Source organism: Balaenoptera ricei, chromosome 3, assembly GCF_028023285.1.
Source record: "Balaenoptera ricei isolate mBalRic1 chromosome 3, mBalRic1.hap2, whole genome shotgun sequence".
Lineage (NCBI taxonomy): Eukaryota > Metazoa > Chordata > Mammalia > Artiodactyla > Balaenopteridae > Balaenoptera > Balaenoptera ricei.
Genome location: NC_082641.1, coordinates 168,419,818 through 168,491,703, shown reverse-complemented (window position 1 = coordinate 168,491,703; position 71,886 = coordinate 168,419,818). Strand labels below are relative to the sequence as shown.

Genomic DNA, 71,886 nt, shown 5'->3' with positions numbered 1-71,886 from the left:
TAAGCCCTTCCTGTATGCTGGGCAGTGTGCCAGGTGGCAGGGATGCAGTAGGGAAAAATGATCCAGTTCCTGACCAAAGGAAGTGAGAGGGTCAGCATGTGCAGATACGATTGGATAGTGAGTGAATCAGAGAAATGGGGATTATCGGAAAGGGTGCATGGGATCAAAAGAAGTTTTTTTTTTTATTGTGGTAAAACAGACATAGAAATTGGCCAAGTAAACCATTTTAAGTGTACAGTTCAGTGGCATTAAGTATATTCACAATGTGCAACCATCACCACTGTCCATTTTTAGAACTTTTCACCATCCCAAATAGATCTGTATCCATTAAAGGATAACCCCCCATTTGTTCACTGGTGAGAATGATCCAATAAAGAAAGAAATATTGATGATGCAGGAGAAGGGGAGAAGGTAGGTTTGGCAGGTAGACAGAATTATAGGACTGGCACAGGAAAAATGAGACAAGTTTTCTTCAGTGGTTTCCATGCCTTGGGGTCATTCACTGAGAATGAAGAAAGAGCAGGGGGTTGGAGAGATCTGAAGGAAGAGAAGGTACGAAATAACTTGCACAGTGGGACAGCAAGCCTTCTAGAGACACATGGTGAGATCTCTGGGAAAGCTCTGAGTGTCAATTTGAGATCTGAGTTCATGATTTTAAGTTGAAACATGTCTATTTGGTGTGAACATTTTTCTCCTGGGTTTATATCTGTCTGTCTTTTCCCACCTCCCAATTTCCCTTTCTCTCTTGCAAGCCCTTCCCTAAGGGGGCCACAGGGTCTTCTCCCTTGTCTGTTTCAGACTTCCTTGAAGGATTTTTCAGGATCACCAGATTTAAAGGAATATGACAGCGGCCTGGGGGTGCCGTAGGTTGAGTGCAATTAAGGTTCAGCACCACGGACAGTAGGTGCACCAGCTCCTAAATTCTTTCCCCCAACTCCACTCTCCCAACCCTGGCTGGTCCGTTCTTTGAATGCCCCTATAATATGAACTCCTTGAGGGCAAGGCCAGTTCTGTACTGTTCACAACTTTGTCCCCAATGCCAAGCACGGTGGTTGGGACAACAGGGTACTGGATTAATATTTGTCAAATGGAAGAGTCAAAAGTACACATAGGCTCTGTGAAACATAACTACTCTCCCATCTCCATTAGTGATCTCATAAGGAAATCCTTGTTGCAAGAGTGAAGGATTCAGTGAGAGACCATCTCTGGCTGGAGCTGACAGAGACGAGCACATAGTACAGTGTAAAGAGCTCAAGACGTCTGAGTTGAATCATGAGGAAGTTCTCCCACTTCTGGGTACATATCCAAAGGAAATCAGGACCTCGAAGAGAAATAGCTCCCATGTACATTTCAGCATTATTCACAACAGCCAAGACATAGAAACAATCTAAATGTCTGTTGACAGATGAATGAATAAAGAAAATGTGATATAATATATAATACAGTAATATAATAATAGTAGTAATAACCAGTAATAACAATATTACTATATTAATACTATTACTATACTAATAATATATAGCAATAATATTAATATATTAATAATATATTATGTAGATATCAATATATTATAGTATATAATAATATATAATATATAATGAAATATTATTCAGTCTTAAAAAAGAAGGAAATCTTGCCATTTGTGACATCATGGATGAACCTGGAGGATATTATGCTACGTGAAATAAGCCAGATGCAGAAAGGTCTCGCTTATATGTGGAATCTAAAATAGTCACATTCAGAGCGGGAGAAAGTAGAATGGTGGTTGTCAGGGGCTGAGGGGAGAGAGAAATGCGGAGATGTTGGTCCAGTTGTACAAAGTTTCAGTTATGCAAGATGATTAAGTTCTGGGGATCGAATGTCACTATAGTTAACAATACTGTCTTTTATAATTGAAATTTGCTAAGTGTTCTCACCACACACACGAGTTGATTATGGTGGTTATTTCACAGTGTACACATATATCAAACCCTCAATTTGTACATTTAAATATATACACAATTTAAATTTGTTAACTGTATCTTGCTAAAGCTGGAAAAAAAAGACACCTGAGCTGAAACCACAGCCCTACCACTGGCTAGCTCCATGCCTTGGCTGAGGCCACGTCTTTCTGAGCCTCAATTTCCCCATCTCTAATGAGGGGAGCATAGTTCTATTTCACAGGAGGATTTTAAAGACCTAATGACTGCACAGGGCTTGGCACAGAGGGGGATGTTCATTGCTGTTTTGAGGCCCAACTCCAGCTCTCAGAGCTCCAGTCCTTCCATTCCATAAAGTGGAAATACAGTGAATGTCAGGTCAGGGTGGGGCGGCTGTGTGGGTTGAGGGATTTGCTGTTGCTACAGTCCCCAAGGTTAGAGCTGTTTGCCCATTAGGTGGCCAAGGGTCCCCCTGCAGCTCCCTTAAAGTGGCCCCAGGTATTCCCAACCTTGAGCAGGGCCTCTGATTTTTCCATATCTTTCTCCATCTTCCTCTTCATTCTCTTTAGTTCCTCTTTCTCCCAGGTAAGCATCCTGTCAGCTTTGTCAGGGATCTGGAAAACAAGGAGAGAATCTTTTTTTAAAAAAATTAATTAATTAATTAATTAATTAATTTATGGCTGTGTTGGGTCTTCGTTTCTGTGCGAGGGCTTTCTCTAGTTGCGGCAAGCGGGGGCTACTCTTCATCGCGGTGCGCGGGCCTCTCACTATCGCGGCCTCTCTTGTTGCGGAGCACAGGCTCCAGACGCGCAGGCTCAGTAGTTGTAGCTCACGGGCCCAGTTGCTCCGTGGCATGTGGGATCCTCCCAGACCAGGGCTCGAACCCGTGTCCCCTGCATTGGCAGGCAGATTCTCAACCACTGCGCCACCAGGGAAGCCCAAGAGACTCTTTCACACCTTTGGGAGAGGGCTGGAGGGAGAGTTCTCCTTCCAGGGTAGTAGAGGGTTTGCCAACCTCATAAACTCTGGCTTTGGGGAATGGAGTTGGGGGCACTCTCGCCTTTTGGGGATCTCACTCTCTGAGAAGGCTTTACCTTTTAGGGGGCTCTCACTTGGGGTAGGTCTTACCCTCTAGAGAGCGGGGCTGGGGGCTTCTCCCTTTTACAGGTAGGAGCCCAGTGAGCTGGGATGGAAGTGACTTAACCTGGGGAAAGGTCATCATCACTTTCTGGGGCTGAGGGTCCCCCTTCCTTGGTGATGGTTTTATCTTCTCTCCCTGGCTAGAAGTGGAGGAGTCTCATCATAGGGATGATGAGGGTTTGCCTTCTTGAGGTCTTACTATCTGGATCTGGGGGCTGGGACTAGGAATCCCCCTCTGTGGGTGGGGTCTCATCTCTCCCCAGGGAGGCTGGAATAGTCTCCCCTTTTGGAGTGGGGGTCTGGGGTTTCACTTTAGGGGGAGGATTTCACCAGGGCCGGGACTAGGGGTCTCACCCTTTCCCCCTGGCTAGGGGCTTAACTCTCAGGTGCAGGGGCTGGGAGTCCAAGGGTCTCAATCTTTAGGCAAAATCTGCTCCTTTCCCCCTGGGTGAGGCCCCGGGAGGGGTTCTCACTCGCTGAGGCTGGTGGGGGACTTTGGTTAGGGTTTTAAAAATAAGCATTTTGAGGAGAGTTTCATCTGGGTTGGGACCAGGACATCACCCACGCTGCTCAGCTGGGGGCTTCGTGTGTCTTTTCAGTGGGACTGGGGCACTGAGGGTCTCATGCCTGTGGGAGGGTCTCACCCTCTGCGCCGACGGACTGGGTGAGTGATTTCATGTCTGGGCTGGGGGTTGTAGATTTTACTCTTTGGGAAGGATTTCATCTAGTCTGACTCAAGGGTCCCACCTTCTCTCCCTGGCTGGGAGACTGGGATAGATTCCCCCTCTGGGGCAAGGGGCCTGAGAATCTCATCTCTTTGGGAGGATCTCCGCCTCTGGCGCTGGGAACAAAGGCATCTCATCTTGGGGGTATTTTCTTGTGCTCTCACTCAATGGAGCTGGGACGGGTTGGAGAGTTCTCTCTATAGGGTGGGTTTTGCCCAGGCTGAGCATCTGGGTGCGGAGGCCTCAGTCTTTGCGACTGGGCTGGGGGGAATGGTGGTCCCACCTTCTCAGACTTGGGCCGGTAGCCCCGCAGCTTGACGCTCTGCTGGTTAATAAGCAGTGCCTTGCGCACTTCGCTGAGCCTGTGGTCGGTAGCCTCCCGCTGGCGCTGCAGCAACCGCAGCTGCCCATTGATCTGGTGCTGGGCGCGGCTGAGGCGGGCGGCAGTGAGGCGCGCCCCACGAGCGTGCGCGTGCACCACCTCGGCCGTCTGCAGGGCCCGCGCGTCGCGGTGTATGGGCAGCGGCAGGCGCGCGTGCCAGGCAGGCGGCTTCATCTTGCCCTTCCACAACGTAACGCCCTCACCCGGCGGTGGCTTCTCCATGGTGCTGCCACCTTTGAGCATCTCCACGCGGAAGCGCCAGGGCAGGATGTAGGCGGCCCGGCAGAGGTGGCGCGCCACGTGTGGGTCCCGCACGCTGTCCTTGGGTTGCCACATGGTCACCGCCTCTTGCCCACAGCGGTCGGTCAGCTGGTGCGCCTTCTGTGTCAAGGCCTTGGTCGCCTCGCGCCATGCTGGAGGCCCAACACGCGTGTCCTGGCTGTGCTCAACCGGGGGTATCAACACGGGCATGGTCCCTGCTTGGTGTCCTCGCCTGGCCCGAGGTCCTCTCCAGGAGGGGCAGGGACCCCCCAACGACACGCAACTCCTTCCTGGCCTGAAGAGTGAGTGAAGCAGAGCACCCATCACCATGACGACCGTGGCAACAGCGCAGGCAGAGTTCCAAAAGTGGGGGAGGGGAAAGGCTACAGGGAAGGGTTGGATGGAGTCTTTGCTTTCAGGCAGAGGTGGCTTGGAATCCTGGCTCTTTGAGAAAACCGACCTCATCTAGCCCACCTCTCACTGTTGCTTCTTACCCTCCAGGAACACGGGCCTTCTTCCAGCTCTGAGGACATGCTAAGGTCTTTCCCACTTCAAAGCTTTAGATTTGCTGTTCCTTCTGTGTAGTATACTCCTTTCCACCTCCTTCCCATGGCTGGCTCCTTTTCAGTCTTCAGAACCCAGCTTAAATATTACCATCTTAAAGGAGTCTTTCCTTAGTGCAATATCTAAGCCCTACTCTCTCCCATCACTCAGGATTTTTAGTGCAAACCACAGCAAAGGAAAAGATGGTTTCCCGGTCAGAATCACAGCCAAAAAATACAAAGACACGTGGTGGCTCTTGTGGACACCATGGCTACCACTGCAGAAGTCTCAGCTGCTGGTTGGCTGTCCCTGGGAATGGCACTGTTGCTGCGGCCAGCAACTGAGTCAGTTCTCTATAGTACCTGCTTTGTTGCCTCCTTAGTTCCCAGGGTCCAAGGTGGCTGCATCTAATTGCCTGAGCCTGGGTCACATGATCATGCCTGAGCTACAAGGGAAGCTAGGAAAGTGACTCATGTCTGAACTTCCTGTTTCTATGGCGGAAGGAGGACTTTGTTTCCCACCCACCAAGACTTACATGATGTATAATTCCTCCAACATAGGAAGCCTCTCAGAGTCTGGGGAAGAAAAAAAGACAATTGCCCTCAATCTCGCCCCCATAATTCTCCATCACATCACCTTGTTTGTTTCCTTCTAGCAGTAGCATCTTTACCTGGGCCATTGATAGGCATCTCAAACTCTACAGGTCCAAAACCACACTTTTGATTAATCTCCCTGATCTTTTTCCCCTGCTAGTGTTCTCTGACTTGATAGTTAGCCCACCATCCACCCCAGTTGCTCATGTTAAAAACTTAGGAAGCTTCCTTAATTTTTTTGTGTCCACATCTAATCCATCAGCAAGTTTTGCCTGTCCTACCTTCAAAACTTATCTCCAATATGATCTTCTTTTTCTCTCCATTGCTACCAGCGGCATTATTATTCTCATTCACACCATCATTTCTCACTCACCTGGTCTCCCTGTCTACCCCCTCCTCCCTTGCCTCCCCAAATTCATTCTCCACACTACAGTCAGCACTGTGTTTTAAACTAGAGCACATTACTTTCTCGCTTAAAAACCCTTCAGTGAATCTCATTATACTTAGAATAAAATCTGAGATCTCTACTCAAAAGTGTCACTTCCCCGAACTAACTCATCTTCTATCTTCCACCCCCAGGTCCACTCCGCACTGTGCTCCAGTCTCTCTGGCCGTCTTTGTGTTCCTCTAACATGTCATGCTAGTTCCTACCTCAGGGCCTTTGTACTTGCAGTTACCCTTTTGGCTGAATCTCTTTCTCTCAAGATTTTTGCCTGGCTGGGTTCTTGGTGTCCTTCAGGAAGGTCTCACTTCTTAGACAGGTCTTCCTTGACAACTCAAAAGCAGCTCCCTTAGTCTTACAGTCTCTTTACATAGTGTCTTCATAACACTCACTACTATCTGAAAATGTCTTATCCATTTATTTGCTTACTGAAAAATTTTTTTGTCTCCCTCACCTACCCTGGTAGAATCCAAGAGTCCTGAGAGCAGGAAACTTGCTCTCAAGTGCCCAGCACAGCTCAGGGCACGTAACAGGTCCTCAGTACACATGGGATGAAGGAATGGATGGCCTCAATCACATACTGTGATAATTTTACTTGCTTCTTTTTTTTGAGATGAAAGTTTCATAAATTAACCATTTAAAAGTGCACAATTCAGAGGCATTTAGTACATTCACGATGTTGTGCGACCAACACTTCTACCAGGTTCTAAAACATTTTTATCATCCCCAAATAAAATCTTGTTCCCATTCCCCTCTCCCCTCAGCCCCTGGCAACCACTATCTACTTTCTATCTCTATGGATTTGCCAGTTTTGTATATTTCATTTAAACTAATCATACACTGTGTGACATTTTGTGTCTGGGGCCTCTTTCACTTATTGTGATGTTTTTGAGGTTTGTCCAAGCTGTAGCATGTATCAGTACTTCATTCTTTTTTATGGCTGTATTCCATTATACTTATATACTGCAACTTTGTTTAGTCATTGATTCATTGATGGACATTTTATGTATTTTTTACTCGTCTCCTTTGTCTACCTTCCCCATCAGACTGTGAGATTCATGAAGGCAGTGATCTTGCTTATTTTATATATCACTGCATCCCAGCACCCAGCACAGATGGTGGCTCATAGTAAGTACTCAATAAACATTTATTTAATGAATACATGAGTGAAGGAATGAATAAGTGTTTTCTTATTGAGTGACTGAGAAACGCAAGGAAGAGAAAGGAATGAATGACCCTGGCTTTGCAAAATCAAAGGATCATTTAGTAATGGGGAGGAATAAGATGGAAAACTGAAGGCTCCCAGGTCAGCCATGCTGGAGACCCACCAGGAAGAAATGGGGGTAGGTAACCTTTGGTGATGGAGGCTTGTTTCAAGGATTCTCAGGAATGCGGGTTTAGTACAGACATTAGCCCCTGGGCCCAATGGTATCTGACTCAACAGATCTTCACTAGAGTCAGGATAGTACCATGGTCAAGATTCTGGAGTCAGATGACTTGGGTTCAAATTATGATTCTGACACTTGCCATCTGTGTGATCTTGGGCAAGCCACTTGACTTCTCTGTGCTTCCGTTTCCTCATCTGTCAACTAGGATAATAGGATTGTGGCATGGATTAAATGAGTTAATATGAATGACGTGCTTAGCATGGTAAATCACACAGAGTAATCATTATGAAAGTGCTTACATTTCATTTTTACTAATTGAATAAATAGACGAATGAGTTATTTTAATACCAGGCCATGCAGAAAGGGTTTCACAAAGAACCAGGGAGATAGCTCACTTGGGACAACATTCTGGACTCAACCATCCACCTTTGCTCTGTTCATTTAATGCTTCCATTTTCCTAACTGGAGGATTTCACTGGATTGGGTTGCTGCCTGGTGTATGGAGCACATCTATTGGGCAGTGTTTGTGCTAAGCTACCCGAGGGACGCCAGTGTCAGACCTACATATGGAGGATTTTGGCTCCAACTTGGGTCTTTGGTGAAATTCATTAGGGCGACGGGTGAGGGTGTGGTCTGTCCCATTCTGGCTTTTAATTTGTTCTCCTCTTTCTTGCCAATATACTCCTAGTGTGTATTACATCGTCTGAGCATTGAAATTGGTGCATACTACTGCCCATTGCTCAGTCTGCCAACTTCTCCTCATTTTCATCTTCCAACACAAGTTTGACTATATCAACTTCTAAAACTCACCTCCAGTTCCTGACTTTGGTGGCCCGTTTTGGACACTTTTTTCCCCTATCCTGACACACATGCCCACTTTTAGGAATAGGTGAACCATCTTCTGCACTGCTTTCAAAGTCTGCTGGTCAGAGCCTGGGTTGGCAGGTGCTAGAGACTGAAAGTTTGTGTCCTTCCAAAACTCATATGTTAAATCCTAATGCCCAATGTGATGGTATTTGGATGTGGGGCTTTGGGGAGAGGATTAGATCATGAAGGTGGTGCCCTCGTGAATGGGATTAGTGCCCTTTTAAAAGAGACCCCAGAGAGCTTCCTCACCCCTTCCACCATGTGAGGACATAGCGAGAAGAAGCTGTCTATGAGCCAGGAAGCTCTCACCAGACACATAATCTGCCACTACCTTGACCTTGAACTTCCCATCTTCCATAACTGTGAGAAATAAATGTCTGTTGTTTATAAGCCACCAGTCTGTTATTCTGTTATAGCAACATGAACACAGTAAGACAGCAGGTGCCTGGAAGGAACCAGAGCAGGGATGGGGTTGGCTCTCAGTCTCCAAGAGATTGAACTACGTGTGGCTGAACAGAAATAATGAAGTTTAAAAAATGCTACAGAAACACTTACATACATGAGTTGAGGGCTGGGAAAATGTTTCACTACTCTCCAACCCCAAATACCTTCTCAAGCTAACAGATAAATCTATTTTCATGATACGAAAATAATGTATGCACATTGTGTAAAACACAGAAAATATGATAAGGAGAATAAGAATCATCTGTAATTTTACCATCCAGAGATAACTATTCTGAACATGTTTTGATTTCACTCTAGCCATTTCCCTATCTCCCCCCGTCCATATATATAGTTACAGGTATACACATCTCCCTCCTCCCAACATACTAAAGCTCAAATATTTCTAACTCAGGCCAGTGGGGAATAATACTTGTAAAATTAGCTCTCTGATTTTTATAACGAAGAACACTTTAAAGAAATTCCTTTTTGTAGCCATCTTTGGTGGGACCACCTGTTCTATATAATGAGTCCTACAAAGTGGGGAGCAGAAGTCTGCCCTTGCATTGAATAGAGTGAAAATGCAGAATGTATGAAGGAGGACCTTCTAAAACTTCTGGCTTTTCTTTCCTTTTTCTTTTGATGTTACATGGAGATGCCCTTCACTCTGAAATCTTGGCAGGTAATTATCAGAAACCCTTTTTTACGTTCCCCGATGTCTTCCCTTCTGGGGCACCAGGTTCTACTTTTAGTAGGTGCCCCCTTTCTCTTGGAGATAATCACATCAATTGGTCTCTTGTTCCAGGGGGATATGGCCTAGAATCAGTTTTGTCTTTCAGAAATGAGGTCGCTTTCCTGCGGGAGGTGTCAGGAGACTGTGGGAAGTCCCAGGCTGGGAGAGGAGGTTCTTCCTGGTTTTTCCTGGTCACCTCCTGCAGAGGTGGTGACCGTGCTGGTCAGTGAGGGATAAAGACTAGTCCGTATGTCTCTAGCCCCCATCAGTCCTCTGAAATGGTTTAGGCAAAGGTTATCAGTGTCCTCCTGCAACTGACCAATTCCTAGTTTCTTTTCCATCCCATTCAACTTGACCTCTAGGCAGTATTTGAAATTATCAACCACCTGAAACTTGAATATCCTCCCCTATACTCTTTCACACTCTTCCCTTTTGCCTTTAGTCTTGGTCTTTCACTGGCTGGTTGTCTGCCATCCACCCTCAAATATTGAGTGTTCTTTAGGTGAGTTAGGCAGTCTTGAAGATGGCTCCTAGTGGTCCCCACCACTGATCTTCATGCCCTGTGTAATTCCCTCTTTTTGAGTGTGGGCTGAACCTAGTGACTCACTTCTAACCAATAGAATATAGTGAAAGTGATAGGATGCCCTTTCTGAGATTAGGTTATAAAGAGATCATGGCTTCTGTCTTGCTCACTCTTTCAGAAAAGGAGAGGCCACATGGCAAGGAACTGAGGGAACTTCTGGTTATTAGCCACTGAGGACCTAAGACTCTCAGTCCAATATTTGTGAAGAACTGAATCTTGCCAACGACCCCATTAGTAAACTTGGAAGCATATCCTACCCCAGTGTAGCCTTGAGACTAGATAGATGACCTGGCTGACATCTTGTCTGCAGCCTGGTGAGAGACCCTGAGCCAGAAGACCCAGCTAAGCTCTGCCCAGATTCCTGACCCACAGAGACCCATGTAATAAATGTGTTGTTTTAAGTTTTATGCTGCTAAGTTTTGGGATAATTTGTTATGCAGCAATAGCTAGCTAATACATTAGATTTCCATTCTCCATTCACTTCTCATCCATCGCCTTCTCCCTGGAAAATCTCATCTACATTAGTGGATTTGGGTATCACTTATTTGGTTAGGATGACTGTGGCTTTAAGACCAATGGGTAGGTTTAGTGAGATGAGCCTCAAGTTTAGAATAGCATCCAAATTCCTTACCATGATCTACAGAATTCCAGTTCTTTACCATCTGGTCTACCTTTTCTTCCCCCTATCCCATCACTTTGTCCTTGGATCATGAAGCCATGCTGGTGCTCAGACTCCTCAAATTTATTTAATCTCATGGTCTTTGTACTTGCTTTCCCCCTCTCTGGAATATTCTTCCCTCTCTGGAATGTTTTTCACCTGTATTTTTATATGGTTTACTCCCTCTCATCTTTTAGGTCTCTGCCCAGGTATTATCTCCTAAAGGGCCTTTCCTTGACCATCTGAAGTATCACACTGCCATGGTGTACTGCATCTCTCCTACATCAGTTTGTGATTCTCTCAATTCCCTCTCTAAATATCAGCTCCTTGACAGGGACCTCACCTGTCCTAGTCATCACTGAATCCCTGGTGCCTAGCCCAGGTTTCTGGCACAAAGCAGGTTCTTAATACTTATTTGTTGAGTGACGGAATGATGGTGGCCCTACCATGCTTGGACTGAATTCATGTGTGGACCAACCAAAGAGTTTCTGCTGCTTCTGCCATGGGCATTCCTGTTCTGGTTGCTCAACCTCCAAGCGTCCTTCTTATGAGGGAACGCAAATCAGGTGGGAGGCAGGACAGATGAAGGGTCTTGCCCACTTTCGTGGGTTGAAGTGTGTCTTCCCCAAAAGATATGTTGAAGTTCAGACTCCTTGTACCTATGAACATGACCTTATTTGGAAATAGGGTCTTTGAAGATGTAATTAGTTAACATGAGTTTATACTGGAGTAGGGTGAGCTTTTAATCTAATGACTAGTGTCCTTGTAAGAAGACTGTGTGAAGAGACAGAAACACAGACAAGGAAGATGGCCATGTGAGCAAAGAGGCATGGACTGGAGTGATGCCTACAAGTCGAGGAATGCCAAGGATTGCTGGCAACCACTAGAAGCTGGAAGAGGCAAAGAAGGATCTTCCCCTAGAGCCTTTGGAGGGAGCATGACCCTGCCAACACAGGGTCAAACCAGTTTGGTTTCAGAATTCTGGGCTCCAGGACTGTGAGAGAATAAATTCCTATTCTTTTAAGCCACCCAGTTTGTGGTAATTTGTTAAGGTAGCCCTAGGAAACTAATATAATGGTGTCTGTCCCTTTAAGTCTGGGGTCCCCTGACTACTTCTGGCCTGTCTCTACGTAACACTTCCTATCACCTGTGCACACTGGAAGCACCTCTTCAATGCTCAAAATGCAGAACCAGAGAGAATCAGCCATTTCTTCTCCTGGCTGGCTGAGCTCATCTTCTAATTTCTAGGTTTCCCACCTTCATCTTAACCTTCCTCTCATTTCCTGCTGGGGCCTCCTTTAAACCAAACTCACCAGATCCCCTGAGGCATGGAGCTCACTGATATGGTCCACAAAGATCTGCCTCCTTGGGTTCAGAGCAGGTTTGAGGTAGATGGAGAGAGGATGTGAAGGTCCACCAGAAAAATCTGTCTTTCCTAATGGATTGATTGATTGATTATTTGACAAATATTTACTGAGCACCTGCTCTGTGTCAGGCACTGGGCTAAGAACCAGGAGAAGAGAGTGACAAGACAAAGCCCCTTCTCTCATGGACCTTCCCATCCAGTGGGGGAGACAGAAAATGAAAAGCTAAAATGAACCACCCAGGTCATGTCAGATCGAGGTAATTGCTTAAGTTGCAATGACAAATCATAATAATGACAGGCAGAACAACAAACTGCCAAAATGACATGATTCTTATTTTTTTTTATTGTGGTAAAACATACACAGCATAACATTTACCGTCTTCACCATTTTTAGTGAGGCATAAGTACATTCACATTGTCATGCAACTATCATAACCATCCATCTGCAGAACTTGTTCATCTTCCCAAACTGGAACTCTGTCCCCATTAAGCACTAACTCCCTATTCCCCCTCCCCGGAGCCCCTGGCACCCACCATGCTACTCTCTGTCTTTATGAATCTGACTGCTCTAGGGACTTCATATAAGTGGAATCATAAAGTATTTGTCCTTTTGTCTCTGGCTTATTTCACCTAGCATAATGTCCTCAAGGCTCATCCACATTGTAACATATAGACATGATTCTAATTTTGAACTGGGAAAAATATCCCCAGTTGGAAAGTAACCCACCAACATTTTTTTTTTCTGTTTCTTTTTTCTCCCATCAACATTTTAATGATGATTATGAATAGGATTTCGGTGACTTTTTTGTCTCCTTCTACACTTTCTGCATTTCCCAAATTTTCTACAATGAATATGCATTACCTCGATCATAAAACAAGTCTTTAAAAAATTTGCCCTCTGTTCATCTCTCTCTCTTCCCTGTCAGCAATGCTGCTGGGGGTCCCCAGCTCCTGGATGTGCCACCGAAGACACTTCTACTACTACAGTCTACTCATTGCCTGTTTATTTTTTTATTGCCTCTTCTAAATACCTCTCTAGAGAGGAAGTCTCAGCAGGAAGCAGATATACCCTCAAGCTGGATAAGCTGAGGAGAGTTTGGTGAAGGTGTGGTCGGAGGGCGAGGAAGCCACATGGGATGGCACAGTAACAGAGCTAGCAGCACCTGGTAACAGTTGTCCATCCCTGGAAGAACATTCTGGAGAGGTGGGAAGCAAAAGCAGAGAGAGAGGAGGGAGCAGTTACTTCTAGAATTTGGAGAGAGCCACCTGCCAGGACCTGTGGTCTACAGCAGTGGTTCCCAGCCTTTTTGGTGCCAGGGACCGGTTTTGTGGAAGACAAATTTTCCACGGACGGCGCGGTGGGGGCCGGTGGTGGTTCAGGCGATAATGTGAGTGGTGGGGAGCTGCAGATGAAGCTTTGCTCCCTAGCCCGCCTCTCACCTCCTGCTGGGCGGCCCGGTTGCTAACAGCCCGCGGACCCAGTACGTGGCCCGGGGGTTGGGGACCCCGGTCTACTGTCTAAGGGCACAGACATCTGCAGTGAGTGTGTAGGGAGGAACCTGAGGGAAAAAATACCCTGGCCTCACTCTCCTCCATCCCTCTGCCCTCCTGAAAGGGTCTCCCTTGCCAGAATCCAACCAGAAGTCAGAGAGCAAAGGGAGCCTGTTGGTATGATCCATGAGGGTCAGCGTCCTAGGACACAGAACGAAGGGAGGATGGAGAGTGTCTTAGGCGGCATTATGGAAGTTCTCAAGGGCCATTTCTCCTTGAGATAGAGCTCTGAGCGCAGTTCTGGGCTTCCCCACCCAGTACAATGCTGGGCACAAAACAGGTGTTCATTAATGTTGAATAAATAATCATGAGCTAGAAGGAGACAGATTTTTAAATTGTAAAACACACTTAAGGTTTACCACTGTAGCCATTTTTTCCAGCTTTATTGAGATATAATTGACACATAAGATTGTGTAAGTTTGAGGTCTACAATGTGTTGATTTGATATATTTATATGTTGCAAAATGATTACCACCATAGCCATTGTAACTATTTTAAAGTCATAAGTTAGTTTTATTCTTTTTTTAAAATTTTTTTAAAATTTTTTGGCTGTGCCACGCAGGATGCAGGATCGTAGTTCCCCAACCAGGGATTGAACCCGCACCCGCTGCCTTGGAAGTATGGAGTCTTAACCACTGGACTGCCAGGGAAGTCCCTAAAGTCGTAAGTTAGTGATGTTAAGTATATTCATAATGTTGTGCAGGTATCACCACTACCTAGTTCCAGAAATTTTTAATCACCCCAAAAGGAAACCCTGTACCAATAAAGCAGTCACTCCCCATACCCTCCTCCCTCTAGCTCCTGGTAATAACTAATCTGGTTTTTTCTCTATAGATTTACCTATTCTGAATATCTCATATAAACATAAATGCAGGCTGAATTTTGGAGGTAGGTAACTTACACCTTCATCTCTGACTTTCTTCTCCCCTCCCCCCTGAAATTCTGCTTGTAGTTTCAGACACTTTGCTTATCAGGCCACTCTGGTAAAGAGGGTGGGGTCGGAGTATGGGGGCCTAGCCTTCCTCTTCCCCCTCCCTTGCTCCCTCTGGAGCCCAGGGGATGAGGGGGAAGCTGCCAGCGGATAATGAGACCCCTTTCTCCCTTAATGACTCTGGGGGCTGCGGGGATGCCGCAGGCTAGCTCTGCCCTAATTAATTAATAGGGAGTGCTTCCCACAGAGGAATTAGCCTCGATTCCTCCATCTCAGGCTCCTCTTGGCTCAGCCCTGGCTCAGGCCCCACCCCACAGCTGGAGCAATCATCTGGGACAATCTGGGGATGCTCTATCAGGGTTGGCCTGCCCTCCTAATGCTAGGGCCAGAGCTGGAGCCTGTGGTCAGAGTGGACCTGGGGTGGGCTCACACTCTGGCCACACCATTTATTAACAATGTGGGCTGTAACTTAAATTTCTTTGAGCCCCCTTTACACCTATAAAAGGGAGCCAGTAGCCTTTCCCTTATTGAAGGAATGAGAGAGAGACACAGGGCCGGGCTGAGGGTGAGGAGAATGAGGCACTCACCTGGGCTGTAAAATGTTTAGGAGAGCCAAAAAAACCTCTGTAATTGAGATAAATAATATTAGAATATTATTATTGGAATATTAACTTTGAGAAGTGATAGATATGTTTATGGCCTTGTTGGTGGTGATGGTTTCATGGGTGTATACTTGCTCCCAAACTCATCAGGTTGTATACATTAAATACGTTCAGATTTTTACATGTCATTTTACCTCAGTAAAATGGTTAAAAAAAAGAAAAGAATAGGGCAATGAGATACACAGTGAGTCTGTGTGTAACTGTAATTTTGAAATAATGAAATAAGTCAGATTTTTTTCTTTATAAATTATTTGGGGATACAGTTATGTTATCTTTTCCCCATTCAGAGATAATAAAGATATTCTCCGAGAAAAAAGATAAATAATATTCCAATGTGAATAATTAAAAAGTCACACAAAATTAATGCAAAAATCCATGGTAAGCAAATATCAAATTGTTAAAGATAGAAATCAGTAAGAGTGTTGAGCTGAGCCATATGGAAGTCTGAAGCACAAGGAAAAACTGGGAATTCTGATCCTGTCTTTATTTGAAATGTTGATATTTTGTTCATTGTGGATTTTTTGCGTTAATTTGGATTTTTAAAAATGTTGCATTGAAATATTATTTATATTAAATATCGAGTTTTTTGGGCACGCCTTTACTTTTCCTTAAATTGAGGTGAAATTCAAACAACATGAAATTAACCATTTCAAAGAGTACAATTCAACTACTCAGCCATAAAAAAGAATGAAATAATGCCATTTGTAGCAACATGGATGTAACTAGAAATTATCATATTAAATGAAATAAGTTAGAAAGAAAGATAAATGCCATATGAAATCACTTATATGTGGAATCTAAAATATGGCACAAATGAACCTATCTATGGAACAGAAACAGAATCACGGACATAGAGAACAGACTGGTGGTTGCCAAGGGGGAGGCGGTTGGGGGAGGGATGGAGTGGGAGTTGTAAGCTTTTATATATAGAATGGATAAACAGCAAGGTCCTACTGTATATCACAGTAAGATGTTACAAAAACCCGAAAGAACTTTGGGCCAACCCAATATATTCAATATGCCATGATAAACCATAATGGAAAAGAATATAAAAAAATATATAAAAATATTATATCTATAATATGTATATTATAGATACAACTGAATTACTTTGCTGTACAGCAGAAATTAACATAACATTGTAAATCAACTATACTTCAATAAAAAATATTAAAACTAAAAAAAAGTACAATTCAGTGGCATTTGGTACATTCACAATATTGTTCAACCATCATCTCTATCTAGTACTGAACATTTTCATCATCTCTAAAGGAGACCCACCCCCAGCCCCGGGAAACCACTAATCTGCTTTCTGTCTCTATGGATTTGCCTGTTCTGGACAATTCATATAAATAGAACCATACAATATGTGAACGTTTGTGTCTGGATTTTATCATTGTGCATAATGGTTTCGAGGTTGATCTACGTTATAACATGCATCAGTGCTGCCTCATACATTTTGTATCCATGGTGAGTGCTTCACTTGCCTCAACCTCATCCAAGCCCTGAAGAATTATAGCAGCTAATTTTGGTTTTGGATTCCAGTCTTTTTTATTTTAATAACAAATGCTCTCCTGTCTGTGCTATGATGCTGATACCATGCTCTTTATTAAAATGATGTTTTTATTGCATACTAGCAGAGGACCACGGGGCATGATGGCATTTTGAGTGCCCAAGGTGAGGACCTTCTTTTTTCATTGTGTCCTTTTCTTTCTATTTTATCTTTCTGGACCCAGATCCTCTTTTCTAAACTCATCTTTCCTTGGCTCTACCTCTGAGGACCCACTCCTCCACGCCCACCTTGAGTCCTGAGTGCCGCCCCTTCCTGCTGCTCCCAACTCATCATCCAAACTCATTCTCACACATCCTTTACTCTCTCCTAACCACCTGCTTTCCATTCTTGCACATCAACCCCATCAGCCCACTTCTAGCTTCTCCTGCCTTCACTCTGTGTCCCTTCCTTTTGCCCCTGCTCCTCTTTGTGTCCTACTGTCCAGTCTCATCCCTCCTGCCTCCATGTTTCCTTCAGTCTCTAATAGCAGCTAATTTTTATTGATCCCTTCATGTATGCTTCATTTTAAAAACTGAGATATAATTGATATATAACATTTTGTAAGATTAAGGTGTACAACATGTTGATCTGATACATTTATATATTGTGATATGAGTATCACCATAGCATTGGCTAACACCTCTATCACATCACCTAATTATCATTTCTTTTTTTGTAGTGAGAACAATTAAGATCTACTCTCTTAACAACTTTGAAGTTTATAATACAGAATTGTTGATGATAATCACTATGCTGTGCGTTAGATCTCCAGATCTTATCTTATCTTATCAGAAGGTCCTATCTTCTGGTTCATGTAACCCTCACTACAACTCTACAGATGCAAAGGCTGTGAGCATTCCCATTTTACAGATAGGAAAACTGAAGCTTGGAGAAGTAAAGCAACCTGTTGTAAGCCTACAGAGCTAATTATTGGGGGAATGGATGGAATCCAAACTCAGGTAGCCTGATTCCAGGTGCAGTACCCTTAATACTGTGTAGGGAGAGTACCCGGGCAGTGTCTGGCATAGAGTGGGTTCTTGGTACATACAGAATAGCTCAGGTCATGTGGATCCAAAAAGGGCAGGCTCTGCCTGGGCCCAGACTAGGCTCCCTGATTTGCTTCCCAAAGGCTTCCTAGCTGGGGACAGGTAGATTTTGAATAGCCTGTTGGAATATGTTGGGGAGAGATGCACACGGTACCATCCTTGCTGTGTGTCAAACTCCCCAGGCACGTCCTGCTCATAGCCTTTGCATTTGCTGTTCCCTCTGCCTGGATTGCTCTTCCTCCAGATATCCTCATGGCTCTCTCCCTTATCTCCCTTGTGCCTTTGCTCAAATATCACCTTCACACCCAGACCTTTACCCAATAAAGAATGTTACTCCTTCCCTACCCTTCATACATTCTTTTCCTGATGATTTTTTTCCATAGGGCTTATCACCATCTGACAACAGTTTGCAAAGTGTAGTCTTGCAGAACCCTAAGGTGTGGTATCCCTGAGATTCTTTCAGGGGGTCTACGCGGTCAAAACTATTTTCATACTAATTTTTAAGGTATTAGGATACCCTAATTTACTAGGATATTATTTGCTTTTTTCACTATGTTAATCTATGCACTGATGGTACAAAAGCAATGGTAACAATTGTAACATTTTAGCATGGATCCAGGCAGCAACACCAACCTGTGCTAGGAATTGTTATATTCTTTGCTGCTGCACCCTAATGGTTAAAAAACACAACGAAAGCCAGTTTTGCTTTATCGTGACCTTGATGAAGCAATCCTTGGTGGCGCAGTGGTTAAGAATCCACCTGCCAATGCAAGGGACACGGGTTCGAGCCCTGGTCCGGGAAGATCCCACATGCCGCAGAGCAACTAAGCCCGTGCGCCACAACTACTGAGCATACGCTCTAGAACTTGTGAGCCACAGCTACTGAGCCCATGTGCCACAACTACTGAAGCCCACATGCCTAGAGCCTGTGCTCCGGAACAAGAGAAGCCATCACAATGAGAAGCCCATGCACCGCAACGAAGAGTAGCCCCCGCTCACCGCAACTAGAGAAAGCCTGTGCGCAGCGACGAAGACCCAACGCAGCCAAAAATAAATAAATAAATAAATTTATATAAAAATTTCATGTGATTAAATCACAACTCTTGAGTGCATGTCTTTATTTTGCTCCGATTTTTTTTTTTAATTTTGCTCCGATTTTAATTGAAGTATTCTTTTCTTTTAGAGACAATTTTTTAGAGCAGTTTACGTTCACAGCAAAATTAAGCAGAAGGTACAGAGATTTCTCATACACATCCTGCCCCTACTCGTGCACAGCCTTCCTAGCTCTCAAAGTCCCCACCAAAGCAGTGTGTTTGTTACAACTGATAAGCCTACATTGACAGGTCATTATCACCCAAAGTCCACTGTTTACATTAGAGTTCACTCTTAGTGTTGTATGTTCTAAGGGTTTGGAAAAACGTATAAAGGCATGTATCCATCTATACTATCTTACAGAGTAGTTTCACTGCCCTAGAACTCCTCTGTGCTCCGTCTATTCATCCCTTCCTTTCCCCTAATCCTTGCCAACCACTGATCTTTTTACTGACTCTGTAGTTTTGCCTTTTCCACAGCTCCATATAATTGGAATCCTATAGTACGTCGCCTTTTCAGATTGGCTTCTTTTACTTAGTAATATGCATTTAAGATTCCTCCATGTCTTTTCATAGCTTGATACCTCATTTCTTTGTAACTTTGAACAATATTCCTTTGTCTGGATGTTCCACAGTTTATTTATCTATTCACCTACTCAAGGACATCTTAGTTGCTTCCAGGTTTTGGCAATTATGAATAAAGCTGCTATAAACATCCATGTGTAGGTTTTGTGTGGACATAAGTTTTCAACTCCTTTGGGCAAATAGCATGGAGTGCAATTACTGGACCATATAGGAAAAGTATGTTTAGTTTTGTAAGAAATTGCCAAAATGTCTTCCAAAGTGGCTGTACCAGTTCATGTCTTTTTAATATCCAATATGATGAAATGAGAAGTATGCATAAAGCATTTTTGTTTCATGTTGAAGTACCGTGGTAGCTGTTCCCAGGAAAAAAATACTTGTGTGATTATTTGAATTGCAAGCTGAACAAGCCACTTTTTTCACGGAATACCATTTTTAGACAAACCTCAGTTATTCCAATATGGGTATTTGGCAGACATTTTCACAAAAATGAAAGAAATGGGTCTGTCATTTCAAGGAAAACAGCTGATGGTATTTGTTGTCAATGATAAAATTTGGACTTTTAAGTGAAAATTAGAATTTTGAAAAACTTATATTTACTACTGCAATCTTGATGGCTTGCCAACCCTTAAAGACTTTTCTGATGAGATCAGTGGTCATACTAACAAATATTACTTTTTGATATTGAATAATGAAATGTGTTAATATTTGGATGATCTGTGTAATTCAGGAACTAATCTTTTTCAGATGACTAGTGAATGATGTTTAAAAAGATGCACTCAATAGATTTTAATGTTAATAGAATACTAAAGGTTCACTGACAGTTTCAGATTCCACTTTGCAACTATCCTTTAAAACGTGTCAAGTTTTGGTGTAGTCTCAAAGAATAGCCACGATAACTGAAAAAGCTGCTTAAAATATTCCTGTCTTTTCCAACCACCTGTCTGGGTGTTTCTGTTTAGAGACTCCTTATTTAATATATATTGTTGATTCATTAACGTTGAATTCACAGCCAACAGCCCTGTAACTCATGCCTGAATGAAGCTTATCTAACACATGGATTTCTTCCATAAGGCACAGCACAGTCTTCCTGTGCTAAAGAACATCAGACAGCACTTCAGCACTGTGTCTGGGGCCACTTCAAACAGCAAAAGCAACAAAAAAAAGCACAAAAATGGGGAAAATGCAGCATTAAACAGACCGTGGAAAGGACATTTTTTACAGAATGACACCTGAAACAAGAAGGTAGAGGGTTGCCTTGTTTGACCTTAGCTGGAAACTTGACCTTAGCATATCAACCAGTTCAAATTTTTTACCATGCTGAGCATGTCTGCTAATGACCACAAAAGTGCCATGGGTGTCTATTTTGGGGTCACAGATAAATTTTAGCAAGTAGGTGAATTTGCAAATATGGGATCCTCACATATGGAGGATCAACTGTATGAGAATCTTGCTTTCTTTTTATTAAGCTAGTCATTAAGCAATTTGTAAAAGTGTAAAACATTGCCACTCTTCTAATAATTTTTTTCTTGGTTTGGAAAATATAGTTATTTTCATAAAAATCTGCTATTTATGTTAACATGTCATGAATTTATTATTATGCTAAAATGAATAAACAAATATTGAAATACTTTCTCAGTTTTCATTTCCAATAAAGATTAATAGGTATAACTTACACAGACAAAAACTCTTTCGAGTCCGCCATCATCATTTTTTTCCCCTCCATGATTTTTTTTAACCAATAGACACAATTTCTTAGAATAGTTTTAGATTTACAGAAAGATTGAAAAGATAGTGCAGAGTTCCCATATCCCTTCACCCCCCCAAACATTTCCCCTATTATTTATTCCCCTATTATTAATATCTTCCATTAGTAGGCACACTTGTGTGTCAATTAATGAGCCAATATTGATACATTAGTATTAAAGTCCACACCCTATTCAGATTCCCTCAGTTTTCTCCTAATATCCTTTTTCTGTTCAAGGAACCCATGCAGGACCCCATATTACACTAGACAACATGTCTCCTTAGGCTCTTCTTTACTTGTTTGAGACTTTCCTTGTTTTTATGACTTGACAGTTTTGAGGAGTACTGGTTAGGCATATTGCAGGATGCCCCTACTGGAATTTGTGTGACTTAAAAAAAACTCACGATTAGACTGGGGTTGTGAGTTTTGGGGGATCCTCCTTAATTTTAAGAGTGTAAAGGGGTTTCAAGACCCAATAGTTTGAGAACCACTGGTGTTTCTTCTTCTTATTTTGTGTGAAAGACCAAGGGGTGCTCTGTCTTCCAGCCTCTAGCACAGCTTGGAGCATAGTGGGTGGATGAACAATAAATATGTGTGGAGTGAATGACTGTATGAACCAGGACCTCAGGGGCAGCTCGAGGCTCAGGAAAGGATGCAGAATCATCTGTGCACAGCTGGTGACTGAAACAGAGGGAGTGTGAAGGTTTCAGGGAGGAGTTGCAGGTGTGGCCCAGGAGAACCTGACATCTAGGGCAGGGGTTCAACTTCAGCCAGACATTGAAATCATTTGAGGAGCAGTAAAATATGCCTGAGCCCCTCGCGCAGGGAAGCTGATGAGATTGGCCTGGGGTGTCACCTGGGTATCAGAATTTTTAAAGGCTCCCCTGGTGATTCTAAGGTACAGCTAAGTTTGAGAACTGCTTATCTACAAGGTATTGTGTCAAGAAGGAGAGTGGGGGCTGTATGCACAAAGAATTGGAATCGGGGTGGCTGCTCCCTGGCTGTGTGACCTTGGTCAAGTTACTGAACCTCTCTGAGAGCCTGTCCCCTCACCTGCAAATGAGGGTAATGATATCTACTGCACAGGGGTGTGTAGATTAAATATGAGTAAAAGAGCCTGCCTAGACTAGGAAGTTGCCGTCAACAATTGCTCAATAACAACGATAATAGCAAACATGTATTGGGTTTTTATCACATGCCATGCTCTGTGCTCAGCTCTTAAAAATGGCAATTGGGCTTCCCTGGTGGCGCAGTGGTTGAGAATCTGCCTGCTAATGCAGGGGACACGGGTTCGAGCCCTGGTCTGGGAAGATCCCACATGCGGTCTGGGAAGATCCCACATGCCGCGGAGCAACTAAGCCCGTGAGCCACAACTACTGAGCCTGCGCGTCTGGAGCCTGTGCTCCGCAACAAGAGAGGCCGCGACAGTGAGAGACCCGCGCACCGCGATGAAGAGTGACCCCCGCTTGCCACAACTAGAGAAAGCCCTCGCACAGAAACGAAGACCAAACACAGCCAAAAATAAATAAATAAATTTTTAAAAAAAGGCAATTAGTTTTCAGGAGAGGTAGGAGATATTGGAAACAGCCAAGTCAGTGCCATTTGGGAAGAAAAGCAAAATCAACATTGCCCGGTGTATCCTAAAGAGTGCAAAGAAGAATATTAATTACAATACTAACAGCAATGGTTTGCCTCCCACTTGCACAATGCTTCACGCTGCAGGGAGGATTTGCATGCTCACGCACTTCAATTTTCTCAGCTTTAATTTTCTGTGGGGTCGGCAGAGTCATCTCCGTTGTTTAAACGAGGAGACCAGGCACAGAGAGGGAGAGGGGCTGGCCCAAGCTCACACAGCGGCCAAGTGGCCAAGGATGGAATGTGCACCCCGAGGGAGAAGAGGGCCAGCCGAGCCCACGCAGAGGCTGCTCTCACTCGGACGCTCACGCCCGCACCTTCCCCAGACCTCCGCTGAGGATGCGGGCTTGGACCCAGCGGTGCCAGGGCCTGGTCCCCGCGCTCTCCAGGGATGTTCTGGCCTCGGGAGGGCTCAGGAGGCGGTGGGAGGCTGGGGCTCGGAGGCGCGGCTCTGAGCTGGGGGGCGGGGGCTAGACGAGAGAGAGGCCAACCACCCCGCCTACCCCAGGATCCCCTCCCTCCCCAAAGAGGCGGCGCCCTTTCTCCCGAGCTGCAGCTGAGCCAGGGCTGGGCGCGGGGGAGGCTGGGGGCATCCCGGAGGGGATCCCGCCCCCCCCCCACACCTCCAGCGACCCGGGGCCCCCACACCCACGTGAACGCAGGGGGCTGGCGCCGATCCCACTCGCTGCACAGCGCGTCGCGGCTCCGCGCGGGTACCTCGGCCTTTTGGTCCTGGAGCCGGCGCTGCGCGGTCTCTGGCGGGTCCCCGCTGCCCTGGCCGGGCGCTTCTCTGGGCTCCGGCTTCTGCCTCCCGGCGCAGCGCGTAGGCGGACACGCGGGCAGGCCGCCCCCGCAGCTCCTGGCCCTGGTGAGTGGGAACACCACGGCTCCTCGAGGGCGGGGGCTCTGAGGTTCAGGGCAGGCGCGATCTGAGGCCGGCTTGGCCTACCCCGGGGTCGGGCGGGTGGGGCGCCCCCTGCGCCCACGTTCCCATCTCTCGGCTGCTCATTGTCTCAGCTGCTCCCTGACTCTTAGAGTCGTAACGTCCGCTCACCTCCCCGTAGCCCTGATCAGTTTCCTATCGCCTCAGTTACCCCAGATTCTCCCCGCCCATCTACCTTCCTTCTCATCCTGTCCCTCTATCCCTGGCCTCTACTGGTGGGCAGGTTTCCATCTCTGCCTGATGCCTGGTCCCTTTCCAGGGCTTGGTTCCCTTCCCTATCTGGGGCTTATTCCTCCAACTCCGGAGGGACCTGGTTGTGACAGACTTTGGCCATCGCTGCGGGGGGGCGGGGGGCTGGGTCCGAAGTTGTGTGTGGGGTGGTGATGGTGTGTGTGTTTGTGTGTGTGTGTGAGACTGAACTTATGAGTAGGGTTGCCTTCCCAAAGAGGTGGGTGGGGCTGAATGTTTAAATGAGGGAAGGAATTTGGATGTCTGAAGTTTTGTGTCCCAAGTTGTGTGTGTAGGAATGGCATTTCTGCAAATGCCCGTATGGAGTTTCATTTACAAGGGGTGCTGTGCAAGGACGTGAAGGTGTGTATGTATGGGGTTGTGTGTCTGAGGAGGGGTGTGGGGTTTTGTGTCTGACGGCATTCATGAATGTGTCAAGTGTGTGTGTGTTTGTGTGTGTAGGAATTGTATGACTGACGCTGCATGAATGGAGTTACATTTCTTTTTTTTTTTAAATTGAAGTATAGTTGATGTACAATATTATATAAGTTACAGGTGTGCAACATAGTGATTCACAATTTTTAAAGGTTGTACTCCATTTATAGTTATTATAAAATATTGGCTATATTCCCTGTGCTGTACAATATATTCTTGTAGCTTATTTTATACATAATAGTTTGTACCTCTTAACCCCCTACCCCTAAGTTGCCCCTCCCCCCTTCCCTCTCCCCACTGGCAACCACTAGTTTGTCCTCTATACCTGTGAGTCTGTTTCTTTTTTGTTATGTTCACTAGTTTGTTGTATTTTCTAGATCCTACGTATAAGTGATATCATACAGTGTTTGTCTTTCTCTGTCTGACTTATTTCACTTAGCATAATACTTGGAGTTGTATTTCTGAAAGTGGGTGGGTTGTATGTTGAACAGTTCTGTGTGTGTGAGACTGTGTGTCTGTGTGCAGTTGTGTATATGTCAGTTGTACACAAGAGGTGTGTGAGGTTGTGTGTTCAAGTGTGTGTATGTGGTGTGTGATGTATGTGATTTCCTCCTTGTCTTTCCCTCCCTTCACTCACTCCTCAGGCTAGCAGAATATTGAGATAAAATGTATGGAAAGCAACCTTGTTTGCCCACTGTAGGTTGCTTCAGCTTTAGAATGTAGGAGTTCCTTCCTTTTTGCCCCTGGCTCTGAGAGATGCCCCTCTCATCACATCTAAGAGTCTGGAGGTTGTGAGAACCAGGTGGGGGACCTGTCCTTGAATCCCTGAAGATCCTGGAACACTCGAAGGGCCGTTTCCTGAGTAGGAAGCCTAAGAAGCAGGGCCAAGAGAAGGCCTAGGACCAGGAAAGACTAGAAAAGAGAGAACCCAGGGTGAGGGGAGAAGGCCCCCGGGGGTCCAAGAGAGACTGAGAAGCGGCCAAGTGGAGGCCAAGATCCTGGGAAAACAAGTTCAAGTATTGCTTGGCAAGTAATGCAGTCAGGACCGAGCAAGGTTGATGGGAAGACCCTCTCCCTTGTCAACATTTTCCTCAGTCCTCAGTCATGTGTCTGTTGGATTTCTGCTTTTTATTAACCTTGGTTGTCATCTATTTCATGCTCACTAGGTGCTGTTCTAAGTGTCGCGTGAATTGGGCCATCAAAGCCACACAGAAAGTGACCAGTTCCTGAAAGTTGGAGTGGGATTTGAAACAAAGAGCTCATGCATGCTCTTCCTCTAGGCCAGGGACCTCCAAAATTTTTCAGTAAAGGGCCAGAGAGATTGTATGGAGACCCATAAAATCTCTGTTCCAACAACTCAACTCAGCAGTTGTAGCACAAAAGTAGCTGTAGACAGTACATAAAGAATGAGTATGGCTATGTGCCTATAAAACTTTATTTACAAAAGCAAGCAGCGGGCCAGAATTGGTCCTTGGACTATGGCTTGTACATCTCTGCTCTATACTGTACCATTTTTTGTAAGGAAGAGATAGGAAATAGACAAAACTAGCTCTGGAGTTTTTTGTGACTAGTTTGGATCTCAGCTGAACACTCCCTTGGGACCCATGGGCAGCTTCATGCTATTTCTTGGTGACTGGGAACATACATCTTAAGAGATGAGGGAATAATTACACATTTCCTATGTAGTCTGTGGTCTCCTGTCCGGGATTTTTCACAGCCAGCTGAAAAAAAACCATCATGGTTTCAAGTGACAGATCCTTTGAAGCAGGACCCCAACTGGGGTTTGACACTGGGAACCAGGGCTTAGAGCTGGAGGAAGCAGGACCTGGAAAGCTGAGGCAGATACCGCATTCTTGGGATATGGGGAAGGCGAAAGAGGATGAGAAAGATAATGATCTCAGAAAAGTAGCTGCTCAGCCAGCAGCAGCCAAAAAAAAGTTCAGGGAGCTACCTATTGGTCTGTCTCTGAAAGACTCCCAGCCTGATCTGGATGGATTCAGGCACTGGGGTTGGGGTTAGGGCTTGGGAGGGGGTTGGTGGCAAGGAGAGGTATCTGAAGCCCTGATACCTCAGAGAGGAGCTTGGGGAGGCCAAGTTCTCCTTACCTGTACAGCCATCCCAGGCAACCCAGATATGCACAGTCCAGCACAGGATACAATATTTACTGTCTTTCTGTGGCTTGGAGAGTTTTTTCTAGGAGTTAGATGAATCTAGTATATCTGTCGGGAAGCAGAGAGCACACTCAAAAAGGGGAATTGAAAATTAAGGACTATTTACAGGGTTAAACCAGTAAAGTTGGCACAGCACTCAGAGATCTGCAGGAGTTGGGCAGCTGCAGGGAGGGAGCAAGAGGGGGACCTGGGGAGAGCTGTGGCTGTAACGAAGGATTGTCTTTATTTTTTAATTATAATACATATCGATATATAACATTGTGTAAATTTAAGATGTACACCATGTTTTGATATATTTATATACTGTAATGTGATTTCCATTGTAGCAGTAGCACCTCTATCATGTCAAGGGAGCCAAGAACACTCAATGGGGAAAGGATAGTCTCTTTAACAAATGATGTTGGGAAACTGGATAAACAGATGAAGAATATTGAAATCAGACCCCTATCTTACACCACTCACAAAAATTAACTGGAAGTGGGTACAAGTCATAAACATAAGGCCTGACACCGTAAAACTGCTAGAAGAAAATGTAAGGTAGAAGCTGCTCAACTTTGGTCCCAGCACTGATTTTTTTTTTTTTTTTTTGATATGACACCAAAAGCACAAACAACAAAAGCAAAAATCAAGTGTGACTACATCAAACTTAAAAGCTTCTGCACAGCAAAAGAAACAACAAAATGAAAAGGCAACCTACGGAATGGTAGAAAAATTTTGCAGACCATATATTGGATAAAGGGTTAATATCCAAAATATATAAAGATCTCATACAACTCAATAACAAAAGTCATAAACAATCTGATTGAAAAATGGGCAGAGGAACTAAATAGTCATTTTTCCAAAGAAGATGTCTACGTGGCCAAGAGCTGCAGAGGATTGTTCAGTGGGAGCTGTGGCCTTAGAGGAATACAGTCAATGCCAAACAGGGGCCTGGCAGGGGGAGCTGAGAGAATGCTCCACCTACATCTCCTCCCACCGTCCATTCTCCTGCTGTTTTCCACTGGCCAGACTGAAAGGGCAAGGGAGCCCGGGCAATGCCAACTGTAGTGGTCAGCCTTTTGCCTGGGGATGAATCTATAGGGATAACAGAATTTCCAGTATGCCTACAAGAGGGGTGCTGCCACATTTTGCTGTGAGATCAGTATAGGTAAGCCTGCTTATCTTTCTGGAATAGGAGGTGCCCAGGGCCCACGATACTTTTAGGGACACCCATGCAAACATTTTTGCTTCTTTTAAAATCAGAATAAAGAATTTAACTTTCAAGTCAAAGAAAATGTTTTAATATGTAATATTACTGTTCTCATCTAAAAAATTGGGGTGAAATTTACACAACAGAAAACCAACCATTTTAAAGTGGCATTTAGTTCCTTTGCAACATTGTACAGCAATCACCTTGATCTAGTTCCAAAATAATATATTCCTTTTTATACCAATTTGGCATACCAAATTATACCAAATATAATTTTAATATATATTTTAATGGAGGAAGGGGCCACGAAGGCAAATTTTCCTCAGACTCATGAAGGCAAATGTTCTTCACAATTTCCAAGCTGCCCTATACATGTAAGGTGTTTAGTTGGTAAAAGGATAGGCAAGTTTTATTTCTTATATGCATTTTATTTAATGTGTATTAAGATATAATAAGCATTTCAAGTAATGATCTAAAGTTTCCAGTTTAGATTACATTTATTTAGGTAAGTAAATAAGGTGACATGGATATGGCTGAATGTAAAGAGTCTGAAGTTTGGGAAACAGTGTCTGGCACCCCAGAGTGACTGTGAACATCACATTTTTCTTCAAAAATGGATCCTGAGGAGGTGCTGGGATCAAGAATTATCACCATTTCCATCCCATGGGACTCTCCCTCTCCCTGTTGCTCACTTGGGCATTCACACAGAGCAGCTGCATTTATTGGGCACGAACTGTTCGCCAGGCACCTGCTGAATCTGTCGTTGTGGAAAGCCCATTTGGTGGCACCTCCAGGCTAGACACCAAACTGTATTAATTTGGGGGGCTAACCACAGAGAGCCTTGTTTAAGGCTCTGAGTGAAGCTGATGCTCAGCGAAGATTTGTGAGTCTGGTTTGTGAGCTGGGTCAGCTCTCAATTACTTGTGATGATCTCATGAAATAAGGAGGGGGCTGGAGTTAGAGAATGGCAAAAAACGTCCATTATATTGTGACCTACTTCTCTGTCTCTTCCCAGCCATGCCTGGGAGTGATTCTGGAGACCTTGATCTTTTTCTGCCAGGACGTGACCGTTGAACCCCTGGTAGTGTTCTCAGGTGGCCCAGCGCAGGCACATCCCAACAGACAGACACCGCCCCTCCCCTGCTGTTTGGACTCTCTCTGAGTTCATCACCAGCTTCTTCCACCTTTCCCCTCTTCCCACATCCACCTTCTGTCCGGCCCCTCACCAGGCCCGGGCCCCTTTGTACCCCGCAGGTAGACGATGAGCAGCCATGGCAACAGCTTGTTTCTGCGGGAGAGTGGCCAGCGGCTGGGCCGGGTCGGCTGGCTGCAGCGGCTGCTGGACGGCCTGCAGCAGAGAGCGCTGCGAACGCGCTTGCGCCTGCAAACCATGACGCTTGAGCACGTGCTGCGCTTCCTGCGCCGGAACGCCTTCATCTTGCTGACCGTCAGCGCCGTGGTCATTGGTGAGTCGTCTGGGAGGGGCGGGCTCTGCCCCTGGAGGGCGAGGGCTTGAGGGAAGTTCCCCGCACAGCATATTTCTTCCCTCCACTTACTTCTTCTCACCTGCACAGGTGCCCACGTCCACCATGCCCCCTCCCCAGGACGCGCTCACACAAACAGGTATACATTCTTGCAAACACATCTGTGGGTACACACAATGTCACATCTATATGCATGTGTATATACAGGCATAAGTGTACACCATACAAACGCACACTTTCTGCATACAAACACACACAAACATGAACATGTTTTTATGCATGCACAAAACATACAGGTGCAAAAAAGTAAACACACACTTGCACACATATACTAGAACTTATAAACACGTTCACACACACATGCATTCCTCTGCACACACATTGGCACACTTAAGAGCTTGAATACATGTGTACCCCCATGCTTGAAAACAGTAACATACACACACAAGTCATACCTGTGTGACTTAGGAAAAACATGTGCATCTCATATACATGGACCCTCATATACAGGCACAGATACATGTGCACAAGTGAGTACACACTATCACATATGTGTTCATATGTACACATGAATGTGTGCAGACATTTACACACATATCAACATAGTAACACATAAATTCATACATTCCACAATGTACACACAAACTCGCACACTCATAGAATGTTTCTCTCTTTCTTTCACCTCTACCCACACACACGCCCTTCTTGGGATGGATGGATGGCCCCTGCTTGGGACTCAGTGACCAAATTCAACTCTACAGACCCCTCATTTTGGCCCTAGGGGTCAGCCTGGCCTTTGCCCTGCGCCCGTACCAGCTCAGCTATCGCCAGATCAAGTACTTCTCTTTCCCTGGAGAGCTTCTCATGAGGATGCTGCAGATGCTGGTGCTGCCACTCATTGTCTCCAGCCTGGTCACAGGTGAGAGAGCCCAGGCCAGTGTTGGCCTCCAAGACCCATCCCAGAGTCCAAGCTCAAACCTGGAGCCATGGCTGTTCCAAGCATGGGACCACCTCCCCAACTCAGGACCTCAAACATGGAGCATGCACGTAGCTCTGAGTCTTTGGCCAAAGCCCTGATCCCAATCAGACCTGGGTACCAGAACCCAGATGATCTGCGATACTTATCTCAGTAGCTTTCCTGTACTTTTCCTTGGAGGTAAAATTACAGCCTGAGAGGGGCTTAGTATCATCCACAGATGAAAGGAAGGCTGTTGTGGAGCAGCCAGGGAAGGTAGCTGGGATGTGGTGTGGAAGGTAATGGGATGAGAAGTGGATGAAGGTGTTTGAGATAGAGGTGACAGGGTGGTGGGTGGAGGGGGGCGGTGGAAGTATGGATGGCCTATGCAGAGGTTGGCAAACTTTTTCTGTAAAGGGCCAGGTAGAAAACATTTTCAGCTTCAAGGACCATGTGGTCTCTGTTGCAACTCTTCAATTCTGTTGTAGTGCAAAAGCAGCAGCAGATTAGTATGTAAACAAATGGGCATGGCAGTGTTCCAATAAAACTTTATTTACAAAAACAGGCAGCGGGCCAGATTTGGCCCATGGGTGGTTGATTGCCAATCTCCAGATTTGGGGATGGGTACGAAGATAAAGGGATGGAAGAATGATTTCTTGGGTTGGGTTTCCTTAGAAGCAGAGACTGAGAAGGGGCTATTTGCACAAGTGATTTATTGAGGGGTAGCTCTCAAGAGAAACCTATGAGGAAGTGAGGTGAGCAGGATGGGATGGGGAAAGAAGCTAAGTAGAAATGTGGGTACAGAAGAAGGTTGGCCTCTCAGCCTGATCCCACGGGGAGCTCTGGAGAATGTGCAACACTACAGAATTGTTCTCCACAACTCTGCCACTGTCTAAATCAAAGGAGCTGACCTTTTGAATCCCTGGACCAATCAGTCATTGGCTGTAGGTCTCCCATGGGGACTTTGTGGGTGAGTAAGCTCCTGTTCTGCTGAGGGCAGCCCTCAAGAGAAGGGGGCAGCATGAGTTGTTAGCAGCCAAAACGCTCAGATGTGGAAGGATAGGTGTATCAGCATGGTAAAGGGTGTCTTGATAGGGGACCAAAAGTATCTACTACAGATAGTGTATAGTGAGCTGGGTTGGAGGGAGGTGTGATTTTGGGGTGGATAGGAGGATGAAGAGAGCAATGCAGATGAGGTTATGGTGCAAAATAGAGGTGAATAGAGGATGGAGTGGGGGTTGAAAATGTTGGCTTGGAATAGAGGGAAGGTTAGTGAAGTGGTGCTTGGGATAAAGGATGGAGTGGAAGGTGTATTTGGAACATAGAATGGGAGTTGGAGGATGGCGATGTGGGGTGGGGCAAAGGAGGAGGGATGCTTGGTGGAATGGTTGTAGCAGTGTGGGGAGTGTGGAGCAAATGGATGGGAGAGTGGGTGGTGGGGTGTGGATGGGGCTGCTCGGGCTGCACCACCTGTCCTCCAGGTATGGCGTCCTTGGATAACAAGGCGACAGGGCGGATGGGTATGCGGGCAGCTGTATACTACATGGTGACCACCGTCATCGCGGTCTTCATCGGCATCCTCATGGTCACCATCATCCATCCTGGGAAGGGCTCCAAGGAGGGGCTGCACCGAGAGGGCCGGATCGAGACCATTCCCACGGCCGATGCCTTCATGGACCTGGTCAGGTGACGTCCTTTCTAATTTTGATGGGAATTCCAGCCCTACATGTAACAACCTATACTCAAGGGGAGACAAAGGGAACAGGCTAATCCAACCTGGAAATGCAACACCCAAGTTGGGCCTAGTTTTTTTGGTACCAATTTTCTGTCCTGGAGCCTTGCACAAATCCTCTGAGAGCAACTTACTCCTAGGATATGATCTTTTGACCCGTAGGCTAGGGAGGCTATAGTCACAGCATCTTGAGATGGGCTCAGGACAAATGGTATTTGTCTGGTGTTCCCAAGATCCATTGGAAGGTGAATGATTCTATTAAAGTAGCAAGATTTTGCCTGCCAGAATCAAGGCTGGTCATAGTTCTACCCTAGTCACTGACTTGGGGGGAACCTAGTGTTGGAAGAGTTCAGGAGCTTTCCGTGTTTTTTTTTTTTGGAGACATCACTGTGTGTGAATTGAAGTCCCTGAGGTGGCATAGGGTCCTACCAAAGGGCTCAGACAGGCCTGAATTTGAGGTCCATCTCTACCCCTTAGGAGTTATGTGGCTTTGGGTAACTTACATAAGTTCTTTGTGCTTTGTATGTAAAATGGGGACATCAATAACACTCACTTTTAGGATTATTGTGGTGTTTAAATCAGATCACACAGGTAAGGCACTTAGATCGGTTTTCAGATGTTGGCTGCTATTATTATCGTTGCCATTGCAGTTATTATTACTGTTATCAGTCTAGATTCTCTTCTAAGGTCTAACCACGTTCATTCATCTGATATTTTTCTGCAGAAATATGTTTCCGCCCAACCTTGTGGAGGCCTGCTTCAAACAGGTCAGGGGGAAGTACATAGTCTGATCAAGGAGGTTTGGAGGGTTGGGGGAGCTTGCTGCTGAGTGAATGGTCCAGGAGTGAGGGATGGGAAGAAGGACCTCACAGAGCATTGCCCAGGGGCTTTTGGAAGAGTCTGAAAGAAAGAATGTGCTTCCTATTGGTGTGCTGATCAAGGCAAGGTTAGAGAGAAGGATTTAGGTCAAAGGCTGCCTGGGAATGGTAATGGAGGAGGAACCAAGGCTTCTGATCATAGACAGTTGAGGAGACAGACCCCAAAACCTGTCTGAGCATTGCCCAGGGAGCTTGTGAAAAATGCAGAATCTATACTCATTCTTCCATTCATTGGTTGTTCACGCCCTCATTAACCTGTTTATGCACTCAATTTACTATGCATTCGTCTATGGCCCAATATCTCCTTATTTCAGTTTAAGACGCAGTACAGCACGAGGTTGGTAACCAGGACCATTGTGAGGACAGAAAATGGATCTGAGCTGGGCACCTCCATGCCTCCTTTATCCTCAATGGAGAACGGAAGCAGCCTCTTGGAAAATGTCACACGGGCCATGGGCACCTTGCAGGAGGTGCTGAGCTTTGAGGAGACTGTGCCTGTGCCTGGCTCAGCCAATGGCATCAACGCCCTGGGCCTTGTGGTCTTCTCGGTGGCCTTTGGGCTGGTCATCGGTGGCATGAAACACAAGGGCCGAGTCCTGCGGGATTTCTTCGACAGCCTCAATGAGGCTATTATGAGGCTGGTGGGCATCATTATCTGGTGAGTGCTGGGCTGTGACAGGGGCGGGGTGGTGGTGGTGATGGCACACAGAAGGGTGTTGTCAGGGCTGGAAAGTCAGGCTGTGGGGCAGCTCCTGAAGTGGTTGTTGGGACCACTTGGCCAAAGTCATTTATATATGTATTGGTTAATTCACACCCTCGCTCATTCACTCACTCATTCATTCATACCTTTGTGCAATGATTTATTCACTCATTCACTCCCTTGTTCATCTATTTATTCAGTCATTTATTCATTTGTACTCAAGCTTCTGTGCATTGTTCATTCACTCCATCATTTATCTATTCATCTTCTCATTCTGCTATGGATTGGCCAAATTATCCATTCATTTATTTATCTATCTTCATTCTTCCATGAATTGGTTCATTCATTTTCCCATTCATTTGTTCATTTTTCTGTGTATTGGTTAATTCACTCATTCATACATTCATTCACTCATAAATTCATTCACAAACTCATCCATGCATTAGTTAATTCTTTGATTGATTGATTTACTCACCAAGTCATCTATTCATTTGGACTCATTCTTTGACTCACTTGTTCATCTCTACATTTGTTATTCTCTCATTCACTCAGTTAAATATACCTTGTATTCATTCATCCATTTGCTTAACCCACTCATTCATTCACTCACCCATCATTCATGTCTCATTTGCTCATTTTCTCACTCATTTATCTGCTCACTGATTATTCCTTAATTGACACATTCATTCATTCATTCTTTAAATCCCTTCACTCTTTCAGCAGACATTTTCCCAGGCTGACTTTGTTTTGAACTCTGGAATACAGAGATACATTGAATTCAGTCCTTGTCCTCAAAGAGCTTTCAAAGTCTTGGAGGAGACAGACACATATTAGATAAATATAATACAAGATGGAAGGTTCTAGAGTCAAGAGACATTAAAAAAGTATAGGGAATATGGATAAGTAAGCAGCCAATGAGGGATATGCAGTGAACTCTGTCTGAGAAGGTGAGGAGGAAGTCATGGAGACATCCACCTCTTAGTTGGGTCTTGAAAGGTGAGTAGGAATCCAACAGGACAGGAAGAAGGGAGAGGCACTTCAAGCAGAGGGAATAGAACATGCAAAGCTTGAAAGGACCTGAGTTGTTTGGAGAATGGTGAGGAGTTCAAGAAGGTGGGAGCATACCTTGGGAGTGGTGGTGGAAGATGTTAACGAGGCTGTCTTCCCAAATTGGAGAAGACTTTGTACATCATCCCAAATAATTTGAAAGTTGGGTCGGGGGGCTAGAGGCTAAGTTGAGAGCTTGGGAAAGCAGCTGAGGGGATTGGGAGGGGAAGCTTATCAAGGACGAACAAGAAGATTGAAAAGGAATATTGAAAGCTCAACTGAATTGGGAACCGTGAGTTTATAGCAATGTCATTGGCATGTTTGGGAGAATATCCGTATGTGCCAGGTAGCTGAGTACAGGAGGAAAGAAGTCATGTGCAATTGATCCAGAGTTGAGGAATTTTGCAGAGTGTGAGAAAGGAAGGATGGAGGTGAGGGATTTGAGAAAGGAGTTTACAGATTATTCACAGAGGTAGGTCTAGAGTTGGAGACAACTCAGCAACCACCCACCAGGGCTAGCCTCGAGCCCAGCTTGGGGAATACAGATGTGGCTGGAGGAGTCCCCTGTATCCTCATTCCCACAACCTCATCTTGGGTCTCATCATTTCTGACCTAAGCTGTTGTACCAACTCCCCAAGCGGTCCTCACCTCCTCCAGTACATCCCCCATGACAATGACCAAGTGTAGACTTCAATTTCTAAAGAGAGAGAAATAACAAAGGAAGCCTGGTGATGGGTGAATTATGGCATCACTGGCAGAAACTCACAAAACTAAGCAATGGGCTGGTTTGAGGGGAAAACAGGTGAGCCGCCTATGAACTTGCTTCATCTGTCTTCTCTACTCTTCTCACTGCTCCAGCTATACTGGTCTTCTTTCTGCTCCTCCAATACTCCTAGCTCACATCCATCTCAAGGTCTTTGAACTGTGCCTGCAATGCTTTCCCTTCAAATATGCATGGTTCCTTTTCATCATTCAGGTATCAGCATAAATGTCACCTCTTCAGAGAAGCCCTCCCTGACCACTCATTTTTACAGCCCCACTCACTGATTCTCTTTTGTAGTTATCACCACCTGAAGTTTTTAATGACATATTTCTCTGTGTATTGCATAGTTCCCCCATTAGGATGTAAGCACCATGAGGGCAGGGACCATGTGACTGGAACAGAGTAGGTGCTCAATGGATATTTGTTGAGTGAATGAACAGATAATTTAATAAGACAGGTTGTTTATAATTAATTTTTTATTGGAGTGTAGTTGATTTACAATGTTGTGTTAGCTTCTGCTATACAGCAAAGTGAGTCAGTTATATATACATACATATATCCACTCTTTTTCAGATTTTATTCCTTATAAGTCATTATAGAATATTGAATAGAGTTCCCTGTGCTCTACAGTAGGTTCTTATTAGTTATCTATTTTATCTATAGTAGTGTGTATATGTCAATCCCAATCTCCCAATTTATCCCTCCCCCACCTTTCCCCCTTGGTATCCATAAGTTTGTTTTCTACAGCTGTGACTCAATTTCTGTTTTGTAAATAGGTTCATTTGTACAATTTGTTTTAGATTCCACATATAAGCAATATCGTATAATATTTAAGACAGGTTCTTTAAGACGTCTGTGGGAAATCCAGGTGAAATAACTTAGGGCTGGTGAATGAGTGAGAATATGCACTTATAGGAAAGAGAATAGGGGCATACAGGTTACAAATGTAGAGCAAAGAGTTGGGGGAAGTGAATAAGGGACGTTAGACGGCCAGAGATAGGGAGTGTCTGGGCGATGTCCAGTGAAAAAACCCTGAGGACAGTGATTATTTGGGGGTATTTGAGTCGGGGGGTGGAAGCAGGAAGAAAAGGTGGGATTTATTTGTGGGACCCAGCCCCATTTGTTATCGTGTGGGGAAGGTTGGAGTGGGGTAGGGTGCTGTATGGGGGATGTTGCCTGGCTCCAGGGTCTATGTCGGCAAAGCCTGGGGGATGCTAGCTCCAGGCTTGTAGGGGAGGTCATGAGGGAGGCCTGACAGGTGTCTGGCTTGGCCCAGGTATGCACCTGTGGGCATCCTGTTCCTGATTGCTGGCAAGATCCTAGAGATGGAAGACATGGCCGTCCTGGGGGGTCAGCTGGGCATGTACACCCTGACCGTCATCGTGGGTTTGTTCCTTCATGCCGGTGGCATCCTGCCTCTCATCTACTTCCTCATCACCCATCGGAATCCTTTCCCCTTCATTGGGGGAATACTGCAGGCCCTCATCACTGCCATGGGCACGTCTTCCAGGTATGGCCTTGCTCCTCACCACTGGTACCCTCCTAGGTTCACTCTTTGCCTTTCACAGGCTCTCTTAGGAGTCCTGCCCTCTCTGCCACTATAGAACCTCATCTGGGTTGTATAGTAATGTCAGGTGCTCTTGAAGGTCTCCAGGTGGCTCAACACCTGGGCACTGATCTTTGTCCTGGGCTGGCTCTCCTAACCCCTTACCCTCCTTTTCTGTTTCTCTATTTATTTGTTTATTTTTAAAAGATTTATTTATTTGGCTGCGCTGGATCTTAGTTGCAGCATGTAGGATCTTCGTTGCCGCGTGTGGGATCGTCGGTGTAGCATGCGGGATCTTTTTAGTTGCGGCATGTGGGATTCAGTTCCCTGGCTAGGGATCAAACCCAGGCCCCCTGCATTGGGAGCATGGAGTCCTAGCCACTGGACCACCAGGGAAGTCCCTGTTTCTCTATTTAATATGGAGGGAGAACCAGCTGCAAATTTTGAGGTTAAGACAAAGGGTCCAACATGCCTCATGATCTCAGTCATTTTCTACCTCATAGGGTCTCATCTCCCCTTGAGATGGCCTCTGGGAGCTCCCTTGGCTTCCTTCTTTTTTGTGGTTTCAGGGGGTTCATAAAGAGCTCCCCTCTCCACCATCAATCAAATTCAAAACAATCTGAGAGGTATCACTAGAGCCAACCAGACAGAAGAAAAGTATCATTTTTATTGCTTGTAACACCTATTGGAGAATGTGCCTTTTGATCTGTGGCCACGGAGGATTGGTGCCATTGTACCCCAGAATTAAACTCACCAGGTTGCCACAGGCATGGACACCCAAAGATCCCCTTTGTGGGTCCAGGATTCTCACTGCATGATATAAAGCTGACCAGACAGAGCACATGTTTTATGGACCAGCTGATCCCAAGTGGGGACAGAGACCTAGAAGGTTAGTGTAGGTGAGGTCACTCCCTGAATAAACATGGGAAGTGGGGAATAGGAGTCTTCTGTAATACCCCTCTCTTAGCCCTGAGGTGTGGGAGCTCAGAAGGCCCTTTGCCTCCTTTCTGGGAGTGGATAGTTAGAGTGAACTGGTGACATGAACTAGTGTCTAGTAAGTAGCCCTCAGCTATTGGCTTTAGGTGGGTCCAGAGACCTTCAGCCTGGGGGACCTCATTGCTGTGTGCTCTCTGTGTCATGAGGAGTTCCTCTCCCCCACGCACAGTCTTCAGCCTCTGAAATGTTAGACACCTGCCATCTTCCCCTTGCTCTAGCTCCCACTTTGCCTCCCAGTGTTCTCAGGGGGAGCCCTCCCTTGGCTCATTGCCACCACTTGTTCTCAGCCCTTGGGGTTCTCTCTCCCAGCTCGGCGACACTGCCCATCACCTTCCGCTGTCTGGAGGAGGGCCTGGGTGTGGACCGCCGCATCACCAGGTTTGTGCTGCCTGTGGGGGCCACCGTCAACATGGATGGCACTGCCCTCTATGAGGCCCTGGCCGCCATCTTCATTGCTCAAGTCAACAACTACGAGCTCAACCTGGGTCAGATCACAACTATCAGGTGAGTTGACCTTGGGTGGGACCTGCCAACAGCTGAGCCCTAAGAAGTCATTAGCTTGGCTGGGGGTGTTGGAGGGGAGGGAGTCACAGCAAGAAGTAAAGGGAGCCTTTGGATGTTGGAAGGGGGATGTGTTGAGGGGTGCAGGAAAAAATAAGACATGGTTCCTGAACTCAGGGAAGATCCAGTCTAAGGAAGGGAAACGACACACTGATGATCATGATGATGGTGACAGTGTTGGTGATGATGATGTAGATTACGGAGGTGACAGTGGTGATGATGTTGATGGTGCTGATAGTGGTGATGGTAGTGATGGGGGTGATAAGGGTGGTGATGGTGATAGTGGTGATGATGATGATGGCCAACATTTATAAAACACTTGCTATGTGCCATACACAGCATTAAATATTTTACAAGCGTGGGCTCTTTGAATGACATCTCATGATGTCCTATGCATAGTTCCATTACTGCCCTTGCCAAATTAAAAAAAAGATTATCTGCTTATTATGGGTAGCGTAAGAGTTTTGGGAATCCAGAGAAGGGTTATCTAACTCAGCTGGTGCTGTATAGCTTTCTTTTTCTTTCCGTTTGCTTATCCTCTCCCTGAATAATTTCAACATCCAAACAGGTGACTCTTCCATCATCTTCTTTTCAAAGTTCGCTGACCTTTGGAATTCCAGCCACCTACCCTTGGGGCCATGTCCTGGACTTTGCCTCTGCTTAGCCCGCTCTGACATCTCGAGTATGTGCATCATGGCCACAGTCTCCAATCTCTCCATCCTCTTACTTTACTTCCCCTACGTATTTTCTTTAATTCCATGAACAATTTTTGCTTCTTCAACTCCTCGCATTCCCTCCATTATGGTTTCACTTTCCCTTTTTGTGTTTTAGTTCAGTGCCTCTCAAACGTTTATGTGCATACTAATCACTTGGGAGTCTTGTTCAAAAGCAGATTCTGATTCAGTGGGTCTGGGTTGGGGCTTGAGATACTGCATTTCTAACAAGTTCAGAGGGGATGCTGATGCTGCTGGTCTAGGGACCACACTTGGAACCATGAGCTTCCAGACCAGAGAGTGTGGCGCTTCATTCTTTCATTTTCTTGAGAGCGTCTTTGACGTCCTTACCCCTTAGTCTTTCCAAATCCTCAACATTGGGGATTTCAACCAACCACTTTATCTATTCCTATGTCAAGGTGTCTGAACCCAGCTAGAGAAAAATCTACCCACTGTGGTGATTACTGCAGTGACCACTACAAAACGACGCATTACATTATCAGCTAAGTGTATTTCCACTCAGAAATCCCTTTATATCAGTGATTCAAAGTCTTGGCTACACATTAGCATTACCCAAGACCACCTAATCCCTGAGGCTCTGACTTTGTTATGGTGGGGGTAGGGTATAGGCATTGGTATGTTTGTGAAAACTGCCCAGGTGATACTACTGTGCATCCAGGGTTGACAAACCACCCAGTTATATGGTGGCACCATTATCCATCCCTCATTCCAAATCTTCACTCTGTTTATCTTCCAGCTCCATTCTCCAATTTTCTTCCGTGTAAAAGATCATATTGCCTCATACCTCAGGGGTGTCACTGAGGTTACTGGGTGTGAATGGACCCAACTTTCTGCTCCGACAACTCAAATTTATTGTGGTATGCATCCATCCATGCTTTCTTTCCCCTGATCTGAGTTTAAATATGGATCTGTTGCTCTATTCAAAACTCATTCCTCTACAATTCCCCAAATCTCATCCCTTCTATCTTCTAACTCTGTCAGCTATTCCATTACTTACTTGCATTTTCAACTCCACTGCCTCTACTTGACCTTTCTCTATAGCGTATGAAGGCATGCTGATGTCTCTCACATATTATAAAAATAAAGACCTTAGACCTAGAATGCTAATGATCTCAGGGAAACTGGACTCCAGGGCCCATGCTCTTTAAGGGAGCATCCTACCCTCCCTAACAGCTCTCTGCCCCTCTTGGCTACATAGGGATTTTGGATAAAGGCAGGTACCACAATGTCATGCAGTATAGTACAAAGCTGGCTTGGCTGGAGATACTGATAACTGGGGTCAGCAGCAGGATGGAGTGCTCTCTCTTTTTATAGGGGTTCTGAGAGACCACTCTGCAGATAAGGAAAACAGTCTGAACTTGGGTCCCAATGGCTTAGGGACATTCAGGGATACAGCTTAAATCTGGGCACTATGGCTGACAGCATCTGGAGGTTCTGTGAGATGTTGAGCCCATGTGAAGTCCCTTCTACTATGGGTAGACGAAGTCCCAGCTACCTTGTTACCACACAACCCAGAGATCGCCTCTGAGTCTTTCTTCAAACAATCTTCCTTGCCTTTACAACAGAAGGCTGTGGTATGAGAAGCCTTTTCTAGGGGAAACCAAGGATGCAGTGAAGACGACATGAAGATAATTTCAAAGGAACACGTTTTGGTTTGTTTGTTTGTCTAGCTTAGGGTCCCAAACATTGCAGTGAGCACTTTTCATGGGGAGCTTTCACATTCTGGGGAGTAGAGAAGTCATCAAAAAGGGTAAGGACTTTTGAGGGGTGTTCTTAAATGGATCAGGGAACTGAGTATCACTTCTAGCTTCTAATCTATGCAAAGAGCTTGGTGGCAATGGCCAGCTTGAGACCCATCAGGTAATTGCTTCAGAATTTAGTGGCAGATTGTGATTGGATGGTTAAGGATTCCTAGTTTGGACTGAATCTAAACTTAAAAAAGTTTGAGTTGGATTATTGGATCCAGGTGGAATTAGCTGGATCTTATGATTCCATTGAGAACATGATGCCTGCCTCCCAAGAGCATGCACAGATCACTGTTTATGCCAGGGCCAGCACTCGGAAGAGATATTCTCTCTCACTTAGAATAATAGTAATAATGACCCTTCTTGGGGCCCTGTTCTCAAAGCACTGTTCTATTTTACTGCTCATAATAACCCCTCAAGGTAGGTATATGTCTACCATTCTATAGATGAGGGAATATAGGCTCTGAGTTATGTCCAAGGGTGTACAGCTGATGAATAAAATCTGCTGGACCCCAAAGTCCATTCTCTGTTTGTGAGCCCAAATGTTTGCTCAATCACTGTTCTGTAAGAGACATCATGTGTGTTAAGCATCTTGAGTAGCTCTATGTTCACGACTATAGAATTTGGGAAAGGGCTTCAGAATCCACCAGGGAGGGGGGGCGTCAACCTCAGGGCCCTAACACCTTCCCTGGCAAGCCCAGTGGTTTTATAATTCTTCTTAGCACACCATGCTAGACATACAAATTGATGCAGCAGCTAAAATCTAGCCTACTTGTGATCCAGTCTGACCCTCTACTTGATGGTGGATCACCATCTCTTTCATTTTCTGTGTGTTTTACCTTTTAGTTTTCCAAAACCTTATATGTGTAAATGTCTAATTTTTAAAAATTCACTCAGCACCATCGACAATTTCTTCTTTTCACTCTAAATTTGGCCCACCTTCCAGAGTTCTGTTCCTGGCAGCTGGACCTGTCTATACTGACCTACCTACTTCTAGCATATGTGCACATGGGGGAACCCAAGCTTCTGCTTTATGGCTGCTGCCCAGGTTGATTCTTCTGCCCTCTTCCAGTCCCCAGAAGCAGCTGGTTAAATCCTTACTCTTGCATCTGCAATCTGAATTATTTAAAACCTCTATCATTGGGTGGACGTCTAACCAGATCCCAACAAAGGACGAGGGAACATAACTGCATTGGCATTCAATGAAAGTTGCTTTGGATTTGCTCTTTATTTTGGGGAATTTGATTTAAGACGCCCTAGGGAACTGAACTCTTCCCTTCTTTTGTGTCTCTTCTGACACTGCCTCATCTCTCCCTTCCCTCCTCCTGCCTCGCTGTGTTCTCTCTCCACGTGCAGTATCACGGCTACAGCAGCCAGCGTTGGGGCTGCTGGCATCCCCCAGGCAGGTCTGGTCACCATGGTCATTGTGCTCACGTCAGTCGGCCTGCCCACTGAAGACATCACACTCATCATAGCTGTGGACTGGTTCCTGTGAGTGCTCTTCCGACTCTGGTACTATCTGTCCTCGCACCCTCCGCTTTCCCTGCAGCACTCCCAACACATGGGCTCTTATTCCAGCAAGGACAGAGTTCTAGAATTTTAGAATGAAAAGGTGGCCTGGGGGAATATCCCAAGCCATGTGGATCCCAAATTGTATAGAGTTAACCTTGGGAAGTAGGGCAGGGAGGAGGTAAGCAATGGGGTCTTTACCCCATTATCCAGAAAAGCCCTGCTGTACCTGTTTTATGTAGAAGTCACCAAAAAAGGTGATCCTTGGGGACAGAGCTGGCTTGCAAATTTAAAAAAATTCTCAACTTTAATTTTTTTATTATTTATTTGTTTATTTTTGGCCACGCTGTGTGGCTGGAGGGATCATAGTTCCCCGACCAGGGATCGAACCTGCACCTTCGGCAGTAAAAGCGCTGACTCCTAACCACTGGACCACCAGGGAATTCCCTCAACTTTTAAAAATAGGAGGGCTTCCCTGGTGGCGCAGTGGTTGAGAATCTGCCTGCCAATACAGGGTACGTGGGTTCGGGCCCTGGTCTGGGAGGATCCCACATGCCGCGGAGCAACTGGGCCCGTGAGCCACAATTACTGAGCCTGCGCGTCTGGAGCCTGTGCTCCGCAACAAGAGAGGCCGCGATAGTGAGAGGCCCACGCATCGCGATGAAGAGTGGCCCCCGCTTGCCACAACTAGACAAAGCCCTCGCACAGAAACGAAGACCCAACACAGCCATAAATGTATAAATAAATAAATAATTTTAAAAATAGGAGGTTTACATATAAAAATCTGGACTTTTGTCCCCACTTGGGAGCTGTCACCTGGATCTGAGTCTCAGTTAGATGGTCTTCAGTCTGGCCTTGTTTTCTCACAGTGGTGACCTTCCTCATCCTGTATGCTGTTCAGCTCATAACCCCTAATTTTCTATATCAGACGTTTACATTTTTTTAAAAAAAGAATTGCATTGCTAATATCAAATGTGAGCATATCAGAGCTTGGTCCACCCTGTGTTAGGCTGGAATGTGAACCCCAACTTCTAGGCACAAGGAGCTCCTGGCTGCTGCACCCTCTTCTCTGTGGAGCTCTTCAAACCTTGATTAACGGTGGCTTGTCTCTCCCCACCCCGCCCCCTCCAGTGATCGACTTCGCACCATGACCAATGTGCTGGGGGACTCTATTGGAGCAGCCGTCATTGAGCATTTGTCTCAGCGGGAGCTGGAGCTGCAGGAAGCTGAACTCACCCTCCCCAGCCTGGGGAAGCCCTACAAGTCTCTCATGGCACAAGAGAAGGGGGCGTCCAGGGGACGGGGAGGCAACGAGAGTGCCATGTGAGAGCCCCCAGCTCTGCCGCCTAGAGGAGAGAAGGGGGCTGGGGAGGGGGTTCCTGGGGAAGACCACTGCATGAGTGACTGTGCACTGAACACACATGTTCTTTCCAGCGCGTCTGGGGGAAACAGATAAAAGAGCAGGGATGAAAGATGTCCAAGGGCTCTGTTTCTCTCTGGGCATATGCTGAGAATTTGTGGGAGGGTGATGAGCAAGGCAGGGGAGGAGATGTTTTCCCTGGGACTGGGGGTAAGGGGAGCTTCAGGTTCCACAAGGTGAGCGATCAGCTCACGTTCCTCATTTTCTCAAGGAGTGGTGGAACTCCACAAAGGTAAAGGAAATCTACTATTTCTCATAATAAAACAATATCCATGGCCTCTGTGTCGGGAGTCCCTATGACCACCTTCGGGTTTGATGATTTGCCAGAAGGACTCACAGAACTCGAAAAAGCTGTGATGCTCATATTTATGGTTTACTGCAGTGAAAGGACAGAGATTAAAATCAGCAAAGGCAAACGGTGCAGGGGGCAGGGGCCAGGAGAGACCAGGTGTGAGCTTCCAGTTGTCGTGTCCCAGTGGAATTGCATGGACAACTCTTATTTCTCCCAGCAATTATGTGTGACAACACATATGGAACCATGGAAACCCACCTGAGCCTTGGTGTCCAGAGATTTTATCAGGGTCTGTCATGTAGGCATGGAGTTCCTGCTGACCTTCACAACTCACTCATTAGTCCCCCCAGAGGTCAAACTAATACAACATTGCCAGGGTCCCAGGTAAACAAAAACAGGCATTCATCATCAGCTACACTGTCAGCACAGACTACCTGGCATGGATTAAGGCCCCAGGTAAACAAAGACACTTTTATCAGGCAGGATATTCCAGGGGCTTAGAGGTCATCTTTCAGGAGGCAGTCTAGGGCGAGTCCTTTATTTGGGATGTGCAGGCTTTGAGCACCCTTTATCCTCTGAGTTAACCCTTTACTTCATACACCCCATGGTTGGGAATAGGGGAAGCAACTCCCATGGGGATGAGTAATTGGGACTTGTAACCCTGACTCTTGACTTTTGGGGCTAATTGGCCTGGACATCCCCATGCTGGTGTCATGGGGCTCTGTGTCTCCTTACTACACAAGGGTGGACGTTGGACTTTTAGCGTTATTTTCTTACAGCCTAATGAACCAAGTGGGACATTACATGAGACCTTACTAAAGGTGTGGGGAAAACACAAGTAAACAGAAGGTAACATGATTCTAGCTGCTATAGATATAACTCAACTCCATGATCCTTTTGTCCAAGAAACATGACATTAATTTTTTCTAAATCAAATTAACCTTCATTTGAGCACCTACCTCTCCCAAAGAGGGGAGGGAAATTAAAGCATGGGTGTGTTTTGAGATGCTCCATCCTCCATTCCTTAGGATCCTAAGAGAACCCTTGAACATAAGCAATTGAGAGAACTTGGGAGAAGAGCTCCAGAAATCTTTAAGGTATTTTCAGTCACCATGGAGACAATTATGGTCAAAGTTTGGAAATAGTCCATGCAAAGGCAAAAGGCTCCTCCACTTATAAAACATCCTACTCTACATTTGACCATGGGTAACTTTTTTTGAGATCCCAGTCTCAAACCAGAATTTCAGCTTCTAGCCCCACCCACCCCATGGTCAGTGTTCTGTGTCCCCAGAGGGCTCCTCCGGAAGCAGGGTATATTAGTTTTCTAGGGCTAACATGACAAAGTACCACAGACTGGGTGGCTTAAACAACAGAAATTTATTTTTGTTTTGGAGGTTGGAAGTCTGAGATCAAAGTGCCAGGAGGGTTAGTTTCTTCTGAGGCCCCTCTCCTTGGCTTATAGATGGCCGTCTTCTCACTGTGTCTTCACGTGGTCTTCTCTGTGTGTGTGTCTGTGTCCTAATCTCCTCTTCTTATCAGGACACCAGTCAAATTGGATTAGGGCCCACCTGAATGAACTCATTTTAAATTAACTACCTCTTTAAAGACCCTCTCTCCAAATACAGTCACATTCTGAGGTATGGGGAGTTAGGACTTCAACATATGAATTTTGGGGGGACACAACTCAGGCCATCACACAAGGTGTGACATACCATCAAGGGATGCATGACTTATCTCCTCGAATCCTTGGAAACTCCTCCAGCTCTATTTTCTTTATACGTCTGGGTTTTAAAGAATAAAGGAGCAAGGGAAACATAGATCACTTTTTTGTTGGGGGGGATTGTGGCTTGGATTTGATTTTATCCCCTGGAGCAAGAGAAATATAGATCATTTTTTGAGGGGAATTGTGGATTGGATTAGATAATCTTTTCATTCTTTCACTCCTTCATGCCAGCCAGAACAAGATAAATTTATCTCTGACCACAGAAGTTATCTGTTATAAAATATGTGACCTGCTTTCTGGGTTTATCCTGAAAAGAGAAGATGGATGTAACGTGGGGTGTGATCAAAGGCAGGCTGGAAGCTACAAGCAAGAGATGGAAACTCATGAGGATGGAATAAAGCCTGTGACCAACTGTGTTGCTTCTGACCTCAGTGATGAGGGTATTCTGCAGAACCCAGAGCCCTTTGTCCTGGAGATAAATACACACACTTGGCCCAAGAGGCAGAGAGATTCAAAGAGGATATAGCAGAATGTAGAACAGTTGCAGCTCCATCTGTTGCTTCATGTCAGTGAGGCAAATCAATAGATCTTCAGCAGTATGAATGTGTGCGTGTTTGTGTGTGTGTGTGTGTGTGTGTGTATTTCCACAAATAGCAGTTGCTTCCTGTAACCCTCCAAATATGCCAAGAATCTTCCTTATCATCTGTATTAGTTTCCTGTGGCTGCTGTTACACATTACCACAATGTGGGTGGCTTATAAGAACAGAAATTAATTTTCTTACAGTTCAGGAGGCCAAAAATCCAAAGTCAAGGTATCAGTAGGGGTGCACGCCCTGTAAAGGCTTTAGGGGAGGATCCTTCTTTGCCTCTTCCAGCTTCTGGTGGCTCCAGGAGTTCCTTGGCTTGTGGCCACATCACTCCAATTTCTGCCTTTACATCATAGGGCTTTCTCGTCTTTGTGTCTCTCCTCTTCTGTATCTTATAAGGACAATTGTCATTGGATTTAGGGCACACCTAAGTAATCCATAATTATGTCATCTCAAGATCCTTAACTAAATTGGCGAAGACATTTTTTCTAAATAAGGTCACATTCACAGGTTCTGGGTAGGCATATCTTTTGCTGGGCTGCCAATCAAGCCACTGTATGGCTCAGGAAATGTAGCTCAGTCTATTTAAGACAAAGATTTTAGTGGTCCCAGGCAGTGGAGTTGTGAGTCAGGCAAGGGAAAACAGCCGTAAAGGGTATGTTTATCAAACCAGTTACCAACATGGTCAACTGGGATTCCTGCTGGGGAACGACTGGAGCCAGTGTAATATATGTGCTTCAGACTTATCTCACCCAATAAGCAAGTGAGTTATACACCAGCTCCTGTCAGTCTTTGGTTAAGGAGTGATTCTTGGGGCATTAATTCTCTGTGTACGTGGACAGGGAAGACTAGAGAAATTCTTCAGGCAAAAGATGCAGATGTGAAAATTTGAAGCCAGACAGAATGCACTAAAATGGAAAATGATGATGGGATATCTTGTATATTATGCTTCTCCATCCTACCTTCCTGGAATGCAGTTGCAATGGCTGGAAGGGCAGAAGCTATTTTGTGATCATGAGGGTGAAAACCCCATGCTAAAGGTGGTAGAGCAGAAAAGTAGAAGGATCCTGAGTACTTGAGGGCCAGCCTAGAACTGCTTAGCTCTAGAATTCATGTTTCAGGAGGAAAAAAGCTTTTTTGGTTAGGCCATGTAGTCTGGTTTCTACCATATGTAGCCAATTGCATTTTTTAACAGGAATAGGAGAAATTTGCTAGCAACATACCTGATCACCTTGACAGGGCATCCCTGTAGAGTGTTATAAAGAAAAGGCAGCATCCTTCTACAGTCATACTCTCTGACAGAACTTTGTGAAATGTTCTCTATCTATATTGTCCACTATGGTGGACTAGCCATGCATAGCTTATTGAGCACTTGATATGTAGCTAGTATGACTGAAGCACTGAATTTTTAAAGTTTTTATTTATTTTTCATTATTTTAGACTTAGACAGCCATATGTGGCCAGTAGCTACCATATTGTATTGGATAGCACAGTTTTAAGGAATATTGTCTTTAGGGTAATGGAGCTATTTTAGTAACATTAGGAGTGGGAGCTCTGATCCCTGTCCTAGAGTGTAGGGTTCAAGTTTCTTTATTTGACCTCATATCTATGACTAAAGTGAAACTGAGGGTTCCTTCTAAGGATGAGTATTTCTGGCTGAGACTCCAAAGCTGCTGTCCCTCTATGACCCCTTGAGGAGTCACATTCCTCTTAGAGCAGCTGAGACCTTGAAGTGACAAAGCTCAAGCCCAGATTTATAAATGACTGAGGAAAGGAGCTTCTTGTCTTGGAGATAAGGGAAATCAGAACCACAATGAGATATCACCTCACACCTGTCAGAATGGCTATCATGGAAAGACCACAAATAACAAATGTTGGCAAGGATGTAGAGAAAAGGGAACTCTAGTACACTCTTGGTGGGAATGTAAACTGGTGCCGCTGGAGTTTATATATATAAACTGGTGTGTGTGTATACACACACACAATGGAATATTACTCAGCCATAAAAAGAATGCAATTCTGCTATTTACAGCAAGATGGATGGACCTACAGAGTATTACGCTTAGTGAAATAAGTCAGAGAAAGACATATTCTGTATGATATCACTTATATGTGGAATCCAAAAAAAAAAGAATGTGTACACAAAATAGAAAAAGACTCACAGATATAGAAAAGAAACGGTGGTTACCAAGGGGGAGATGGAAGGGGGGGAGGGACAAATTAGGGGTATGGGATTAACAGATACAAAGTACTATGTATAAAATAGATAAGCAACGAAGATATACTGTATAGCACAGGGAATTATAGCCATTATCTTATAATAATCTATAATGGAGTATAATCTGCAAAAATACTGAATCACTATGCTGTACACCTGAAACTAATATAATATTGTAAGTCAACTATACTTCAATTTAAAAAAAACCCAGAAAAAACCAATAAGAATAGAAAATCTTAAGATGATAAAAGATCAAAGTATGTAAATAAAAATTTAGAAGGAATAGATACAAGTAAATATATATATATGATACTGTGCTCACCCTGATCACAATGAAAGGATGTCAGATTAAAATATTAGGGGAATCTTAATCTTACTCTAGGGTTTGATTTATTTCTGAGCCTACAGCCTCAGAGACAGAATATTTCTTGGTGGGGGAGCTGACTTCCAGAAATAAGAGTTTTTATATTAGAGGGTTCCTGTTTCCTTGGAAACTGAGCTATTATTAAAGTAAGGTTTGACTAGAGACAACATAATACTGTGCTTAAGAGAGTGGTCTGATTTTTTTCTCTTTTTTTAAAATTAATTTTTATTGGAGTACAGTTGATTTACAATGTTGTGTTAGTTTCTGCCGTACAGCAATCTGTTATACATATACATATATCCACTCTTTTTAAGATTCTTTTCCCATATAGGTCATTACAGAGTATTGAGTAGAGTTCCCCGAGAGTGGTCTGATTTAGACAGCCCTGGGTTTGAGCCTCCTTTCCTCACATGTATGACCTTGAGCTAGTTATCAGATTACCGTAATCTCTTACTTCCTCATCTGTAACTAGGGAAATGATAGTCATCACATAAAAGTGTTATTAGAAAACCTCAATGAGATAATGTGTTTAAAGTGCTTAAACAGTGTTAGCATATACCTAGTGCTGCTATTTTTGTAATCTATATCAATATCAAAAACGGAATCTATTTTCTAGCTCATAAGCTTTTATTAAATCAACACATTGCATTTTTTGGTCCCGACTCTGTGTTTAATCATGCACTCATCCATTTTTCATGCCATTCAACAATATTCACTGGGCATAAAATTCTTCCTAAGAAATGTACTAGGCACTGCAGTTTCAAAGATGGATAAGATATAGTTCAGAAATTCAAGATATCCATATTTTGGATGAGTAGAGAAATTCACTAAGTTTGATGTGACTGAAAGGAAAGTGAATCAGAAAAAAAAGGCATTTTGAGTTGATTTCATTCACATAACCTCAGAAAACGTCTCTGTAAATGAGTTTGCTGGGCAACATTTCCATAATAGGTAAACATCCTGTCATTTCGAGGATATATATTAAATACATGAGAATCTATTTTTTTTAAGAAATTTAAGTCATCACTGGATATAACTGAGAAAATAACCAGGTTTTATTCATATGAAATTAAAATGATTACAAAGTGAAAAAGGGAACCTAAGATATAACCTGAAGGAAAGTAGAGAGGGCAGTGAAGACCCAAGGAAAGTTTTGCTTTAAAACATGAATATTAGGAAAGATAAAAATATTAAATGAAGGAAGCCAGGATTTCTGGTCCTCAATATTATGTGCCTAGTTACTTATGAGGGTCCTGTAAAGGCCCCATCACTGAGAGATGGTGCCCTGCTGAGGGGTCTCACCAGAGCTCCCTTCATGTCCCTGTTCCTCAGACTGTAGATGAAGGGGTTCAGCATGGGGGTGACCATGGTGTACATCACCGAAGCCACCAGACTTATCCTAGAGCGTGAAGTGACTATAGAACTAAGGTAGACCCCAAGGCCTGTGCCGTAGAACAAGGAAACCACCGAGAGGTGAGACCCACAGGTGGAAAAGGCTTTGTACTTGCCCCCGGCTGACGAAATTCTCAGGATGGAAGAGAAAATCTGCGAATAAGAAAAGAGGATCCCAGAGAGAGGAAAAACACCTAGGACAATAGTCACAAAATACACCGTTATGTTATTGGTGGGCGTGTTCATATAGGCGAACTTCAGGACTTCAGGAAAATCACAGAAAAAGTGTGCGATATTCATGCTTCTGCAGAAAGCCTCAAAAAGGTCAAGGTCTTGAGCAGGGATCCCATGACATTGATGCACCAGGACCCCAGAGCCAGCAGCCCACAGAGCTAGGGGTTCACGATGACCGTGTAGTGCAGGGGATGACAGATGACCACGAAGCAGTCATAGGCCATCAGGTCAGGAGTACATTGTCTAGGCATCCAAACACAATGAAAAAAAATACCTGGCTGAGACAGCCTGCATAGGGGATAACTTTGCTCTGTGTCTGGAGGTTTAGCAACATCTTTGGATTGTGGTGGAGGTGAAACAGATGTCAGCCAAGGACAGCTTGGAGAGGAAGAAGTACATGGGGGTGTGGAGGTGGGAGTCTGAGACAATGGCCAGGATGATGGGCAGGTTCCCAGTGAATGTGATCAAGTACATGGATAGAAACAGCCCAAAGAGGAGAGGTTGCAGGTCTGGGTCCTCTGTGAATCCCAGGAGGAGAAAGTTTCTGACTCCTGTTTGGTTTCCTCTTTCCATGAGTCTGTTGGGCTTGCCAACAAGGAGGAAAAAAAGCAATACAAAATTTACTCTAAATAAATATTCCCCAGAGTGACAAAAAAAAAATATCCTTAATCCAAACGCAGGGAATTCATGAAGTCATTCATTTTTGGCTGATTGGCTTTCTTGGATGACAGATTGTGGTTACTGTTGCTACCTAGAAAAATTGTCTCTAAGTCCAGCAGTTCTCAAATTGCGGTTCCTGGCCAGCACCATCAGCAACCCCTGGAAATGTTAGAAACGCACATTTTTAGGCTCATCTGACCTACTGAATCTAATACTCTGGGTGTGAAGCCAGCACGCTGTGCTTTAAGAAGCCCTTCTGAGAATTCTCACACACACAAGTTTGAGGAGCACTGCTTGCCTGCATCCCTAAGCAATCATCCTTTCCCAGCTCCCCGGGGACTGCTCTTGTATTTTCTGCTTAGTGTTTATGAGAATGGGAAATTCCTTAACTCTAGGCAGATCTTCCAATCATTGAGAGGTTCTTTCATTGTGCTGCCTTTCTGTCATTTCTATGTCTTAGATCCTCTGGGCCTTGGGTGCTCCTTCTGTTAAAAAATAATAACCCACATTATCATTAATCATCATTTACATTTCATTTGTATTATCATTGTCCCTATATAAATTTGACCAAAATTGAATTTCTAAATATAGTGTCCTAGAGTTTCTAAATATCGAGTTTGTCTTCATCTAATTTCATCTTTTATTTTTAGCTTTATTGAAGTATAAAACGATTTACAAAAACTTGCACATATGTGATGTATATATATCTCTGTAAGTTTGGACATAAGCATTCACCCCGATACCATCACCACAATCAAGTTAATAAACATATCTATCACCTCCAAAAGTTTCCTTGTATTCTTTTGTGTGTTTGTTTTTTGTGTGTGGTAAGAGCCTTAAAATCTGTCCCCTAACATATTTTTTTTTACATTCAAATAACTGTATTAAATGGATTGAATAAATATCTAACACTATCCCAAAGAAAATGTATATAATAACAATAAATTAATCACACCAAAATGGGTCTGTAATTTAAGATGAAATGGACAAAATCTTGGAAATAAAGAATAGGAAAATATACCTTTTAATACATAGTGGAGGAAGCAGTATTGAGGTTACAATTTTATCCTATATATAAAGGACTCAATCATGCTCATTAAAAAGATATGGTATCTTTAGTTGAATATGAAAGAATGTGTTCTACATCCTGAGAGATGATTGCTATTTTTATTTTATTTATTTATTTATTAATTAACGTCTTTATTGGAATATAATTGTTTTACAATGGTGTGTTAGTATCTGCTTTATAACAAAGTGAATCAGCTATACATATACATATATCCCCATATCGCCTCCCTCTTGCGTCTCCCTCCCACCCTCCCTATCCCATCCCTCTAGGAGGTCACAAAGCACCGAGCTGATCTCCCTGTGCTATGCAGCTGCTTCCCACTAGCTATCTATTTTACATTTGGTAGTGTACATATGTGCATGCCACTCTCTCACTTCGTCCCAGCTTACCCTTCCCACTCCCCATGTCCTCAAGTCCATTCTCTACATCTGCGTCTTTATTCCTGTCCTTCCCCTAGGCTCTTCAGAACCGTTTTGTTTTTTTTTTTAGATTCCATATATATGTGTTAGCATGTGGTATTTGTTTTTCTCTTTCTGACTTACTTCACTCTGTATGACAGACTCTAGCAACATCACTAATCATTAGAGAAGGGCAAATCAAAACTACAATGAGGTATCACCTCACACCTGTCAGAATGGCCATCATCAAAAAATCTACAAACAATGAATGCTGGAGAGGGTGTGGAGACAAGGGAACTCTCTTGCACTGTTGGTGGGAATGTAAATTGATACTGCCACTATGCAGAACAGTATGGAGGTTCCTTAAAAAACTAAAAATAGAACTACCATATGACCCAGCAATCCCACTACTGGACATATACCCCGAGAAAACCATAATTCAAAAAGAGTCATGTACCACAATGTCCATTGCAGCACTATTTACAATAGGCAGGACATGGAAGCAACCTAAGTGTCCATCAACAGGTGAATGGATAAAGAAGATGTGGCACATATATACAATGGAATATTACTCAGCCGTAAGAAGAAACGAAATTGAGTTATTTGTAGTGAGGTGGATGGACCTAGAGTCTGTCATACAGAGTGAAGTAAGTCAGAAAGAGAAAAACAAATACCGTATGTTAACACATATATATGGAATCTAAAAAACAAAAAAAAAATTGGTCATGAAGAACCTAGGGGCAAGATGGGAATAAAGACCTACTAGAGAATGGACTTGAGGATATGGGGAGGGGGAAGGGTAAACTGGGACAAAGTGAGAGTGTGGCATGGACATATATACACTACCAAATGTAAAATAGATAGCTAGTGGGAAGAAGCCACATAGCACAGGGAGATCAGCTCGGTGCTTTATGACCACCTAGAGGGGTGGGATAGGGAGGGTGGGAGGGAGGGAGATGCAGGAGGGAAGAGGTATGGGGATATATGTATACGTATAACTGATTCACTTTGTTATAAAGCAGAAACTAACACACCACTGTAAAGCAATTATACTCCAATAAAGATGGTAAAAAAAAAAAAAGAAATGAAGAGAACCCAGTATGACATTGGTAGATGTGACTATACAAAATTTACATACACTCACAATTCCTCTAAATACGTCTATACTTACATTAAAAAAAACTAAAATCAAACAGCCAATTTTTAAGAAACTCGAATTCTCTGTTTGAGAGATTGCACTTAGAAAGAGGAATAAAAGTTCACAGATCCTACTATACAAAGGAGGATTCACACAGGTATTAGGAGATAGAGAAAGTAAATGGCTAAGAAATCCACATACATATTCAGCCTCAGAGGTAATGAAACAATTGCAAAGTAAGATCATTAGTACACCCTTCTTCATATCTTAGGGTTTTCTTTCAATTTTTTCACAGAAGATAATGTGAAGGGTATGCCTTTTGCAACTGCTGTTTCAAGGATGCATTTGCAATAATTCCTTGGTGTGGATCTTTCTCATCAATATGGAAACATGGTCAAATATACCCTGTCATAAAAATTAAAAAGAAATGCCCTTACTATGTTTTATATGCCTCCATCGCTAATGCCCTATTTTTATACTCCAGTTAATTAATAAGATATAGGACACTGTTTCACTTTTACTGGAAGCAGTTTATGCCTTTCATCCCTCTTCTAATTGGGCTTCCATTCCTGTCATTTAACTGGTATCACTGAACATTGCCTTACTGACTTCAGTGTTCAATTCTCTTTTTAGCATCATAAAAATACATTGATATTTAATCAAGCAAGCGAACAACCATAGTGGTCTCTGGGCTCTGGGCTAGGCTGAAATGGTTCTCCGGTGACCTCTGGTAAATATTCTCTCTGACCTTTTCCTGCAGTGTCTTTTGGGCTCTTGGAATCTCTTGCATGGGAACTCTGAGAGGAAGGTCTCCGTGTGGAAGTCTGAATCCATTCCTGGATGGTTGATAATGGAGACTGAAGCTCTGTCCCCAGATGACAGCAGAAAGGGGTCAAGCATTGGTCCTTTAGTCAGACTTAGGACTCCAAAAGCAACAACTGGGTCTTGTCCATGCCAAGGTTATACAAGCTCAGGGACTGCAGCAGAGGAGATGTTTACAGCTCTTTATGTCTGTTCATTAGGTACATCCACTCTTGTTACTACAAAACAAGACCCTGGTCTGGACAAAAAGGACTTTTCCTTCTGATTCTCTGTTCCCAGGATACCAATTATAAGCCAGGAGATTTCAGTGTTTATTAATCCTTCTCCATTAACTCTCTTGCTTTCCAGAGATCTAAACTCCCAGCACCTTATCCTAACCTTATCCTAACCCTGAATTAAGTTTTCGCCAACATATGAGACTAAGGCAACTCTCTTAACCAAGTCCCTTGGATCATTAAAGCATTGACTTGTGATGGCTACACAGCCCATAAAACCCTTAGAAAATTATTATTACCCACTTTTTGAAAGGGACAACTTTGTTCCTCTAATATAAAACATCGGACAGTGCACTCTTTGGCTTCCTGACACTTTTGCACAATTTCATTCCCACCAACAGTGTACAAAGATTCCCTTTTCTCCACATCCTATCCAACATCTGTTGTTTGTAGACATTTGATGATAGCAATTCTGAGGTGATGTTTCATTGTTGTTTTGATTTGCATTTCTCTAATAATTAGCAGTGTTCAGTGTCTTTTCATGTGCTTGTTAGCTATCTGTACGTCTTCTATAGAAAAATGTCTATTCAGATCTTCAGCCCATTTTTTCATTGGGTTGTTTGGGTTTTTTTGATATTGAGTTGTATGAGTTGTTTGTATATTTTGGATATTAACCCCTTGTTGGCCATATTATTTGCAAATAATTCTCCCATTCAGTAGGTTGTCTTTTCATTTTGTCAATGATTTCCTTTGCTGTGCAAAAATGTTTAAGCTTAATTAGGTTCCATTTGTTTATTTTTGTCTTTATTTCATTTGCCTTAGGAGACAGACCCAAGAAAATATTGCTATGATTTATGTCAAAAAGTTTTCTGCCTATGTAGTCTTCTAGGGCTTTTATGGTTCTGTTCTTACATTTAGGTCTTTAAAGCATTGTGAGTTTGTTTTTGTATATGATGTGAGGGAAGATTCTAATCTCATTGTTTTACATATGGCTGTCCAGTTTTCCCAGTACCACTTGTTGAAGAGGCTGTTTTTTCCGCATTATATATATTCTTGCCTCCTTTGTCATAGAATAATTGACTATAGGTGCAGGGGTTTATTTCTGGGCTCTCTATTCTATTTCATTGATTTATGTGTCTGTTTTTGTGTTGATACCATGTTATTTTTATTACTGTAGCTTTGTAGTATGGTATGAAGTCTAGGATTGTTATACCTCCAGCTTTGTTCTTTTTTTCTCAACATTGCTTTGGCTATTTGGGGTCTTCTCTGGTTCCATATGAATTTTAGGATTATTAGTTATAGTTCTGTGAAAAAGTCATGGGTATTTTGATGGGGATTGCACTTAATCCTTAGATTGCTTTGGGGAGTATGGACATTTTAACAATATTAATTCCTCCAATTCATGAACACAGGATATGCTTCCATTTCTTTGTACCATCTTCACTTTCCTTCGTCAACATTTTATAGTTTTCATCATACAGATCTTTCACCTCCTTGGTTAAGTTCATTACTAGGTATTTTATTCTTTTTGATGTGACTTTAAATGGGGTTTGTTTGTGCTTCCTTTTCCTGATAGTTCATTATTAGTGTATAGAAAAGCAATAGATTTATGTATATTGATCTTGTATCTTGCAACTTTGCTGAATTAATTTATTATTTCTAATAGTTTTGGGGTGGAGACTTTAAGATTGTCTATATAAAATATAATGGCATCTGCAAATAGCAGCAGTTTAATCTCTTCCCTTCTAATTTGGATGCCTTTTATTTCTTTTTCTTGTCTGATTGCTGTGGCTAGAACTTCCAAATCTATGTTAAATAGAAGTGGTTAGAGTGAGCATCCTTGCCTTGTTCCTGAATTTAGTGGGAAAACTTTCAGCTTTTCATCATTAAGCATTAATTGGCTGTGAGTTTTTTGTAAATGACCTTTATTATGTTGAGATATGTTTCTCTGTATCCACTTTGATGAAAGCTTTTATCATGAAGGGATGTTGAATTTTGTCAAATGCTCTTTCTCTGTCTATTGAGATGATTGTGTGATTTTTATCCTTGCTTTTGTTAATATGGTGTATCACATTGATTGATTTGTGAATGTTGAACCACACTTGTATCCCTGGAATAAATCCAACTTGATCATGCTGTATGATCCTTTTTATGTATTGTTGTATTTGCTTTGCTAATACTTTGTTGGGAGTTTTTGCATCTATATTCATCAGATATTGGCCTGTAATTTTCCTTTTTTTGTAGTGTCTTTGTCTGGTTTTGGTATCAGGGTAATGGTGGCCTCATAAAATTAATTTGGGAGTGTTCCATCATCTTTGATTTTTTGAAAAGTTTGAGAAGGATAGATATTAGTTCTTCTTTATATGTTTGGTAGAATTCCCCTGTGATCTGTCTGATCCTGGACTTTTGTTTTCTAAGAGTTTTTTAAATTTCAAATTCAATTATTTCACTTCTAGTGATCAGTCTGTTCAAATTGTCTGTTTCTTCTTGAATTGGTCTTGGCAGAACTTTATGTTTCTAGAAATTTGTCCACCTCTTCTAGGTTGTCCAATTTCTTGGCATATAACTGTTCATAGTATTCTTTTACGATTTTTTGTATTTCTGTGGTATCAGTTGTTATTTCTCCTGTATGATTTCTATTTTATTTGGGTTCCCTCTCTTTTTCTCTTCGTGAGCCTGGCTAAAGGTTTATCAATTTTTGTCTGTCTTTAAAAAAAACAACTCTTGGTTTCATATATCTTTTCTATCGTTTTTTATCTCTATTTTATTTATTTCTGCTCTGATCTTTATAACTTCCTTCTTTCTGCTGACTTTGGGTTTTGTTTGTTCTTCTTTTTCTAATTATTTTAGGTGGTAGGTTAGGTTTTTTATTTTAGATTTTTCTTGTTTCTTGAGGGTGGCCTGTATCACTATGAACGTCCCTCTTAGAACTCTCATAGATTTTGGAAAGTTGTGTTTTCATTTTCATTCATCTCAAGGTATTTTCTGATTTCTTCTTTGATTTCTTCATTGACCCATTGGTTTTTTTAGTAGCATGTTGTTTAGTCTCTACATGCTTGTTCTTTCTCTAGTTGATTTCTAGTTTCATACCATTTGGGTCACAAAAAACGCTTGATATAATTTCTATCCTCTTAAATTTGTTGAGGCTTGTTTTGTGACTAAGCATGTGATCTATCCTGAAGAACCTTCCATGTACACTTGAAGAGAATGTGTATTCTGCTGGTTTTTGATGTAAAGTCCTGTAGCTATTAATTAAGTCCAACTGATCTATTGTGTCATTTAAGACCACTGTAGCCTTATTGATTTTCTGTCTGGATGATCTGTCTGTTGATGTCAGTGGGGGTGTTAAAGTCCCCTACAATTATTATGTTATCATCAATTTCTCCCTTTATGTCTCTTAGTATTTGCTTTACATATTTAGGTGCTCCTGTATTGGGTGTGTATATGTTAACAAGTGTAATATCCTCTTCTTGTATTGATCCTATTATCATTACATAATGCCCTTTTTTGTCTTTTATTATAGACTTTGTTTTAAAGTCTATTTTGTCTTATATGAGTATTGCTAACCCTGCTTTCTTGTCATTTCTATTTCCATAAAATACCAACTTCATTCTGTGAGGTCATCATTACCCTGATACCAAAACCAGACAAAGACATGAAAAAAAAGGAATATTACAGGCCAATATATCTGATGTTTATAGATGCAAAATTCCTCAACAAAGCATTAGCAAAGTAAATTCAATCATATACTATGATCAAATGGGATTTATTCAATATTCCCGAATCAATCAATGCAGTACACCACATTAACAAAAGAAAGGATAAGAATCACATGATCATCTCAATAGATGTAGGAAAAGTATCTGACAAAATTCAACATCCATTCATGATAAAAACTCTCAACAAAGTTGCTATAGAGGGAACATATCTCAACATAATAAAGGCCATTTATGACAAACCTATAGATAATATCATATTCAATGGTGAAAAGCTAAAGCTTTTCCTCTAAAATCAGGAACAAGACAAGGATGCCCATTCTCACCATTTCTATTTAATGTCACAATCAGACCAAAAAAAAAAAAAAAAAAAAAGAAATAAAAGGCATACAAATTGGAAGGAAAGAAGTATAACTGTCACTATTTATAGATTACATGATACTTTATATAGAAAACCCTAAAGTCTGCATCAAAACATTATTAGAACTAATAAATGAATTCAGTACAGTTGCAGGAGACAAGATTAATATACATAAATCTATTGCTTTTCTATACACTAATAATGAACTATCAGAAAAAGGAAGCAAGGAAACAATCCCATTCACAAAAAGAATGAAATACCAAAGAATAAACTTAACCAAGGAGGTGAAAAATCTATACTCTGAAAACTATAAAATGCTAATGAAGGAAACTGGAGATAATACAAAGAAATGGAAAGATATCCCTTGTTCATGAATTGAAAGAATTCATATTGTTAAAATGTCCATACTCCTCAAAGCAATCTAAGAATTTAGTGCAATCCCTATCAAAATACCCATAACATTTTCCACAGAACTATAACAAATAATCCTAAAATTCATATGGAATCACAAAAGACCCCAAATGGCCAAAGCAATCTTGAGAAAAATGAACAAAGTTAGCGGTATCATGCTCCCTGACTTTATACTATACCATAAAGCTATAGTAGTCAAAAGAGTACTGGCACAAAAAGAGGCACATAGATTAATGGAACAGAATAGAGAGCTCAGAAATTAACCCATGCACCTATGGTCAATTAATCTATGACAAAGGAGGCAAAAATATACAATGGGGAAAAGAGAGTTTCTTCAATATGTGGTGTTGGGAAAGCTGGACAGCTACATGTAAAAGAATAAAATTAGAACATTTTTTCAAACTGTATTAAAAAAAAATACTCAAAATGGATTAAAGACCTGAAAATGTAAGACCAGAAACCGTAAAACTCCTAGAAGAAAACATAGGCAGTACACTCTATGACATAAGTCTTAGCAATATTTTGGGGGATCTGTCTTCTCAGGCAAGGGAAACAAAAGCAAAAATAAACAAATGGGACCAAATTAAACTTAAAAACTTTTGTATAGTGAAGGAAACCATAGACAAAACAAAAAGACAACCTACTGAATGGGAGATAATATTTGCAAATGATATGTCCAATAAGGGGTTAATATCCAAAATATACAAAAAAGCTCATACAACTCTGTATCAAAGAAACAAACAACCCAATCAAAAAATGGGCAGAAGAACTAAATAGACATTTCTCCAAAGAAGATATACAGATGGCCAACAGGCACATGAAAAAATGCTCATTGCTAATTATTAGAGAAATGCTAATCAAAACTACAATGAGGTACCACCTCATACCAGTCAGAATGGCCATCATGAAAAAGTCTACAAATAATAAATGCTGGAGAGGGTGTGGAGGAAAAGGAATCCTCCTACAATGCTGGTGGAAATGTAAATTTGTACAGCCACTATGGAGAACGGTATGGAGGTTCCTTAAAAAAACTAAAAATAGAGCTACCATATGATGCAGCAATCTCACTCCTGCGCATATATCTGGAGAAACCATAATTCAAAAAGACACATGCACCCCAACGTTCATTGTAGCACTATTTACAATAGCCAGGACAAGGAAGCAACCTAAATGTCCATCGACAGATGAATGGATAAAGAAGATGTGGTAGGTTGCTTCCTTGCAGCCGCGAGCTTTGGAGGCCGGGAGCGGTGGAGCTCGGGCGGGCTGAGAGATCTGCGCTGGGAAGGGCGCCGGACTTGGATCGGAGCAGCACTTAGGAGACACGGTGCAGTCGAACAGAGCCATCATGGGGACGACAGCCCCAGGGCCCATTCACTTGCTGGAGCTCTGTGACCAGAAGCTCATGGAGCTTGTCTGCAACGTGGACAATAAGGACATAGCGTGGCTGGAGGAGATCGAGGAGGAGGCCGAGCGCACGTTCACCAGAGAATTCAGCAAAGAGCCCGAGCTGATGCCCAAAACACCTTCTCAGAAGAACCGACAGCAAAAGAGACGGATTTCTTATGTTCAGGATGAAAACAGAGACCCCATCCGGAGAAGGCTGTCCCACAGAAAGACGCGGAGCAGCCGTCAGAGCTCCCGGCACCTCCGCAGCAAGGACAAGCTGGCCACAGTGGTCGGGGAGAACGGCTCCGTCCTGCGGCGGGTGACCCGTGCTGCGGCCGCAGCTGCAGCGACCTCCGCGGCAGCCGCTCCTTCGTCCACCCCTGTGTCTCCCACGGTGCTGACCAAGAAGCCCAAGGAGAGCCTGGCCCAGTGCCAGCTGGTACCCGTGGTGGAGACTGGCATCAGCGAGCGCCGGAGCGCTGAGCAGCACCTCAGCCAGCTCCAGTCTGCCCAGGCTCCGTCCCCCACCCCGGCTCCGGCCACGGCTTCGGCCTCCCAGATCACCTTGACCTCGGAGGAGGACTCAACACCCCCAGAAGCCAGAGGCCGGGAGACTGGAGTCTGTCACCGTGAGCTCCCTGATAACTACACCCCAGGACCCCAAGGGCTGAGGGGGCGTGGCAGAAAGGGCCGCCTCCAAGCTCAGAATTGCCGCGACCTCCCCAGGCCCGCAGGACTCGCCCAGCTCTGCGGCCTCCCCGTGGCGGGAGAATGCTGGCTCCCATCCTGCGGGATAACTTCTCCACGCTTACGGGCTCCCGTGTGGGCCGCGGGTCGTTGCGGCGCAGCCTGATAGCCCCGTCCTCCCCGGGTCCCCAGGTCCCGCTGGCCCAGAATGACTCCCTGGTTTCCAAAGAGGAGAGCACCGGCCGAAGATCAAGCAGAAGGATTGCCAGGAAGGCCACCAAAGAGCCGGCCGCCTCCGCCCGCATCATCTGCCACAGTTACCTGGAGAGGCTCCTGAATGTCGAGGTGCCCCAGAAAGCGAGCCCCAAGGTGGAGGAGGCGGCCGAGCCTGAGGTCGAACAATGGCAGTGCCTTGCGGCTCCGCAGTGCCACCAAGATCGCCATTAGCATGCCCGGCTCGCAGCCTGCAGCCGGTGACCAGGGAACGCTCTCTGAACGGCGGCAGGAGGCCGAGACCGACCAAGCAGATGGCCCCAAAGAGCCGCCTCAGAGTGTCAGGAGGAAGCGCAGCTACAAGCAGGCAGTGGGTGAGCTGGACGAGGAACAGCAACTGGAGGATGGGGGGCTGCAGCCCCCCAGCAGCAAGACCCCTTCCCCGCCCTGTCCCGCCGGCGAGGTGGTGCGGCCCCCCCGGACCTTCCTGCACGCCGTGCAGAGGTACGAGATGCTCATGACCCCGACCCCGACCCCCAACAGCAGCATCATGAAATCCTTCATTAAGCGCAACGCTCCCCTGCGTGTGGACCCCAGGGAGCAGCGGCAGCGCCTGGAGAAGCTGCGGCGTTAGGAGGAGGCCGAGCAGCTCCGCGGGCAGAAGGTGGAGGAGGACAAGCGGCGGCGGCTGGAGGCGGTGAAGCTGAAGCGCGAGGAGCGCCTCCCTAAGGTGCTGCAGGCCCGGGAACGGGTGGAGCGGATGAAGCAGGAGAAGAAGAGGCAGATCGAGCAGAAGTTTGCTCAAATCGACGAGAAGACGGAGAAGGCCAAGGAGGAGCGGCTGGCCGAGGAGAAGGCCACGAAGAAGGCAGCGGCCGAGAAGATGGAGGAGGTGGAGGCGCTCAAGAGGCAGGAGGAGGAGGAGAGGCGCCACCAGGAGCTGCTGCAGAGGCGGAAGGAGAAGGAGCAGGAGCGGCTGCGGAAGGCGGCCGAGGCCAAGAGGCTGGCGGAGCAGCGCGCAGGAGCGACGGCGGGAGCGGCTGCGGAAGGCGGCCGAAACCGAGGCTGGCGGAGCCGCGCGCAGGAGCGGCGGCTGGCGGCGGAGCAGGAGCGGCTGCGGAAGGCGGCCGAGACCAAGAAGCTGGCGGAGCAGCGCGCAAGAGCGGCGGCGGGAGCGGGAGCGGCTGCGGAAGGCGGCCGAAGCCAAGAGGCTGGCGGAGCAGCGCGCAGGAGCGGCGCCTGGCGGCGGAGCAGGAGCGGCTCCAGGCCGAGAGGGAGCTGCAGCAGAGGGAGAAGGCCCTGCGGCTACAGAAGGAGCGGCTGCAGAGGGAGCTGGAGGAGAAGAAAAAGGAAGCACAGCAGCGCCTGGCTGAGCAGCGGCTGCGGCTGCAGGAGGAGCCGGAGAAGAAAGCCAAGGAGGCCGCGGCGGCCAGCAAAAGCCTGAACGTGACCGTGGACGTTCAGTCTCCAGCTTGTACCTCGCATCAAATGACTCCACAGGGCCCCCCGCCCCAAGATCAGCCCAGATAACTACGGGATGGATCTGAACAGCGATGACTCCACCGATGACGAGGCCCATCCCCGGAAGCCCATCCCCAACTGGGCCAGAGGCACCCAGCTTAGCCAGGCCATCGTCCAGCAGTACTACCACCCCCCCCCCCCCCGATCCTTCTGGAGCTCTTCGGAACCATTCTCCCACTGGACTTGGAGGACATCTTCAAGAAGAGCAAGCCCCGCTGCCATAAGCGCACCAGCTCTGCCGTGTGGAACTCACCGCCCCTGCAGGGCACCAGGGTCCCTGGCAGCCTGGCCTACAGCCCGGAGAAGCACTGAGCCAGGCCCTCGGGCCTGCTCAGCAGTCTCAGCCTTCATCTGTGTCTGTATGTCTGTGTCTCTGTTGGTCTGGTGCCATCCTGCCTGGTATCCTGTGGCTGAGGGTTCGGTCAAGTGTATATAAACGTCCTCTGTGTGCTACAGGTGGAAAGCGGCTCGGGCCTGTCGGGAGGCTGAGCTTGTTGGGTGTTCGGGGAAGACCCAGGCCCAGCCTTGCCTGGTCTGCTGACAGCACTCTGTAAATAGATTGTTAGAGTTCAGCTGAATTTTAGCCTCTAGTGTTTGAGAGCTAGAGTAATAAAGTCTATTCCTTCAAGCCTGCTGTGAGTATCATGAAGACTGGGCTTCTCTGCAGAAAGCCCTGGACCCTGGCCCTGTCTCGGGCCGCTGGATGGGCTGGAGGAATAGGAACTGCTTATTCTCCTGAGGTGTGCGTCAAGGTCACCTGGGTCCCACCCCCAGAGATGCCGTTGGAGTGGGTGATTCTGATGCCAGCCCTGGACAACCCTGAGAAACACTTCAGTTCCTTTCATGTTGGGGCAGGTGACGATACTTCCTGTTTTTCTGGGGAGCGCCCTGCCTGTAAAGGGGGGGCTCATTCGGTGGTAAGACCTGGAGTTGAGGTCAGGAGAATTGGGCTCTTGACACAGCTCTGCAGCTTAAGAGAGGCCCTCAGCCCCTCCACGCCTCAGGCTCCACCCACCCTTGCTGCACGGATGGTGAAAGGACTTAAGAACGTGGACGAGCTGCTGAAGCAGGAGATCTGGGTTAGGAAGGGAACGTCTCTTGAAACTCCCTCGGGACCAGTACGTGCAAGTAGTTGAGATGTTTCTCCAACAAATCCAGGCAGCTGCTAGTTAAATGCTTAGTGTCCATGGAAGCTGGCCCTGCCCCATCGCTGCCAACCGTGTTCTAAACGTGCCACAGCTTCATCGTCTCCTACTCCAGCCCCTGGAACGGGGGTTGGTGAATTTGGGCCTATGGGCCAAATCAAGTCGCAGTCCTTTTTTGTAAAGTTTCATTGGAACCCGCCCAGTAGAAATGAATGCCTGTTGAATCCGGCTACTCTGCTGAGGGCAGAGTTAAGTAGTTACAACAGAGGCCTTATGGTTCGCAAAGCTGAGAATATTTACTATGAACCTTTACGGAAAATGTTTGCTGACCCTGCTTTAGGACAAAATCAAGGCTGAATATAAGAGAGCTTTGTAAAATGAGTAAAGAGTGAATGCACACAACAGGCTGAAATCTAGAAGATTCCACCATGCAAAGAAAATCATTTTACAGTTCATTCAAATACGGTGCGAATATAAATTTGTTCCATATGTTCTCTGATGAGAAGCTGTTGTGTTGAGTCAACTGGTGAGTGTGTCTTTGCCTGAAACCACAATGTCAATGTCAAAATATTACCTCTTATAAAAACATATTTATAGGGCTTCCCTGGTGGTGCAGTGGTTGGGAATCCGCCTGCCAATGCAGGGGACATGGATTCGAGCCCTGGTCTGGGAAGATCCCACATGCCGCGGAGCAACTGGGCCCGTGAGCCACAACTACTGAGCCTGTGCGTCCAGAGCCTGTGCTCCACAACAAGAGAGGCTGCGACAGTGAGAGGCCCGCGCACTGCGATGAAGAGTGGCCCCCGCTCGCCGCAACTAGAGAAAGCCCTCACACGGAAACGAAGACCCAACACAGCCAAAAATAAATAAATAAATAAATAAATTTATTAAAAGAAAAAAAAGAAAAGAAAAAACTTCTTTAAAAAAAATATTTATAGGGCTTCCCTGGTGGCGCAGTGGTTGAGAGTCTGCCTGCCAATGTAGGGAACACGGGTTCGAGCCCTGGTCTGGGAAGATCCCACATGCCACGGATCAACTGGGCCTGTGAGCCACAATTACTGAGCCTGTTCGTCTGGAGCCTGTGCTCTGCAACAAGAGAGGCCGCGATAGTGAGAGGCCCGCGCACCGCGATGAAGAGTGGCCCCCGCTTGCCACAACTAGAGAAAGCCCTCGCACAGAAACGAAGACCCAACACAGCCATAAATAAATTAATTAATTAATTAAAAAAAAAAAAGAGGTCTAACCTCATTTAAAAAAATTTACATAGTGTGTATTTTTATAGTGTGTTTGAGAAAAAAATTGTTAGTCAGCAAAAAGGTAGTTAACAGGTTGCGCTGCATCTTCACTAGTACTTGATATTGTCAGTGCTTCTTATTTTAGCCATTCTAATAGACGCGTAGTGAATTCTCATCATGGTTTTAATTTGCAGTTCCCTAATAGCTGGTGATGGTGAACATCTGCTCATGTGCTTACTTGCCATCTGTGTATCTTCTTTGGCAAAGTGTTTGTTCAATTCATTAGTTCTTTTTTTTTTTTTTGGTTCCTTTTTTATTGGGCCACGATTCCCTCTTTCTTCATGTGCCTTGTGATTTTTTTTTTTTTGCCGTGTCACATGGCATGTGAGATTTTAGTTCCTCAACCAGGGGACGAGGTATCAAACCCGTGCCCCCTGCAGTGGAAGCACAGAGTCTTAACCAGTGGACCACCAGGGAAGTCGCTCATTTGTTCATTTTTAAATTGAGTCGTTAGTTTTCTTACTGTTGTGTTTAGAATCTCTGTATTATGGATACAAATCTGTTGTCAGATACGTACTTTGCAGTATTTTCTCCTAGTCTGCAACTTGTCTTTTCATTCACTTAACAGTATTTTTCATAGAGCAAAAATTTTAATTTTGATGAAATCCAATTTATCAACTTTTTTTCCTTTTATAGATTGTACTTTTTTTGGCTTCCTGTCTAAGAAATCTTTGTCTAGCCCCAGTTCTCAAAGATTTTCTCCTATATTTTCTTATAAATATTTTATAGATTTATATGTTACATTTAGGCTTATGATCTGTTTTGAGTTAATTTTTTTTAAAATGTGAGGTTTATGTTTTTTGTTTTGGGGAGCATATATATGGATGTCCAGTTGTTCTAGAGCCATTTGTTTAAAAGACTATTCTTTTTCACTGAATTTCTTTTGTATCTTTGTCAAGAGTCAATCAGCCATATTTGTATGGGTCTATTTCCAGACTTTGTATTCTCTTTCACTGATCTATGGGTCTCTCCTTTTACCAATACCACATGGTCAAGATTACTGTAGCTTGTATAAATCTTAAAAATCTGGTAGTGTGATTTCTCCATCTTTATTCTTTTCAAAATTATTTTGGCTTTTCTATCAATTTTGCCTTTCTGTATAAATTTTAGAATCAGCTTATCTATACAAAAACACTGCTGGGATTTTGACTGAAATTACATTAAATCTATATAAGTTTGGGGAGAACTCACATGTTTATGATAGTGTGTCTACTAATCCATGAACATGATATATCTCTTCATTTATTTACATCTTTGGTTCCTTTTATCAGCATTCTGTAGTTTCAGCATGCAGATCCTATATAAGTTTTGTTAGATTTATAGCTAAGCATTTATTTTCTTGGAGCTGTTATAAATGGTATTGTCCTTCTAAAAAAAACAAAGAAAGAAGATATGGTATCTATATACAATGGAATATTACACAGCCATAAAAAGAATGAAATAATGCCATTTGCAGCAACATGGATGGACCTAGAGATTATCATACTAAGTGAAGTAAACCAGACAAACATGTGATATTGTTTATATGTGGAATCAAATAAATGAACTTATGTACAAAACAGAAATAGACTCACAGACATAGAAAACAAAGTTATGGTTACCAAAGGGGAAAGGGAGAGAAGAATAAATTAGGAGGTTGGGATTAACACATATGCACTACTATATGTAAAACAGATAACCAAAAAAGACCTACTGTATAGCACAAGGAACTATACTCAATATTTTGTAATAACCTATAAGGGAAAAGAATCTGAAAAATAATATGTATGTATATAGATATATGTGTGTATATAACTGAATCACTTTGCTGTACACCTGAAACTGACATGACATTGTAAATCAACTATACTTCAATTTTTTTAATTAAAAAAAGGAATCTGAGAGATCAAAGTGAAAAAAAAGTGGGCAGAATACCTGAATAGACATTTTTCCAAACAAGACATACAGATGGCCAACAGGCACACGAAAAGATGCTCAACATACTAACCATCAGGGAATAGCAAATCAAAAGCACAATGAGATATCACTTAATACCTGTCAGAGCACCTATCATCAAAAGACCAAAAATAGCAAGTGTCGGCAGGATGTGGAGAAAAGAGAACCCGAATACACTGTTGGCGGTTATGTAACTTAACACAGCCACTACGGAAAACAGTGTGGAGGTTCCTCAAAAAACTAAAAATCCAGCTATTCCATCATGGGTATATATCTGAAGAAAACAAAAGCCATAATTCAAAAAGATACATGCACTCCAATGTTCACAGCAGCATTATTTACAATTGCCAAGATTTAGAAGCAACCTAAGTGTCCATTAATGGTTGAATGAATAAAGAAGATGTGATATATATATTTAGTTATATATCTAGGTATATATATATATATATATATATATACACACACACATATAATTATATATCTAGTTATACATATAATTATATACCTAGTTATAGACATAGGTATAGATAGAGATAAAATGGAATATTACTCAGCCATAAAAAGAATGACATTTTGCCATTTGTAACAACATGGATGGATCTGGAGAGTTTTATGCTGAGTGAAATAAGTCAGAGAAAGACAAATAGCACATGTTTTCAGCTTATCTGTGGAATCTAAAAACAAACAAATGAATGTAATAAAACAGAAACAGACTCACAAATACAGAGAATAAACTAGTGGTTACCAGTAGGAAAAGGAGTAGAGGGAGAGGCAATATGAAGTAGGGGATTAAGAGGTACAAAATACAAGGTATAAAATAAATAAGACACAATATAATATGTTGCACGGAGACTATAGCCAATATTTTATAACAACTTCAAATGGAAGTATAATCTACATAAATATCGAATAACTATGTTGTACACCTAAAACTAGCATAATACTGTAAATCAACTATACTTCAATTAAAGAAAAAAGTATTCCCTGTCTATGTGACTTTGCCAAACATCAGAGTAGACCAGGAAGGAGGGTGTTTTGAAAAACAAGAACGGGGGCCGGAGACCTGTCTAGGTGGAGCTTGTCTATTTCCACACATTTGTAGCTCAAAGAACTCTGTGTGGCCTGGGGCAGGGCAGTTGTCTGGTACCCACTGAAAACTGGGTCTGACATTGTGAGCAGTGGCAGAGGTCAGGTATTTAAGAAGGCTTCCCACCTGCTAGTGGAGGTAAGATGAGAGCAGGTCCAGGTCAGCTTAAATGGAGAGCACTGAGAGAGATACATCTCCTCTAGATGTCATGTCATGGATCGCCATGTGCCAAACAAGCAGAGGGTTTGAGACTGTTTCACATTCCATAGTATGAGGCTCTGGAGCCCCTTGAGAAGGAGCTGTGTGACATAAGGCAAAGTGAGGCAACAAGACAAGACTGTTGGCCAAAAAAGCTGAGAGCGACACGGTCCCATCTCTTCATTGCATGTCAGCCCACTCTACATTGATGCTTCCAGTGTTGGGAATGTTCAAATGCTCATTCCCTCCTTCACTCCTCTCCCCACACTCTTACCACAAAGCCAGACTATTTTCCTTGAAATTTTCCTGATAGAAGGGGTATGACAATCAACCTTGAAAATGTTTAATTACTTTATTCATTCATTGTAACTTTAAAATCACTTCAGTTCCTGTCTAGCGTGGAATGGAGGCAGACAACAAGGTAATTCAGTGTGAGCTCACTGCGATGGCTATTTGGAACTCCTGAAGCAACAGGCAGAATACTACTTCCAGGGAAAGTGTGACTTTCTGTGGGGAGGGAGGGAGGGAGGGAAGAATAGAAAGGGAGAGAAGGAGAATATTCTTTTTATAAATCTTACAGAGGCCTTGTTGTATAAATGTGAATACGTGAATTTACTAATTTTCAGTAAGGCAGAAGTTGATAGAAAAAAGAACAAATGTGAAGTGAATTTACACCAGAGACCCTAGAAGGTGGGAAGTATAAAGAAGACAAGATGTGGTTGGAGAAAAGGGGATAGGGAGGATGAATCAAAGGAAGGGAAAAAAAAGAATCTAGGAAAAAACAGTCAGTTCAGTTTGGGGAGGGAGGTGTTGGAACCACATGTGTGTGCCGTGTAACCAGATGTAGAACTGCCAGGGTGTGGATTGGGGCTGGATGTCCATCTCTTATGGACAATAAAAGGGAGCAATAGAACAAGGAATGGTAGGTCAGACTAGCTGTTTCAGGTGAGGCCTCGCCCAAGCCTTTTTTAAAATTTATTTATTTATTAATTTATTTATGGCTATTTTGGGTCTTCGTTTCTGTGCGAGGGCTTTCTCTAGTTGCTGCAAGTGGGGGCCCCTCTTCATCTCGGTGCGCGGGCCTCTCATTATCGCGGCCTCTCATTATCGCGGCCTCTCTTGTTGCGGAGCACAAGCTCCAGACGCGCAGGCTCAGTAACTGTGGCTCACGGGCCTAGTTGCTCCGCGGCATGTGGGATCTTCCCAGACCAGGGCTCGAACCCGTGTACCCTGCACTGGCAGGCAGATTCTCAGCCACTGCGCCACCAGGGAAGCCCCTCGCCCAAGACTTTGATGAAATCCCCAGGTAGGTGGCCATGGGGCTCAGGTCTGCAGTTTCAGAAACTCAGGTTTCTTGACTTATTCATAAATCTGAGGAATCAATGCAACCAAAATTCCCAAAAGACTATGTAAATGAAAATTCCACTCCCTGACAATTCACACTACTGTCAGCAGAGGGCGCCCCTGCCCAATGAAGACCAAATGCAAATTAAAAACTTGCCTCAAGGCAGTTAATCTGGGCAGTGGGGTTATGGATGAACTTTGTTTTCTTTTTATTTTTCTACATCTTACAAGAGTTATACAATGAAAATATACACTACTTATAAGATCAGAAAAATTATGGGAAAATAAGATTTATTCTGCAACTTTCTGTCAAATGGTATAGAAAGTTATATATATTTGCCATATTACAAAATATTAATTGTCATATCATCTCAATGGAAGGGATATGAGTCTTCTTCTTGGTACCAGTCTTTCAACTTCTCTATGGGCTTGAAAATTTTCATAATAACAACTTGGGGAATATTTTGAATATAAATTTGAAAAAAAAAAAAAAGCTTGGGGAGGAAAAAAAAGATATTCACATCTATTAATTCAAGGACCACTTCTACCTAAAAAATAGAGCCAGTCTCCTAGATAGCAATATCCTCACCGCTAGGGATTGATGAGTAAATGTTTAAAAATTCTTATTCTCAAAATATTTGTTTAAACATTCCCTTCTGGTTACATAAAATCTTACATTTCAGTGACAGAACATAGTACCTAAGACCACCAGGTACCACTGTCCCTTAACAAACTACCCCAAAACTTGGCATCATGAAACAACTGTTTTATTTTGCTCCCTATTTGTGGGTCATAAATTCAGGAAGTGTTTGGCTGGGCAGTTGTCACTTGGGGTGTCCCATGCAGTTTCAGGTAAGTGTCAGCAGGGCAGCAGATGTCCAAGGATCCCCCCGGGCTGAATATACAATGTGGCTGTAGCCTCTCCAGCAATGCAGTCTCAGGGTCACTGGACTTCTTACAAGGCAGCTCCACACAGCTCAAGGCTCAGAATTTGTGCAGTCCAGCAAATGAGGCAGAACCCAGCTCCCCTTTCATGACCTGGGGCCTCACTCCTGCCCACTGCATGATTTCATGTAGGCCAAGGTGGCTGGTACCACCATGGTAAGAGAAGTTTTAGCTGAACACATGGCTGCCTCTTCATTTCCCTGTCTCCCCTGCAACTGGGGGGACTAGACCAAGTTCTGGTGACTGGGAGATGCGGGAAGGAGATATGCACAAATTCTAGGTTTCATTCTAAAAAGAAAGAGGCTTGCCCTCCCCTTCTCTTTCCTTCCTATCTGACTGGATCCAGGGCACCATCTTTGACTGGGTACTGGGAACCATGTGTTGACGATGGTAGGACGAAGAAATGGAAGACTGAGTTCTTGGTGGGTGTGAATCTGCTGTAGCAGCCTCAAAATACCACCCACCTGGACTTCTGAGTGAATGAGAATTAAAACATCTTATTTAGGCCACCATCGTGTTGGGTTTCTGTGTTTCGGCTACCAGACTCGATACACTATAAGGTAAAAGTCTGCTGCTTTTAATACAAGTGCATCTCCTGGATGGGACACACAGATCCTTGTGAAACAGAGCAGGACCCCGTGGGGCCTTTCTGG

The 71,886-nt window shown here is 44.1% G+C and overlaps 2 protein-coding genes and 2 pseudogenes across 2 annotated transcripts; 2 read left to right on the top strand and 2 right to left on the bottom strand.

Annotated features, from left to right (window-relative positions):
* Positions 1–2,371: 2,371 nt before the first annotated feature.
* TEKTL1 (tektin like 1) lies at positions 2,372–4,637 on the bottom strand. The gene is made up of 2 exons (XM_059919151.1): positions 4,068–4,637; positions 2,372–2,533 (listed from the first exon to the last, which is right to left on the bottom strand). The coding sequence occupies exons 1-2, from the start codon at positions 4,635–4,637 to the stop codon at positions 2,372–2,374; spliced, it is 732 nt and encodes a 243-aa protein (XP_059775134.1).
* An 18,985-nt stretch (positions 4,638–23,622) lies between these two features.
* On the top strand, positions 23,623–43,781 carry SLC1A6 (solute carrier family 1 member 6). Its single transcript, XM_059918011.1, has 10 exons — positions 23,623–23,706; positions 29,059–29,270; positions 30,070–30,207; positions 31,725–31,929; positions 32,700–32,742; positions 33,168–33,511; positions 36,640–36,873; positions 38,215–38,409; positions 42,302–42,436; positions 43,586–43,781. Exons 2-10 carry the CDS (start codon positions 29,066–29,068, stop codon positions 43,779–43,781), a joined length of 1,695 nt encoding a protein of 564 aa, XP_059773994.1. The 5' UTR covers positions 23,623–23,706; positions 29,059–29,065.
* A 6,399-nt stretch (positions 43,782–50,180) lies between these two features.
* LOC132362882 (olfactory receptor 7C2-like) lies at positions 50,181–51,770 on the bottom strand (annotated as a pseudogene).
* A 9,052-nt stretch (positions 51,771–60,822) lies between these two features.
* Positions 60,823–63,675, top strand: LOC132362883 (inner centromere protein-like; annotated as a pseudogene).
* Positions 63,676–71,886: the final 8,211 nt, after the last annotated feature.

Coding starts and splice junctions, on each gene's coding strand:
- TEKTL1 (XM_059919151.1), bottom strand. CDS start 4,637: ATGCCCGTGTTGATACCCCCGGTTGAGCACAGCCAGGACACGCGTGTT. Junction 2,534..4,067: donor ACCGGCCCAAGTCTGAGAAG/GTGGGACCACCA, acceptor CTTGTTTTCCAG/ATCCCTGACAAAGCTGACAG.
- SLC1A6 (XM_059918011.1), top strand. CDS start 29,066: ATGAGCAGCCATGGCAACAGCTTGTTTCTGCGGGAGAGTGGCCAGCGG. Junction 31,930..32,699: donor GCCTTCATGGACCTGGTCAG/GTGACGTCCTTT, acceptor ATTTTTCTGCAG/AAATATGTTTCCGCCCAACC. Junction 36,874..38,214: donor GCCATGGGCACGTCTTCCAG/GTATGGCCTTGC, acceptor TCTCTCTCCCAG/CTCGGCGACACTGCCCATCA.